The 72,089-nt window shown below is 31.8% G+C and overlaps 7 protein-coding genes across 7 annotated transcripts; all 7 read right to left on the bottom strand.

The window, feature by feature from the left end:
* Window positions 1-10,596: 10,596 nt before the first annotated feature.
* LOC108207347 (MND1-interacting protein 1-like) lies at window positions 10,597-13,259 on the bottom strand. The gene is made up of 2 exons (XM_017377801.2): window positions 11,931-13,259; window positions 10,597-11,103 (listed from the first exon to the last, which is right to left on the bottom strand). The coding sequence occupies exons 1-2, from the start codon at window positions 13,257-13,259 to the stop codon at window positions 10,597-10,599; spliced, it is 1,836 nt and encodes a 611-aa protein (XP_017233290.2).
* A 6,040-nt stretch (window positions 13,260-19,299) lies between these two features.
* LOC108207348 (protein indeterminate-domain 6, chloroplastic-like) lies at window positions 19,300-19,913 on the bottom strand. The gene is made up of 2 exons (XM_064086827.1): window positions 19,763-19,913; window positions 19,300-19,673 (listed from the first exon to the last, which is right to left on the bottom strand). The coding sequence occupies exons 1-2, from the start codon at window positions 19,911-19,913 to the stop codon at window positions 19,300-19,302; spliced, it is 525 nt and encodes a 174-aa protein (XP_063942897.1).
* Window positions 19,914-26,569: 6,656 nt separating this feature from the next.
* LOC108207349 (protein indeterminate-domain 6, chloroplastic-like) lies at window positions 26,570-27,232 on the bottom strand. The gene is made up of 2 exons (XM_017377802.1): window positions 27,058-27,232; window positions 26,570-26,967 (listed from the first exon to the last, which is right to left on the bottom strand). Exons 1-2 carry the CDS (start codon window positions 27,230-27,232, stop codon window positions 26,570-26,572), a joined length of 573 nt encoding a protein of 190 aa, XP_017233291.1.
* A 7,675-nt stretch (window positions 27,233-34,907) lies between these two features.
* On the bottom strand, window positions 34,908-35,567 carry LOC108207350 (protein indeterminate-domain 6, chloroplastic-like). The gene is made up of 2 exons (XM_017377803.2): window positions 35,393-35,567; window positions 34,908-35,302 (listed from the first exon to the last, which is right to left on the bottom strand). Exons 1-2 carry the CDS (start codon window positions 35,565-35,567, stop codon window positions 34,908-34,910), a joined length of 570 nt encoding a protein of 189 aa, XP_017233292.2.
* A 6,742-nt stretch (window positions 35,568-42,309) lies between these two features.
* On the bottom strand, window positions 42,310-43,638 carry LOC108207351 (MND1-interacting protein 1-like). Its single transcript, XM_064086828.1, has one exon. The coding sequence runs from the start codon at window positions 43,636-43,638 to the stop codon at window positions 42,310-42,312; it is 1,329 nt and encodes a 442-aa protein (XP_063942898.1).
* Window positions 43,639-50,185: 6,547 nt separating this feature from the next.
* LOC108207353 (zinc finger protein BALDIBIS-like) lies at window positions 50,186-50,955 on the bottom strand. The gene is made up of 3 exons (XM_017377805.2): window positions 50,808-50,955; window positions 50,680-50,724; window positions 50,186-50,586 (listed from the first exon to the last, which is right to left on the bottom strand). Exons 1-3 carry the CDS (start codon window positions 50,953-50,955, stop codon window positions 50,186-50,188), a joined length of 594 nt encoding a protein of 197 aa, XP_017233294.2.
* Window positions 50,956-58,766: 7,811 nt separating this feature from the next.
* On the bottom strand, window positions 58,767-59,429 carry LOC108207354 (protein indeterminate-domain 6, chloroplastic-like). The gene is made up of 2 exons (XM_017377806.2): window positions 59,255-59,429; window positions 58,767-59,164 (listed from the first exon to the last, which is right to left on the bottom strand). The coding sequence occupies exons 1-2, from the start codon at window positions 59,427-59,429 to the stop codon at window positions 58,767-58,769; spliced, it is 573 nt and encodes a 190-aa protein (XP_017233295.2).
* Window positions 59,430-72,089: the final 12,660 nt, after the last annotated feature.

The raw sequence follows: 72,089 nt of genomic DNA on the forward strand, positions 1-72,089 counted from the left end.
ATTACGAGGATTGTGCAACAAATACCACAATCTTCTGCTGAATTGCTAAGCCGCAGCAAGCATATGCAAGGCCTTCTCTTCTTTCCATAACTGTCACCGCAACCGATGCCCAAGACGTGATGTGTACAAGGCAGAAAAACCACCGAAACATATTCTTTCTCGCAATTAGGGCATATTCGATCATTGCAATCCCCCTCCTCCTTATCGAGCCTAGAAAATATTCTCGCAACTAATTCTATTTCCGTCTCTATTTGCTCACTATTAGCCATTTGTAAATTCTTCGTGTGAGGATTGAGGTGACTAGCTTTTGATAACATTTTAAGTCAAGAAATCCCTAGCTCAAGTCTCTGTACATCATCCTTGTGTCGTTGAAAGCCTGTCTCTATTTTTAAGTTCAAGGCCTTGTGCTCTGTTTCATTAGTAAGTTCATTTTTTCTCATTAGGCACCATTCTTTAGGGTTGTAAAATGATTCCGGTGATCCCGGGTACCCCTCTACTTGAGTACCCCAATCATATTATTTTTAGCTTGTCCAGATTTAGGTCCGGGGTCGTTTTATTCGGATATAAACCGATCCCGAGTATTTGAGATTCGAATCTGAACCGAATATGATCCAGTATCATATTTTTCATTTTTTAACCGGGTAGTTTATGATCCATCGAATATGATCCGGATATGATCCACTAACATTAAATATCATTATTATTTCAGTTATTCAAATAATTATCATTTAGTCTAAGTAAACATAATATTATAAAATATAATAATTTTAAATTAAAACTTATAGTTATATGTTGGTACATATCATTTATTAAATATATATGAAGATAATAAGCATGATCACATCAAATAAATTACATTTTATGAAGACATAAACTTAAATAAGATATTCAAATTTTATAAAATGATGACTATTTACTTACAAATGTGATGGATTTAAAATATAATATGTATATGATCGAATACGAATATAAACCGTGGATCATATTCGGGTATTCGGGTAGGATTATATTATGAACAATTATATGAGACCGAATCTGAGCGGGTATAGGTGTACTCGGATCCGGGATCATATATTATACAGGCTTAATTTTTCTGCCAGATTTGGATCATTTTCAAAACGGATATGAGACATGTATCATATTTTCGAGTCGAATATGAGCCGAGACACCGGATAGTCCGTATCGATTTACACCCCTACCTTTCTTGCTCCAATTGTACTAATATCGCTAATTCTTCGTCCTTCTAGCCTCTTTCCACTTTGCCTGTCATTTCCAGAGCATGAAAGACTAATACTTTTTACTTCACTATATAGAAGCACTCTACACCATTACTGAGTTTTTGCGGTTTGAGTTTCAAGTATCAGCGAAATGTGCGATAACTCTCTTGTTGACAATCCAAATTTTCGCTAGAGACTATCCAAATACCACTTTAATTCAATAGGTGATAGAATATTCTTATTTGTATCATAATTAAAACATTTCTAAGGTCACAAATCTTTATTTTGCTTTATTTTTCAATCCTACAAGGCATTATCTTGATGAGCTTTTTGTGTGGATGTCTTTATTGTGGCTGGTGAATTGTGAATAGAGATTTACCCCAGTAATTAATGATATTTAGATGTTATTAATTACACGTCCTATTATAAAACTTGACAAAGTACAAACCTATGAAAGAAAAACAAACAATCTTACATCGTCAAAGTGACTTAATCTTACATTGTCAAAGTGACTTGGTCATGTTAATGCAGTGACATGCTTTGTTCAACACCTCTTTGTATGTAATAAGAAGGGAAAATAGATTTTTTTACCACCCAATTTATTATTTATTTAGAAACCTACCACTGAACTATAATTTTTTTTCTTTTTTGTCACTGATGTTGGGTTTGGATTTTTTTTTCTGTCACTAACGTTAGGTTCGGATTTGATTATTAACACTATGTTATTCTTTTTAGAGTTAATTACATTTAGCACCCCTTTGATTTCAGCATTTGCACATTGCACCTAATAGTTTTAGAATAAACACTATGGAGCCCTTTACTTTTAACCCGTAGACACTTTGCACCTTTTCTGTTATCTTAAAGGACGAGAGTACGGAATTTTTTACTCAGAAAGGAAATCTCAAAATTAACTTATGGAACTATATTTATAAAAAGTGGGAACCTTAAAATACGTGACAAGTAGTGGTAAAGAACTATAAAGTCAAGTGATACTATATTTTTGTGGAGTCTTAAAATAATTCATAAAACTAAATTTTTTAGGTTCTTAAAATGTCTGTTAAACTCTCGTACTTGAAGGTAAACTAGCTAAGGGACATATAGATGACTGTATATAATGTTATAGACACATATTATATCACCATAATATTGCAGACTACCACTATGTTTTTATAATGCTAAAAAAATAACATTTATACTATCTATCTACTATAATAAGCCAACATGGGTATAATTTGTAGTCGTACAAGATTTTGGTTTGGTCATGTTGGTTTGGTGATTCACTTTATAACTAAAAGTCTGCTACATGTAGAGTTCTCATAATCTTACATGTTTAAGGCTAGTATTGTTAATAATCAAATCAAAACATAACGTTAGTGACAAAAAAAAAATATTAAAATTTATTTAAGGAAAATAAGCCCAACATTAAATTTTATTTAGAAAAAATAAAATCAAAAAAATTGAAATTTTTTGGAGTCTCAAGATGCGTGTCCAACTCTCGTTCTCCAAGGTAAACTACCTAGGACACTACATAAAGATATAGACACATATCTGATCGTCATTATATTGCAGACTAACACTATTTTAAAAATACTAAAAAATAACATAGTGTTAATAATCAAATCCGAACCTAACGTTAGTGACAAAAAAAAGTCCGAACCTAACACTAGTGACAAAAAAGAAAAAAATTATAGTTCAGTGGTAGGTTTCTAAACAAATAATAAGTTGGGTCGTAAAAAATTCTATTTTCCCTAATAAGAATGAAAAAAGGAAAGTAATGAACTAGCACAAACTCCAAAAAGAGCCTTCAAAAAATTTATCATGAACAATATATATATGTCATAATAATGATTTGGATCAAGTGGGAAATACCGAGAGTGAAAAATTAAAATTTGCTCCTACATAAGTTAGTGACAACATCACTTCTATAAGAGGAATCAAGTAGCAAATGTTACTGGTACTTATTTAGATATTTATGATCCAAAAGTTTTTGATAGCGATAACCCAAAATCAAGATATTTATCGATATTAAATAATTCATATAAAAGAGATCTTTCAATATATAATAAATTAAAGACCTCGAGATAAATTTTCTAGATATTGGAAGACTAGTTATTTTACACGTAAATTGACCTAGAATGAAAAATGTGATAGATGATCATTAGTGTACTCAAAGAATTTTGATAAGATATTTTTATTTTTATTTCATGTTATTCAAAAAATATTAAGAGGAATTAGATTAATCTGTTTCAGAAAAAAGAGATGAGGAAATAGATTTATAAAATCAAAGACTTAATGATCAAATATATACCAGTGATTGACTTAAAGAACATAACTAGAAAAAAGTAATAATTAACAAAGATGTTTATGAACAAATTAAAATGAAAAACACTGCAAAATATATATCATATATAAGTAGATAATTTACTTAGCAAAATACTTAGTTAAATACATTTGAATTTTCATTAAAGAAATGATGGGGTTATAACTTATAAGGATAACCAAGTAAGTGTTCTAGTATTACTTGGTATTACTTGAGCTCTAAAGAAGCAAAATATATTTATGTCATGCTTGATTGTACTCCGGTGCAAGTCATGAGGAGCAAATGTCTGGGTTATTAAGATTAATGGATATGCTACCGGTAGTTAAGATAAAGTAAAAGAATTTTTTTATTGAGGTTTTTGAAGTGGATGATAAATAAAGTCAATGAGGTTTTTGAAGAATTAAAACACACTTATTACTATTGAACTTGATCTTAAATCTTAATAGTATTAGAAGACAAGTGTACCATAATGGATATATGAAAACATACATTTTTGGGATATATATCATAGATGATTATATAAAAGGTATTTTTAGACACATATTAACAACTACTTTTAATTTAGGTATGGAAGAATTGTATTGGTGGAGATTTTTGTGCATGGGGCATCGTTATTAATGACATTGTAGCCAATAGAAATCCAACACCTGCCTAAAAAGTGGTTGTTGTGTTCGCCAATGGGCAAACACTAGAAAATCCGTTATATAAATTGTCATTATATGGTGGATCAAATAAAGAATCAATGTGACTAATTTAAATTCCAATAAACGACCTTGAATATGACACTGAATAATTCACATTTTCAAGTTCTCTGTTCAAGTCCATGATGGCTGCGCATAGAGTATTTCTCAAAAGAAATAATTAAATAAATGTTCAAATAGATGTTCTATTACTAAGGCATTATTATTAATCCTCAAAATAAGAACATAGTAAAAGTCACTAATTCCTACTTGTTTCAAATGAATTAAAATGCTTGGTTTTGGTTTGTTACCAATTAGATGTGTCTGGTCTGAGTATGATGCCACAATTACAGGGATTCTATCGCAAACACCCAAATCTTCTGCTGGATTGCTAAGCCGCAGAAAGGACATGCAAGCCTTCTTTTCTTTCGGTAACTCACGGCAAGTGATGCACAAGACTTGATGCGTACAAGGCAGACAAACCACTGAAACATCATCTTTCTCACAATTATATAAGGCAATTTCGATCGCTACAATACTCCTCCTTGTTACCTAATCTTGAAAATATTCTTGCAATTAATTCTCCTTCAGTCTCTAGTTTCTTAGTATTACCTATTTGTAAATTCTTCGAGTGAAGATTGAGCTGACTACCTTGTGAATACACTTTAACTCAAGAAAGCTGCAGTTCAAGCCTCTGCACGTCATCCTTTTGTGAACGCCGAAAGTCTGTCTCTATATTTAAGTGCAAGACCTTGTGCTCTCGTTTATTAGTAACTTCAGTTTTGTGCTCTCTTTTATTAGTAACTTCAGTTTTTTTGAGTAGCCGCCTTTTTTGCTCTAACTGCACCAATGCTGAATCTACATCCTTCTCAGCCTCTTTACACTTTGCCTACCATTTTGAGAACGTGAAAGACTGATATTCTTAAAAAAAAAACTACTCAGTTCTTTAATCATAATAGAGAAACGAATTCCACAAGGGTCAAGAAATTAATATTTTGGGATCAACGAGTTTCTTGAAAAATATGAAGTTGTTATGCCCAAAATTCAACATGAACTTCACTCATGGGCTAGGCCCATATAAAAGATGAAGACATGGACATATTCAAGATTGGGCTGACCCACATGGCAGGTCGTGCCCACATGGCAGGTCGCTCTCTCATGCCAGGCGGCGCCCACATGCCAGGCGACGCCCACACGCCAGGCCAAGCCACGTCCACATATCTGACCTCAACCAGAAGGACCTCCATAGGGGCGCACCCTGATTGGAGGGAAAAGACACATCTCAGCTTTATAAGGAAATGATTTATATGAAGACCGACTTCATGGGCCAAACCCATGAAAGAAGACTAGGATGGGTTGACAGCTTCAAGATTGATTCAGGCTCCAAGTGACCACGCCATGAAGAGTGGGTGTGCCAAGTTGTTCGAGACACCATTACTTGCGAAGAGGATCAATGTTTGAAGGGTAGAAAGGGACATATTGTGCTTGGAGGGACGCCCTTAGGTGTATATGGGCTCTACTGTTAACTTGTCGAAGACTCTACCTTGTAGTCTGAGGAGTTGCCCTCCTTGGTAGATAGAGAATGAAGATTAGGGGAGGCCTTGCTCTGTAGTCTGGCGAGTTGTCATTGTCGGGGAGCTTGTGGAACCTTCTCGAAGACACGCCCTCGAAGGCTCTATCTCAGTAGTCTGGCAGGTTGTCCATGTCGGGGAGTAGAGAAGCGTCCTTGCATTTGGGGTAAGCTTTGGGTGCTCGAGAGTCTACAAGGCCCAAGTCTAGGCCTCATCGTATTGGGCCTCTTTTAGGATGAAGACATCGGAAGGGGAAGCCTAATCCAATTAGGTTTCTTAGGAGAAAAAACTACGTACCGGTTTGATCCCCTATAAATAGGGGTACGTAGGCACATCGTAGGCATGGGTAATTCTTGGGAACAAGAGGCCGGTGAATGGACCCCTAGTTTTCTTAGCGATCTTGAACCCTATGCCTACGATCTCAGCCACATCCAAATACACCACCACCACTCTCCACGGCGAGTTTCAGGGAGCGGCCACCGTCACAGATCTTGATTCCGGTTACAACCTCTAATTTTGTTAATAACCAAATTCCTCCGTTAACAGAAGTCATACACAAATAGCACGAACTAATGTAATTATACAACTAATGCATGTATTGCTTTATAAACAAATTGTCAAGTGATTACCTCATGTGCTAGGATACTTGAGTGAGATAAAAATTACATGCTTGAAAGAAATCAAAAAAATGCAAACAAAAAGTATCCATATATATACCACTTGACTTATCAATATATAAGTGATAGAACATTCTTATTTATACCATACTTGAACATATCTAAGTTCACAAATCTTTATTTTGCTTTATTTTTCAATCCTACAAGGCATTATCTTGATAAGCTTCTTATGTGGATATTTTTATTGTGACTAATGAAATTTGAAGAGAGAAATATGCCAGTAATGATATTTACATATTAATTACATGTCCTATCATGAATTTGATAAAGTACAAAGTCATGAAACAAACAAATAGTCTTAGGTTGTTAAAATAACTAGGTCTTGTTAATGCATACACATGTCTTGTTCAACACCTCCTATAAAATTATCTTGATATGTAAGAAGAATGGAAAAAGGAAAGCAATTAACTAGCCGAATCTGAAAAAGGAGCTTTCAAGAAATTTATCACCAATAATATGTCATAATAATGATTTGAATGGAGATGCAAATATTGAGAGTGAAAAATGAAAATATTCTCCTACTAATATTAGTGACAATACTTTTATAAAAGGAAATCAAGAAACAAGTCTAAATAATGCTTGTTTAGATTATTATGATACAAAAATTTGGGATAGTTTTTACCCAAAATCAAGATATTACTCCCTCTGTTTCTTTAAACTTTGCTTGTCTGAAATGTCGGGACTGTTCATAAAATGAGACAAATGATTAATTTATGTAAAATCTATAAGACCAAATATAGTCATGAGTGATTTTGTTGGATTCGTTTATTTTAATACAGTAAAGATTTTATATTTAATATTAATATGAAATTAAAGATATTAACGATAAAAAGTGTGTGTCGGCAAACGTGTCCAAGGCAAACCGGAAAAGTAATAAGAGACCGAGGGAGTATTGATAATAATGATCCAAAAGAGATTTTTCAATAGTTAAAGACCTAAGGATAAATTTTCTAGATATTATAAGACTAGTTATTTTACAAATAATTTGTCTCATGATAAAAAATGTGATTGATGATAATTAGTATACTCAAAGGATTTTGATAAGATATTTTTATTTGTATTTCATGTTATTCAATAAATATTAAGAAAAAGGAAATATATTAATAAATTAAAGACTTAATGATTGGATATATACTAATGCTAAATATTATAGTGGATAATTTATTAGCAACATACTTAGTTAAAAATATACATATTGAATTTTCATGAAAGAAATGATTACGGTTATGAGGATGACCACGTAAATGTCATAGTATTAATTGAGCTCTAAATATACAAAATATTTTTGTTATATTTGAGTGTACCGGTGGTGCAAGTTATGAGCACTAATAATATCTTCGTGGATGGTTATAATACTAGTAGTCTAGTTAAAGGAAAAGGAGAAGAATTTTTTATTGAGGTTTTGGAAGGGATGACAATCAAACAAAAACAATGAGTTTTCAAGAAGTAAAACACACATTTATTACTATTGATCTTGATCTTAATAATATTAGAAGACAAGTGTATTGTAATAGATCTTTGTGTGCGCTTATATGAAAAATTGAAAACATACATTTTTGGGATATAATTGATGATTTTATAAATTCTCATATGGTGAATCTCTAATAAAGAATCAATGTAACTGATATTAATTGGAATATACAACATTGAAAATATGACATTTTCAAGTAATTCTATGGTTCAAGTCGTGGCTGCCCACACGGTATTTCCTAAAAGAAAGAAAAAGATATTCAGAGGGGACCCCAACCCAAAGGCGCTAGACAGACTAACGGCAAGCGTAGGGATGACAAAATAATTCGATCTGACGGATATCCGATCCGAAATCCTAAATTTTGGATATACCGAACCCGATTTTTTGGATTTGGATTTGGATATGGATTTAATTTTCAAACCCGAAAATTTTTGGATTTGGATATTAGGTATACCGATCCAAAACCTAATCCGAAATCCGAAACCCAGTCCAAACCCGAAACACGAAAACACCTGAATATATAATATATATAACTTAATATATTACATATTATATATATATAAGGGGATGGTTCAATGAGTAACTCGTTTGTTCGGGTAACTTGGTAACTTTTGATCCCAGCCATACAACTCAGCATGCACACTCCACTATAAGTACAACAGTAATACCTAGACACCTAGGCAAACACGTAGTCCATATGTTCTGTATTTTCGAAACTCTCAACATATAACTGTAATACCTACCTACTCACGCGTGTAAACACGTAGTCCATATATTTTTAAAACTTTTAACATATTTTAGTACAAACATAAAACATAAACAATGTTATTTTACTCAATGAACACACAACAAAAACTTAAATATATAACAAATATAATACAGAACATGTGAGAAAATATAAAATAAAATATTTAAACAAGTGAAAATACAGTACAAGCTAAAAATAAAAAAACAAACAATTCCATATTTATATATATGAAAACAAATAAAATACTAAATATGTGAAAAAATACAGTACAAAAATACAAGACACTGTATTTTATATAACAAAATGTATAACATAAAAAATATTATAAATTAAAGAACAAACATATTAAGAAATGTATAATATAAAAATATAGGACATTATATTTGTTGTATTCTGTATTTTCATTATTCTTTCAGTTTTTTATTTTTTAACTAGTAATATGAACAATATTTATTTGATATGTGTCCGCATAACTTGTAGTACATATTACTAAAATAAATCAAATCTACATTAAAATGGTACGCATTTATTTTTATTTTTTATATTTGAAAAACTTATATCCTGTATTTTATATAATTTAAATTCTTTATTTACAAAATAATCTTTAAAAAATAGAGAAAAATATGTTATGTATTTAATACTTATAACTAATTTAAAACATAAATAGATAAAATAAATCAAAGAACAAAGATGTCAATAAGATTTAGAGTAAAAAAATACAGGACATTGTATTTCTGTAATAAGTATTTTTTTATTCTTTACTTTTTATTTTTATTGGCACGTGTCTAAAGTTACCATTTTATGGGTTCCTCGGGGAGAAGGCCTAATATAATATATATATATATATATATATATATATATATATATATATATATATATATATATATATATATATGTATATTATGGGTCCTGGTCCCTGACAACCAGTTGTCAGGGATAGGTTATTTAACACACACTCCCAGGACCGTCGGATTTATATTTCAAGGCCTCAGATTAAAACTTCGTTTTTGTAAGTATCCTCTATAATATTCGGCGGATAGGGAAAGTTCCTATCCGCGGAAATTTCCCGCGCATAAGAACTTTCCCTATCCGTGGAATATTATAGCGGATACTTAAAAACGAAGTTTTAATCCAGAGCATTGAAATACAGATATGATGGTAATGGAGCTGTGTCTTAGATAAAGCCTCCCTGACAATCAGTTGTCAGGGACCAAAACCCATATATTATTGTATAATTTTTAGAACATATATTTATTGTTAACCTCAAAATTGAATTCTAATTAAATCATATAAAATTAAATTATAGCATAATTCAAGAGGTTAATATGGTGGATAAACATTTTCTAATTGGGTTGATTAATAATATATTAATTATACATAAACCATATTGATATTGTGATATAATTATTGAAGTTGAAATGTTAAAATTCATATCTTATAGTGCTCCATGTCGCGGGTACAATTTCAAGTGAAATATTTACAATTATAAATATATTCAGATTTCGGGTTTCAGATTTCGGGTTTCGGATATTCAATCCAAAAAAAATTCGGCTTTCGGATAAACCCGAATCCGATCCGAAATCTATTGGATCAGGTTCGGGTCGGGTTCGGGTATGGATAAAAATTTCAGGTTTGGATATGGATTTTGCCATACCTGACCCGATCCGAACCGATGGCCATCCCTAGGCAAGCGAGATAAAAAAAAGCAGCTAGCCCTATATGTAAAACCTTGCCCCCTGTAGAAAGTCTTTCTCCAATGAGAATTATTAAGACATTATTATTATTACATCCTCAAAACAAGAAAATAGTAAATGTCGCTAATTCCTGCTGGTTTCAACTTTCAAATGAACTAAAATGCTTGGTTTTGGTTTGTTACCAATTAGACATGTCACAACTGAGTATGATGCCGCAATTACGAGGATTCTGCAGCAAACACCCGAATCTTCTGCTGAATTGCTAAGCCACAGCAAGGACATGCAGGCCTTCTCCCCTTTCCGTAACTGTCACTGCAACTGATGCACAAGACTTGATGTGTACACGGCATGAAAACCACTGAAACATCTTCTTTCTCACAATTAAAGCATTTTCGGTCGCTACAATAGTCCTCCTCGTTATCTAGCCTAGAAAATATTCTTGCAATAAATTCTCCTTCAGTCTCTAATTTCTCAGTATTAGCCATTTGTAACTTCTTTGAGTGAAGATTGAGCTGACTAGCTTGTGATAACACTTTAAGTCGAGAAAGCTCCAGTTCAAGCCTCTGCATGTCATCCTTCTGACGCAGAAAGTCTGTCTCTATCTTTGAGTGCAAGGCCTTGTGCTCTCTTTCATTAGTAATTTTAGTTTTTTTCAGTAGGCGCCTTTCTTCCTCTAACTGCACCAATGCTGATTCTTTATCCTTCTGAGCCTCTTTCCACTTTTCCTATCATTTCCAGAACATGAAAGACTTATATTCTTAAAAAAAACTAATCAGTTCTTTAATCTTATATAATAGAGAAATGAATTCCACGAGGGTCAAGAAATTAATATTTTGGGGTCAGTGTGTTTCTTGAAAAACATGAAGTTGGACTGCACAGTAGCACGAACTAATATTGTAATTGTACAACTAATGCATGTATTGCTTTCTAAACAAGTTGTCAAGTTAGTACCACATTTACTAGGATACTTGAGTGAGATAAAAAGTACATGATCGAAAGAAGAATAAAAAAAAATGCAAAGGAAAAGTTAAATTCTGGATGAACAAAGAGGGAAGGAAGGGTTCAACAATAACTACAAGGCCGACCTTTTTAATAAACGCCAAGGCAAACAAACACAACATAAACAAACAATTCACATGGTAACGACAATTGCAATATAATTAATGACAGATTAAAACAGTATAAATACTAAAGAGATCATTTCAAGTGAAGCTACTAATATGGTAATATATTTTAACAAGCTAAGGAAAAATTGAACTGGAAAATTAAGAAAAAAAATACTAGAACCAACCTCACTCATTGATATGGCATATATCTCTGTATATTATTCACCTTTATTAACTAACAGAATATAAATCACAAACGAAGTCATTCATGTTGCTATAGCAATCTATTACCTAACCATGATGGTAATAAGTTAGTTTACTTGGAAAAAATAAATAAATGAGCATGTGACGAAGTACAATGTGAATATTTAGGAGTAAATTACCAAAAAGAATCTCTAGATACAAACAAGATGCACGTATATTAACAAAGAGAGAGTGGAGTGTACCTGAGCGACTTCCTGAGCTGCTTCTACCTGCTCCAACTGTGTTTCCGACTGTAAAATTTGTTGTTCAGCATCTACAATGTCGGCATGCAATTTAGTTTTCTTTTTAGCCTGAGCCACGAGTCTTTTCAAGCACTTCTTCTGCTTCTCTTGAGATGCTGCACAGGCCCTTAATGACTCCGATGCACTAAGTTCTGAAGCTTTGAACTCTGCATTCATTTCTTCACATTCCAATTCTAATTGCCCAAGAGCTGCAGATGTACATCTCATTTGGTCAAGTAACTTTCTCTGATCATTCTCTATATCTGACATCTTACAATTCATGGAATTGATCCTCATCATAATAGAGTCTACAAGTGTTTGTTTCCCCTTCTTTTCCTCTCTTTCAACTCTCAACCTTTCAAGCTCTCTTTCTTTACAACATATGGTTCTTTCAGCCTGCTTTGCCTTCTCCTCTGCCCAGGCCCTCCGCTCCTTAACTTGTCCCTCAAGATCCTTAACTTGTTGAAGCAAATCTGTGATCATCTCAACTCTTTGATCCAGTGGCACATACTCAATTTTCTCATCAAGGTTCAAATCACAAATTTTGTCCATCATTGAACTGCCCGCGTTTTCCTTTTTAGCATCTGGTTGCTGCTCAATTTGCTCTACTACAGCTTCTGTTTCACTTACAGATCCAGTTGACGAATTCGCACTTAAAAAAAAAGCATTTCCACAACCACTAGCTTCAGTGTGTAAGTTTATAAAGTCTGCCATGGATCCCCCAGAAAATGCCACAGCATTCTGATTTAAAAAATCCTTCACTGAAGGATCAAGATTCAGATCATTTAATAAGAGATAAAGCATAGCATCCCCTTTGCTCATATGCGGCTTTGATTTTTGCAACATAACAATCAAAGCAGCAAGAGAAAGGTCAATTAATTGCGTCATATTATCAAAAACAGGCCTATCCCCATCACGCTTCCCAGTATCCAAAAACCTCACAGTATTATCCAATATGTTAGATAAAACATCCTTTTCCCCATAACAATGTCCATTACTTAGCAGGGCTTTAAACGCAACAGATGCCTGAAAGCCCATCTCACAAAGCCTACATAACGCCTCCCTATACAAAAATTTGAGATTGGACAACAATACCCCTTCTAACTCTTCCTCCTTACAATACAAACGCCAATCATTCTCATCAGTAGAATTTTGGATATCAACAACTCCCTCACTCCCCACCTGCTCATTAGTACCGAATTCAGAATCACGATCGTTATGATCAGAAGATTCCACATATCGAGAGCTTCGATTTGCACGTTTGTGCTTGCCCCTTGCAGTTGAACCCATTAAATAACAAAGTACAATTCAAGCCTACAAAACAAATGTTAACAGCATTATGATCAATTAATTGAAGAGTTAATTTAGCCTCTTACAATAAAAAAACATTAAATATTAATGTACAATAGCAAGCATGGAACAGAACACTTCTGAAAATGATATACTAATCACATATAAACAAGCATAGAACAGAACAAATTTTAGATAAATGAAGTGTTCATATATATAAACTGAAGATTGATGAATGAAAACACATATAAGCAATGGAAAAAAAAAGATATATACAAGATCTTACAGAATTGTGGGAAGGAGGAGTAGCCCTGTGGTCTATGAGTGTGTGACTTTGAGATGAAGAACGATATAGAATTGGGAAAGATGAAATGCTGAGAATTTGTGGGTATATATGAAAGTCGAGGAATGATGGATTGGGGGCCATTATTAACTTATTAAGACTTGTTGTCAGAATGTTAAAACAACCTAGTTTGGTTGTGGGCCAACCAAAGTAGGATGGACCGAGTTTGGGTAACTCATATTGAAAATTTAAATACATATTTTGTTAAATAAAATTTAAAAATATATTTGTTTAGGAAAATTTGGGTCAAGTGGTTAATAATAAAAGTTTACAATACCGCAACTAACCTATAGTTACAGAATTTTAGGATTTTCCGAGAAAAAAGAAGTAAATCATAATTTTTTTCCTAAAAATATAGTATAATTATATATGCAATTTTAATTATAATTCTTGCAAGCAGAAAAATTAATCAACTGTTTTTAATAAAGTTACAACCACTTATGTATAATTTTTAACGTATTAATTTCCGAAAATATATTTGAAAACATGGATATTCTTATAATCTTCTAAAAATATTTTTGGACGATTATTCATTTTAACTTCGCATGGGCTTTATGGATATTTTGTAATTTTCTTTTAGGTATACCGGACCATTACTCATTTTAAATTCACACAATAATTACGTGGGTATTTGTCCCACAAGAAAATCTTGACTTCTTTGTGAAAATTTCCTACTCCTCCTTCTCATGAGTGTTTAGAGATAAAGCAGTTTGAAAATTTTTTCGATTGCAATTTTGAGTATATAATAATTAAGTTAATTACCTAACTAATATAACTTTTTGTGTCTTCCACATTTTACTTCCCAATTTTGTTTACATAATATATTTTTTGTTGCCAAATTTTTATACAAAAATTATTATTTAATTTACATAATTAATTTTAGTTGGAAATTTACGGGCCGGTATAAGAGGAGTTAGAATCCCCCGTTTATGATTAACACCAATGAGCATGTAATCAAAAAGCATACATACAAACACTTGAGTTTAATAGATCACAAACAAACAAGACAAAAATGAATATTATGTAAAAAGTCAAGAATAGAGTACTTACAAAAATTTGAGAAATATACAAGCTTTAATTTCATAGTTTCTTTTTCTTCTCAAACATTTTAATCCCTTATAAGTCTTAACTTACTTCCAATTCTACTACACTTCTTTATTTCTAAACAAGAAGAAATAATTTTAAAATTATCTAAATGGCCCCTAACACTACAGAAAACAGGTCAAAACCGACAAAATGGTCGGTTATGAATATTATCGGTCGGTTATACGGCTAAAACCGACCGCTGACCATGGTCGGTTAAACCCTGGCTGGTTATTTAAATTGGTCGTGTTTAACACTTATAATAGACCGTGGTGGTTGTCGGTTATATGCTTTTGTATTCTCAAAAATATGGTCCCACATTATGACACCTGTCACCACGTGGAAACAGGTGTCACACCACGTCAGAAACAAACAGTAAAACGGACCACAGACTGTGGTCGGTTATGTCCCTTTTATTCTCAATTGACCAGATATAAAATTGACTGTGGTCAAACCTTCACACACGGTCGGTTATGTGCGGTCGGTTATGACATGGTCGAGTTTAGCCCAGTACGGTTTCCTTATTTGTATAATCGACCGTCTGTAAAGAAGACTGTCAGTGTTCTGGAATTGTGTATAACATATGTGGTCGGTTTTATATGAATGCGGTCGGTTTTCTTGTAATAATATGGTAAAAAAAGGTCGATTATGAGTACCATCGGTCGGTTTAGGCGCGTTTTTTAACTTTTTGTGAAATTTTAGGAGCAAAATACAATCGGTCGGTTTTATCCCCCAATCGGTCAGTTTTAGTGACCACTAAATTGAAAAAGGGGTCAAATTATATATTTTATTAAATAAAAACTATAATTTTTAATATTTTAATATTGAAAATATTAAAATCATATTATATATTAATAGCTAATATTATTTAACAATATTTTAATATCAAATTAAAAATTATATTACTATATTAGCTATTTAGTAACTGATATATTTACTATAATATTCATAAACTCTATAATTAGTCACATTTAAAGTAATATAATATTTTAATTTTAATATTTTATCACATATACTTTGATTAAGAAATCTATATAAAAGGATTAATCGGATTTCAAAAATTCAATCGGTGGCCGACCTTGCAGGGATTAATTGGGGTTTAATCGGTTAAATCGGGGATTTTATGATATATATAAGTTATAAAAAAAATACTTGCAATCATCGCAATAATCTTAATTTTTATGCACGTGATATTTGTAATAATCGTAGAAACTGAACATCAGTAGCGTAAAGTTCACCGGAGAGATTCATAAGAGCCTGATGTAGATCCTCAGTCAAAGGATTTATTTTCCCGTCAATACAAAACTTGCTCGGATCTCTTCCACATGATCTCTCGGAGTAGACATTACTAACAACAACTACTACAATGTGTTAAATCTTGTGCGATATTACTAATAAAGACCATAAACCATAAATGTATGTATCAGCCTAGAGAGATGCAGAGATGATGAAGACGGAAGAGATAGCTAGCAAAAAAGAAAAGTAGAGTGAGAAGTGATGAAAGCATTGTAGACGGTACGCGTAGGAAAGAAAATATAATGAAATTTTAAATCGTAGAATTTATAATTTTAATTTTAAATTTTCACAACGTTAGGGGTGACTGTCTATATTTATATTCTTAATATATTTTATATAAAATATTATAAATAAAATATTATAAATATATATATTCAAATATATTTGTTCATATTATATATATATATATATATATATATATATAATATTCTTAATATATGAAATTTCAAACCCTTTGACTGACTTTTACTTAAAACCGACACAACATCTCTTTCTTTTATCAACGGTTCTACTAATTGATATGTTTCCACAAATAATTGAAATTCAATTCATTTATCGATATCTTCAATTTTTGGAAACTTATAAAGTTCTTCCGTCAAGCCTTGATCCATGAACCTACAAAATTCTTCAAATTGTATCTGATTAAATCCAGGTATTGTAGACATTCTCTCATTTCCATCTCGGAGCATTTTCCGTTTCCTATTTATAAAATTAAAAAAATCCCACTATTCACTCACTATTCATGGAATCATATAGATGATCTAGAAAGGATAAGTCAAACCCTGCAACGGTCGGTTATGATACGGTCGGGTTTAGCCCAGTACGCTATTTGGTTTCAATCAAACCGACCGTTTTTGTAAGGAGACGGTCGATTTTCTGGAGTGGCACATTATTAAAGCGGTCGGTTTTATTTGAATGTGGTCGGTTTTATAATAATAATATGGTAAAAAACGGTCAGTTATGAGGACAAGCGGTCGGTTTTATTAAACTATTGTAAATCATAACCAATACATAACCAAATTACCATTCTTGTACCAAACCAATTACCAATACATAACCAAATTACCAAGCAGCCTAAACAACATTGTATATCATTACACAAATTTATACATCATTGAAAGTCATCAAAACCGTCATCATCTTCATCATCATCAATATCTCCACTTTCTTCTTCTTCCTCTTCTTCATTGTGCTCAACATCATCATCTTGATTTTCATCATCTCGCAATTCGTCTTCTTCATCATCATCTTCTTGATTTTCATGCCGAATAAATGGTATTTGTCCATATTGTGCAAAATCGTGAAAATGAGTTAACGGCATTAGATCTATCTTCTTGAAAACCGTCCTCTATATCATTTTGCACAATAATTGATTCATCAATCGGACGACTTTTAGATTTGACCACCGTATATATATATTTTGCTTCGTGGATCCAATACACTAGGAGCATAATATACTTGAGAGGCTTGACTAGCTAAAATAAAAACTTCGTTAGATTTCAATCTTGAAGTCACAAACAAAGTCATTCATGTTGCTATAGCAATCTATTACCTAACCATGACTAAATAAGTTAGTTTACTTGGAAAAACATAATAAATGAGCATGTGATGAAGTACGATGTGAATATTTAGGAGTTAATTACCAAAAAGAATCTCTAGATACAAACAAGATGCACGTATATTAACAAAGAGAGCGTGGAGTGTACCTGAGCGACTTGCACGTTTGTGCTTGCCCCTTGCAGTTGAACCCATTAAATAACAAAGTACAATTTAAGCCTACAAACAAATGTTAATAGCATTACGATCAATTAATTGATGATTTAATTTAGCCTCTTACAATTAAAAACATTATATATTAATGTACAATAGCAAGCATGGAACAGAACACTTCTGAATGATATACTAATTACACATAAACAAGCATAGAACAGAAGTACATAACAAATGTTTTATAAAGTACTAATTACACATAAACAAGCATAGAACAGAAGTACATAACAAATGTTTTATAAAGTGTTCATATATATAAACTGATGATTGATGAATGAAAACAAATAAAAGCAATGGAAAAAAAAAGATATATAAAAGATCTTACAGATCAATTGTGGGAAGAAGGAGTAGCCATGTGGTCTAGGAGTGTGGTCTAGCTATGAGAACGATAGAACTGGGAAAGATGTAAATGCTCAAAATTTGTGGGTATATATGAGCGACTTTATCGAGGAATGATGGATTGGGGGGCCATTATTACCTTATTAAGACTTGTTGTCATAATGTTAGAACAACCTAGTTTGGTCGTGTAAGCCATACTGAAAATTTAAATACATATCTTTTTAAATAAAATTTAAATACATATTTGATTAGGAAAATTTGGGTCAAATGTTTAATAAGAAAAGTTTACAATGCCGCAACTAACCTATACTTACAGAATTTTAGGATTTTCCGAAAAAGAAGTAAATTATAATTTTTTTCTAAAAATATAGTATAATTATATATGCAATTTTAATTATAAATATTACAAGCAGAAAATTAATCAATTGTTTTTAACAAAATTACAACCACTTATGTATAATTTTTAACGTATTAATTTCTAAAATATATTTGGAAACATGTATATTTTTATAATTTTCTCTAAATATTTTAGGACGATTGTTCATTTTAACTTCGCACGGGTTTTATGGATATTTTTGTAATTTCCTTTTTAAGTATACAGGACCATTACTCATTTTAACTTCACACTATAATTACGTGGGTATTTGTCCCACAAGAAAATCTTGAATTTTTTCTGAAAATTTCCTACTCCTCATGAGTGTTTAGAGATAAAGGAGTTTAAACATTTTTTTCGATTGCAATTTTGAGTATATAATAATTAAGTTAATCATCTAACTAATATAACTTTTTGTGTCTTCCACTTTTTACTTCCCAATTTTGTTTACATAATAATTTTTGTTGGCAAATTTTCTCACAAAAATTATTATTTTACATAATTAATTTTAGTTGAAAATTGACCGGGTCCGGGTTTATGATTAACACCAATGAGAATGTAATCAAAAATCATACATGCAAACACTTCAGTTTAATAGATCACAAACAAGACAAAAATGAATATTATAAAATGTCAAGAATAGAGTACTTATAAAAATTTGAGAAATACAAGAGCTTTAATTTCATAGTTTGTATTTCTTTCTCAAACATTTTAATCACTTATAAGTCTTAACTCGCTTGTAATTCTATTACACTTGTTTATTTCTAAACAAGAAGCAGTTATTTTAAATATATCTAAATGGCCCATAATTATTACACATAGAAGGTAGTACCACACTAGCATTTGTACTCCTTTGTTCCACAGATCTTTCTATGAGCTTTGAGGAACAACACAGCATACCTCTTGTGACACCTGATGCAACCGAATTTCTTCTCACCATGTTTGCGAGCAAAATGCTTCTTGATTCCAGTCAGATCTCCAAGAGCCCTTGCTGGATCATGGTGGGCACAACCGATTTCGGGGCAGACGTAAACCTTCTTCTGCACCTCCTGATCTGTCCTTTTCTTGAGCTTCCAGGGCATATTGTGCCCTCTCCTGTGCAGCTGCAAGTTCTGTTCCCTGGGGAAACCCTTGTCGCACAGCTCACATATAAGACGATTTTTCGCAGTAAAATATTCTGGAGAGAGTGCAACAACCACCGCATCAGGATCTGTCATTTACAAACATATCACATAATTAATAACAAATAAACAGATCAAACAATCAAAAACCAAAAACATATATATAAGATCATCTTACTTGGATTTCCTGGACGGTTTCGGTTCCTTCTCGGAGAAGCAGCATCTGCAGTCCCAAAAGCAGCCACATCAGCACTAGCTCCTTCTCCTGATGAATGCTGAAGTAGAGGAGTCTGCTGATTCTCGAACCCCAGTTCTCCACGACCAGGCATAGATGCAGATGATGAGGAATTGGGCCTAGTTTTATCAATGGAAGGAGGGGAAATATGATGTGTGTCTTTCATGGAGGAAGTGAATTAGGTCGAGGAGGAAAAGGATGAATGCTACATTTTTTGAGATTTGGGTGAAGATATTGTTTGGCCTGAATGAGTTTTTGTGTGTCTGACTAATGGCATGAAGGGGTCATTATATATACAAAAAAGTCATAAATGCATTAGGCCAGATATCATAAAAAAAAAAAATCTCAAACGGTTACTATTGTGGTAATAAATGAGATAATATTGTATTTTATATTATAAAACATCTTTGTACATAAACTTTGACTATTACTTTTGTAATTATATGTAAGAAATTATATACATATCGAATATATAATCAAATCTATTAAATTAATCCTAGATATTATCAAATCACCCATTCAAATCATCGGTTGAGATATCTTATTATTCATTTTGAAACTCCTACATATAATATCTTAAACATATTAAAAGATATCTATTGAATGCACCAGATTTTAGTTTGTGCTTGATAAGTTTTGTCCACTTGTGTATACATTATTTTTCATTAATATTTTACTAAACTTTACGAGCTATTTCCAACCATGAGAAACCCTTAGCTAAAAGTTCATTTCTCATGCCTGATATAAAAATTATAGCCAAGTCCTTAAAAAAACGACACTCTAACAATACTCACTCCTTATCTATAATTATAGTCAAACATCTATGGATGTCTATATTTGTCGATCCATTACACGCCGGTAAGAAATCTGTTAAAATATCACACATCACTTATTAGCATATTAAATTGATAGATTCTATCTATAACTATCTAAAATATTAATAAAATACTATTTTCAAATTATAACCAACCAATATAGCCAATACCATCTGAGCAAAATGTCGTACCTTTACATAATGCCCTGCAGATTCAATTTAGCTAACCAATATAGTCAACCCCATTGAAGATGCTCTAAATGAATTTTTATAAAATAATTATTAGTATTTTAATCACATAAATCACTTAAATCTATGGAAAAGATATTCTCAAAAATAATATTAAATATTTTTCAATTTTTCATTTAAAAAAATGTTATAGTGAATATTCAGAAGATTTCTACATTTGTCATCGGGTTTGTCTAGTGTGTGCCCATTGTCACAGGCTAAGCACTAAATTTTATATGTTTGGTACATTTTGATTAGTGTGGTTGTTTTATATGTATAATATCTTTGGTATATTTTATTGATGTGGTTATTGTTTATGTACAGGATCCACCGTTATTAAAAAATTGGAGCCAATCAAAATGAGTCAAAATAATAAATTTTAATGCTTAACATGTGTTAATAGACACATCATAGAAAAATCGTTTGTACAGGAGATACATTATTAAACTACGTGTGAGAATAATGATTATATACATACATATATCACCGTAGGATTAAAACAAGATGCCAGGATTAAAGTTATATCCAATTTTTTGAAAAAGGAAAGAGCGTTAGTTTTGTAACAATTTTCAAATTTTGTTTTTCAATTTTTTTTATCTCGCAAAACCACAAACAAATGCGGTCACAAATCATTGCAACTAATCTATAGCGATTGTGTTGTGCTTTCGGTGGGGATCAATTGATGGTAATAGTTCGGAGGTGGAGGACACCGCTTAATTAAGATTCATATATGAATTGGGCTTTTTAAAATTGTAGACTACTAGCATTCATGAGTTCAGGTACTACAATCTTTTGACTGTTCTACGCCTAAAATTGATACTTATGGAAGGATTAACCATTATTCTTGACGATCATGTACTCATATATTGTTTTTGGATTGCATGTTGATGATTTTCTTCCATCAAGTGATATTTACGGTTTTATATATACTATGATCTACCTAACTTAGGATATCCCCTGAAATGTAAAAGTCCATCCTCAAAGTATTTGCGAAATATTTTAATCTCATAAATATGCTTTGTAATTACCTTTTTTCGTTATTGAGAATACATTGGTGTTATATGTAGGTGTTTAAGTAATCTGGAGTTATTATGTGTTGTAGGTAACATGAATTGTTTATTATTAAGATGTTGAAAGGATATTGAGTAATGTTATAATAATATCTTTCACTTTTGACTGAGAATTCTAATATATCCATGTATGTGATTATCAAGTGCAGGATATGTGATGAGGTAGAGGAAATTTGTGACATCTTTGCACCAGGCTAGAATTGAATAGTTGACTAGAACTACGTGAATTTTCTAAACTATGAGTTTGAATATTATGGGCTGAAGGGCATTGTATCTAGTTCGTTTACTAATTGGTTTGCCTATTCATATAGCCAAACTATTTATTTTGAGACCAAGTGTAAAATAAATAACCAACTTTTGGGCTTGCAAAAAACTTATTAATTTACAAATATGTTTCTTTAACTTGTTAATGGCATTTTGTTGAAAGTTAGCCCCACCAAAAAATGTTACCATTAAAAAAGCTTTTATTCCTAATTGTACAGGTAAGTGGATAAAGTGTTTAGCGGAAATCAAATAATTTTCAGTATATCCGTAAACTGAAACTAGAAATTTAAAAGTTGTTAAAATCATTATGTGGTTAAGGAACGTACTTATCAGAGGGCATTTAGTATGAATCGCGGTAAATGATTATTATTGATTGTTATTATTGTCTAATATATGTAGTGCGTCGAAGACGAAGCAATCAACAAACTTATTGTGGCAAGTTAATTAATGCATTACGTAGACTTGTTTCCGGGTGAAGGCTCGTTAATAAATTTTATTTTTAAAACCAGCATGAGTGCTTTTTCCAATTCTTGTCATGCTATAACTTGCCAAGATGTCCTCAAATTAAAAGGTTAGTATCGGTTGTAGTCCCTGCCCTATGGAAAACTTCTGATAATAATGTGGAGTACAAGTTTTTTGCCATGCACCACATGAAAACCTATATGGGAAACATTCTTTTATGGAGGAGTGGATTATGAACAAAAAGGTATCTAATTTATACTAACTAAATTCACATAAAGTTTATGAATAAATTGAAGTTATTTGATAAAACTAACTGATCACTTGTGTTTTGCAGGACAACCAAAAAACAAACTCCGAATTATATTTTAGCACCGGCTGTAACGTGGAAAAACAAATTTGGCATTGGACGTCATGAACCAAATTGAGAAACAGTGCAGCAAGTTCACTATCTCCATCAATACATAACTTCAATTCATTTGATTGGGATGTGTTTAGTATTTTATTAAGTTGAAAACATTAAGACTTTTGAATTGTGTGGAATACTTTATGTTGAATATACTTTGATCATTTCAAATCTGATTTGTAATAAATTCTTAACTATTATTATATGGTTAATCGAATTAGACGTTTATTTTGACGATGAGATAAAATTTGAAAATATTGGACATGGGACTTATTTGTAATTTTAAGTGACACCAAAACTTTTGGCTTTAGTTTCACTTAGAGGACTATGAAAGTGTACTGCAGCTTATATTGTTTATCCCTTAGGACTCAAAAGGTGAAAAATGAACACACTTAAATTCTGAAATAGAGGTACTGCACTCAGGTTCGACCTCTTAACAACAAAACGGCACAATGTATAAATTAGTATAATGATGCAAAAAAATTGACCAAAGAAGACATAGTTTTGATCCAATCAAGAAATTTGAATTCCCATTCAATCAATGTCTTAACCTAAAAAGGGATAAAGTGATTCCTTAAACTTGAAAACTAATCCTGAAAAATGAAAGTAGCATTGTGAGAAATGTCTATTTCTTTGTCGTAGGGCAAGTCCTAGCATTATAACCATCTACTTTATCGAAAATGCTACAAGTACGCATTTTCCTGAATTTCATCGAAATTTCCTCGTTGCTCTTTAGGAAGGATCCACATCATTTGTTCCCACTTGAAAGAGGATTGAATATCCTCTTTGATGCATTCTTTTGCTTAAAATGTTGTTGCTTAAATCAGTTATAATTTAACAAACTAGAACTGATAAAATATTTATGGAAAGAAAATAAAAGTGATGTTATGCAGTACATCTAAAGATATCGCACTCTTATATACATAATCATTCAATCAATAAAAATATATTTAAATGACTAATTTCTTATAGCGTGGGTATGCAAAAATCTTTTATATGATTACAAGGGGAGCATAAAGCTAGTTTCGAACAATTACATTAAATAGGAACAATCGTCAATTTGATGACTTATAAACACTAAATCAAAATTACACATGATTCATTCTACCACGCAATCAAAATACATGATTGATATATATAAATTATGCTGCTGAATAAGAAGAGAATTCAAAAACTTACATGAAAGCTTTGTGAGTTATTATCACGGTTACAAGATTAAGAACATACAACAACTTTGATCGATAAAGATTTGTTACATTGAAATCAAAACAAAGATCATTGTCACTAAATTAAGAAAAATAAATGTTCAAGGACATGATAGCCAGAGAAAGGAATGTGCAGGGCATGATAGTGTAGTTATCTTCTTTCCTAAAAAAACTCAACCAAGTGTATTGGTATCACGCGTCAAGTGTTTGCAGATACTTCTTAAACTAAAAAGTAAGTATGAATAAATATATGCATTCATTGAATGTGTAAGAATTGCATGGTCAGTATTAGGTCTCTGCAGTCTCCAAATTATATAGTGTTCATAGAATTTTTTTTTATTTGTGTGTGTATTTATATTTGAGAGATATATTATACATACGATAGTAATTTATAATGTACAAACCGGTGATTTCTATAGTTTAAAATAGTTCACTGAAGGATCAAGATTAAGATCATTTAATAAGAGATAAAGCATAGCATCCCCTTTGCTCATATGCGGCTTTGATTTTTGCAACATAAAAATCAAAGCAGCAAGAGGAAGGTCAATTAATTGCGTCATATTATCAAAAACAGGGCTATCCCCATCCCGCTTACCAGTATCCAAAAACCTCACAGTATTATCCAATATGTTAGATAAAACATCCTTTTTCCCATAACAATGTCCAATACTTAACAGGGCTTTTCGCAACAGATGCCTGATAGCCCATCTCACAAAGCCTACATAACGCCTCCCTATGCAAAAATTTGAGATTCGAAAACAATACCCCTTCTAACTCTTCTTCCTTACAATACAAACACCAATCATTATCATCAGTAGAATTTTGGATATCAACAACTTCCTCACTCCCCACCTGCTCATTACTACCAAATTTAGCATCACGATCGTTATGATCATTAGATTCCACATGTCGAGAGCTTCGATTTTCACGTTTGTGATTGCCCCTTGCATTCGAACCCATTAAATAACAAAGTACAATTCAAGCCTACAAACAAATGTTAATAGAATTATGATCAATTAATTGATGTGTTAATATAGCCTCTTACAATAAAACACATTAAATATTAATGCACAATAGCAAGCATAGAACCGAACACTTCTGAATGCTATACTAATCACACATAAACAAGCATAGAACAGAACAAATGTTAGATAATGAAGTGTTCATATATATAAACTGATGATTCATGAATGAAAACACATAAAAGCAATGGAAAAGAAAAAGATACATACAAGCGTCTATGGGTATATATGAGCGACTTTATTGGGGGCCCAATATTACCTTACTAAGACTTGTTGTCTTGGTTGTGGGTGGGACCAAAGTAGCATGGACCCAGTTTGGGTAAGTCATACTGAAAATGTAAATACATATTTTTTTAAAATAAAATTTAAATACATATTTGATTAGGAAAATTTGGGTCAAATGTTTAATAAGAAAAGTTTACAATGACGCAACTAAACCTATAATTACAGAATTTTCAAGATTTTTCAAAAAAAAGAAGTAATTTATAATTTTTTTCTAAAAATACAATATAATTATATATGCAATTTTAATTATAATTATTACAAGCGAAAAATTAATCAACTATTTTTCACAAAGTTACAACCATTTATATATAATTTTTAACGTATTAATTTTTGAAAATATATTTGAAACATGGATATTTTTGTAATTTTCTCTAATTATTTTAGGACGATTCTTCATTTTGAACTTCGAACGGGTTTTATGAATATTTTTGTAATTTTCTTCAAGTATATAGGACCGTTACTCATTTTAACTTCACACGATAATTACGTGGCTATTTGTCCAAGAAGAAAATCTTGACTTCTTTCTGAAAATTTCCTACCCCTCCTTCTCATGAGTGTTTAGAGATAAAGGAGTTTGAACAATTTTTCGATTGCAATTTTGAGTATATAATAATTAATTACCTAACTAATATAAATTATTGTGTCTTCCACTTTTTACTTCCCAATATTGTTTACATAATGAGTTACATAATTAATTTTAGTTGGAAATTGACCGGCTGGTATAAGAGGAGTTAGAATCACCAATGGGCATGTAATCAAAAATCATACATACAAACACTTCAGTTTAACAAGACAAAAATGAATACTAAGTAAAAAGTCAAGAATAGAGTACATATAAAAATTTGAGAAATATACAAGTTTTAACTTCATAATTGGTATTTTTTTTCTCAAATATTTTAATCACTTATATGTTTTAACTTCCTTCTAATTCTACTACAGTTCTTTATTTCTAAACAAGAAGCAATTATTTTAAATATATCTAAATGGCCCCTAATCGTTACACATAGAAGGTAGTACCACACTCGCATTTGTACTCCTTGGTTCCACAGATCTTGCTATGAGCTTTGAGGTACAACATAGCATACCTCTTGTGACACCTGGTGCAACCGAATTTCTTCTCACCATGTTTGCGAGCAAAATGCTTCTTGATTCCAGTCAGATCTCCAAGAGATCTTGCTGGATCATGGTGGGCACAACCGATTTCGGGGCAGATGTACACCTTCTTCTGCACCTCCTGGTCTGTCTTTTTCTTGAGCTTCCAGGGCAGATTGTGCCCTCTCCTGTGGAGTTGCAAGTTCTGTTCCGGAGGAAAACCCTTGTCGCACAGCTCACAGATAAACCGATTCTTGGCCGTAAGAGATTCAGGAGACAGTGCAACAACCACCGCATCAGGATCTGTCATTTACAAACATATATCACGTAATTAATAACAAATAAACCGATCAAACAATCAAAAACCAAAACATATATATAAGATCATCTTACTTGGATTTCCTGGACGGTTTCGGTTCCTTCTCGGAGAAGCAGCATGTGCAGTCCCAAAAGCAGCCACATCAGCACTAGCTCCTTCTCCTGATGAATGCTGATGTAGAGGAGTCTGCTGATTCTCGAACTCCACTTCTCCAAGACCAGGCATAGATGCAGATGAAGACGCAGCCATTTCTCAAAATTCTTTTGGGGAATTCTGGAGTAGAGATTCTGTTGATTTTTAAGATCCTCTTCTCCAAGACCAGGCATAGATGCAGATGAAGGCACAGCCATTATGGCTGGCACGTTTGTAATGTATTTAATTGAAATTTGATATGAAAATTGATTAACCGTTGAAGATACAGTCATGGAAATTAAAGGATTGTCATCCTGGGTTTCAGCCTGTCGTTTTTCAGCTTTGTGGGTGTTTTTGTGTGTCTGACTAATGGCATGAAGGGGTCATTATATATAAAAAAAGTCATAAATGCATTAGGCCAGATATCATAAAAAAAAAATCTCAAACCGTTACTATTATGGTAATAAATGAGATAATATTGTATTTTATATTATAAAACGTCTTTGTACATAAACTTTGACTATTACTTTTGAAATTATATGTAAAAAATTCTATACATATCGAATACATAATCGAATCTATTAAATTAATCCTAGATATTATCAAATCAACAATTCAAATAATCGGTTGAGATATCTTATTATTCATTTTGAAACTCCTACATATAATATCTTAGACATATCAAAAGATATCTATTGAATGCGCCAGATTTTAGTTTGTTCTTGATAATTTTTGTCCACTCTTGTATTCATTATTTTTCATTAATATTTTACTGAACTTTAAGAGCTATTTCCAACCATGAGAAACCCATACCTAAAAGTTCATTTGTCATGCTAGATATAAAAATTATAGCCAAGTCCTTAAAAAAAACGACACACTAACCATACTCACCCTTATCTATAATTATAGTCAAACTTCTATGGATGTCTATATTTGTCCATCCATTAGAGGCGGGTAAGAAATCTGTTAAAATATCACACATCACTTATTACCATATTAAAGTGATAGCTTCTATTTATAACTATCTAAAATATTAATAAAATACTATTTTCAAATTATAGCCAACAAATATAGCCAATACCATATGAGCAAAATGTCGTACTGCTTGAAAAAAAAATTTACATAATGCCCTGCAGATTCAATTTAGCTAACCAATACAGTCTACCCCATTGAAGATGCTCTAAATGAATTTTTATAAAACAATTATTAGTATTTTAATCACATAAATTACTTGAAGCTATGGAAAAGATATTCTCAAAAATAATATTAAATATTTTTCAAGTTTTCATCTAAAAAAAATGTTATAGTGAATATTCAAAAGATTTCTACATTTGTCACCGAATTTGTCTATTGTGTGCCCATTGTCACACGCTAAGCACTAAATTTTATATGTTTGGTACATTTGGATTAGTGTGGTTGTTGTATATGTATAATATGTTTGGTATATTTCTATTAATATTGTATATGTACAGGGTCCACCGTTATTAAGAAATTGGAGCCAATCAAAATGAGTCAAAATAATAAATTTTAATGCTTAACATGTGTTAATAGACACATCATAGAAAAATCGTTTGTAAAGGATAATGTAGTCACACATGTTTCTATAATTTCAAAAGACAACGAAACAATCGGTCATGTTATCATTTCATTTCCTAAATTAATTAAAATAGCACTCATAAATGGTCAAAAAAATTATACCAACACATTCATATTATATTCATTTCAATTTGAATTTGTGGGCGTACACTTAATTATATAGAGCACACCCATGTGTACACAAAAATACAAGCATCAATCTCATTATACATCAAATAATTTATTAATAAATCAAAAAATAAAGTTTCATCATTTTAGCCAAAAATTATTGAAAATCATAATATCATAACCAAGTTTGTATATATTGGTTGTGTAAAATAATTTTTTACATAAATTTTAAGTGTTAAATTATTTGTGCATGTTATGTCCTAATTATCATTCTGTATTGAAATCAAATTTTATGCATAAGTATCATTATTTTTAAAATTATTATATAATAATCTCTTAAAGTTCACCACATATAATTCTCAAAGCCACTCTATACAAGATGGTTGTCTAGGAATTAATTGTGTGTGCGTGTGTGTCTATATATATATGAAAAAACACAAACCAATTTTTAAATAGAAAATACAAATATTTTTCCCGGTCATTGTTTACAAGTACACGAATTACGAGTTTATAATACATTAATCACTATTTTATAAAGTAAAATCAGCAACTTTTATTTTCCATTATTAAAAACAATATACTTATTTTAACAATTGATGGTCGATTATGGATGATCAATTGTAGTTGTGGGAGGTCCATTGTGATAGTAATTAAGTGATGAGAGAAGGTGTGTGATATTGATAGGTAGTCGCTTGTTGTAGTAAGTTATTGTGACTAGAGGCCATGACTATTAGTAATGGTATCTGATGCTGACGGTGACAATTGACAAGTAATATCCAATTTTTTAAAAAGGAAATAACATTAGTTTTGTAAAAATTTTCAGATGATCTTTTTCAAAAAAAATTTATCTCGCAAAGCCACAAACAAATGCAGTCACAATTCATTGCAACTAATCTATAGCGACTGTGTGGCGCTTTCGGTGGGGATCAATTGATCGTAATAGTTCGAAGGTGGAGGACACCGCTTAATTAGGATTCATATATGAATTGGACTTTTTAAAATTGTAGACTATTAGCATTCATGAGTTCAGGTACTACAATCTTTTGACTGTTCTACGCCTAAAATTGATACTTATGGAAGGATTAACCATTATTTTTGACCATCATGTACTCATATATATTTTTTTGGATTGCATGTTGATAATTTCTCTCCATCAAGTGAAATTTACGGTTTTATATATACTATGATCTACCTAAGTTAGGATATCCCCTGAAATGTAAAAGTTCATCCGCAAAGTATGTGCAAAATATTTTAATCTAATAAATATGCTTTGTAATTACCTTTTTTCGTTATTGAGCATACATTGTTGTTATATGTAGGTGTTTAAGTAATCTGGAGTTATTATGTGATGTAGGTAACATGAATTGTTTATTATTAAGATGTTGAAATGAGATTGAGTAATGTTATAATAATATCTTTCGCTTTTGACTGAGAATTCTACTATATCAGGATATGTGTGTATCCTGATATGACGATGAGGTAGAGGAAAATTGTGACATCTTTGCACAATTGAATTGTTGACTAGAACTACGTGAATTTCCTAAACTATGATTTTGAATATTATGCGCTGAAGGGCATTGTATCTAGTTCGCTTACTGATTGGTTTGCCTATTCATCGCCAAACTATTTATTTTGAGAACAAGTGTAAAATAAATAACCTACTTTTGGGCTTGCAAAAAACTTTTTAATTTACAAATATGTTTCTTTAACTTGTTAATTGCATTTTGTTGAAAGTTAGCCCCACCAAAAAATGTTACCATTAAAAAAGCTTTTATTCCTAATTGTATAGGTAAGTGGATAAAGTGTTTACCAGAAATCGAATAATTTTCAGTATATACGTAAACTGAAACTAAAAATTTAAAAGTTGTTAAAATCATTATGTGGTTAAGGAACGTACTTATAAGAGGGCATTTCATATGAATCTCGGTAAATGATTATTATTGATTGTTATTATTGTCTAATATATGTAGTGCGGCGAAGACGAAGCAATCAACAAACTTGTTGTGGCAAGTTAATTAATGCATTATGTAGACTTGTTTCCTCGTGAAGGCTCGTTAATAAATTTTATTTTTAAAACCAGCATGAGTGCTTTTTCCGATTCTTGTCATGCTATAACTTGCCAAAATGTCCACAAATTAAAAGGTTAGTATCGGTTTTAGTCCCTGCCGTATGGAAAACTTCTGATAATAATGCCGAGTATAAGTGTTTTGCCATGCACCACATAAAAACCTATATGGGAAACATTCTTTTATGGAGGAGTGGATTATGAACAAAAAGGTATCTAATTTATACTAACTAAATTCACATAAAGTTTATGAATAAATTGAAGTTATTTGATAAAACTAACTGATCACTTGTGTTTTGCAGGACAACCAAAAAACAAACTCCGAATTATATTTTAGCACCGGCTGTAACGTGGAAAAACAAATTTGGCATTGGACGTCATGAACCAAATTGAGAAACCAAGAAAGAATAACTAATGAAAAATAGTGCAGCAAGTTTACTATCTCCATCAATACATAACTTCAATTCATTTGATTGGGATGTGTTTAGTATTTTATTAAGTTGAAAACATTAAGACTTTTAAATTGTGTGGAATACTTTATGTTGAATATACTTTGATCATTTCAAATCCGATTTGTAATAAATTCTTAACTATTATTATATGGTTAATCGAATGCGTTTTATTTTGTTTAATATGAGATTGATGGTATGTGATTGTTTATTGGTTGTAATGGTTTTTAGATGTTTATTTTGACCATGAGATAAAATTTGTAAATATTGGACATGGGACTTATTTGTAATTTTAAGTGACACCAATACTTTTGGCTTTAGTTTCACTTACAGGACTATGAAAGTGTACTACAGCTTATATTGTTTATCCCTTAGGACACAAAAGGTGAAAATGAACACACTTAAATTCTGAAATAGAGGTACTGCACTCAGGTTCGACCTCTTAACAACAAAACGGCACAATGTATAAATTAGTATAATGATGCAAAAAAATTGACCAAAGACGGCATAGTTTTGATCCAATCAAGAAATTTGAATTCCCATTCAATCAATGACTTAACCCAAAAAGGGATAAAGTGATTCCTTAAACTTGAAAAATAATCCTGAAAAATAAAAAGTAGCATTGCGAGAAATGTCTATTTCTTTGTCGTAGGGCAAGTCCTAGCATTATAACCATCTACTTTATTGCAAATGCTACAAGTGCGCATTTTCCTGAATATCATCGAAATTTCCTCGTTGCTCTTTAGGCAGGATCCACATCCTTTGTTCCGACTTGAAATAGGATTGAATATTCTCTTTGATGCATTCTTTTGCTTAAGATGTTGTTGCTTAAAACAGTTATAATTTAACAAATTAGAACTGATAAAGTATATATGGAAAGAAAATAAAAGTGATGTTATGCCGTACATCTAAAGATATTGCACTCTTATATACATAATCATTCAATCAATCAAAATATATTTAAATGACTAATTTCTTATAGCGTGGGTATGCAGAAATCTTTTATATGATTACAAGGGGCGCATAAAGCTAGTTTCGAACAATTACATTAAATAGGAACAATCGTCAATTTGATGGCTTATAAAGACTAAATCAAAATTACACATGATTCATTCTACCACGCAATCAAAATACATGATTGATATATATAAAATATGCTAGGGTACTGAATAAGAAGAGAATTCAAAAACTTACATGAAAGCTTTGTGAGTTACTATCACGGTTACAAGATTAAGAACATACAACAACTTTGATCGATAAAGATTTATTACAATGAAATCAAAACAAAGATCATTGTCACTAAATTAAGAAAAATAAATGTTCAGGACAGGATAGCCAGAGAAAGGAATGTGCAGGGCAGGATAGTGTAGTTATCTTCTTTTCTAAAAAAAACTCAACCAAGTGTAGTGGTATCACGCGCAAGTGTTTGCAGATACTTCTTAAACTAAAAAGTAACTATGAATAAATATATGCATTCATTGAATGTGTAAGGATTGCATGATCAGTATTAGGTCTCTCCAGTCTTCAAATTATATAGTGTTCATAGAAATTTCTTTTATATGTGTGTGTATTTATATTTGAGAGATATATTATACATATGATAGTAATTTATAATGTAGAAACGGGTGATTTTTATAGTTTAAAATAGTTCACTGAAGGATCAAGATTAAGATCATTTAATAAGAGATAAAGCATAGCATCCCCTTTGCTCATATGCGGTTTTGATTTTTGCAACATAACAATCAAAGCAGCAAGAGGAAGGTCAATTAATTGCATCATATTATCAAAAACAGGCCTATCCCCATCCCGCTTTCCAGTATCCAAAAACCTCACATTATCCAATATGTTAGATAAAACATCCTTTTCCCGATAACAATGTCCATTACTTAACGGGGCTTTTCACAACAGATGCCTGATAGCCCATCTCACAAAGCCTACATAATGGCTCCCTATACAAAAATTTGAGATTCGAAAACAATACCCCTTCTAACTCTTCTTCCTTACAATACAAACACCAATCATTATCATCAGTAGAATTTTGGATATCAACAACTTCCTCAATCCCCACCTGCTCATTACTACCAAATTTAGCATCACCATCGTTATGATCGTTAGATTCCACATGTCCAGAGCTTCGATTTTCACGTTTGTGCTTGCCCCTTGCATTCGAACCCATTAAGTAACAAAGTACAATTCAAGCCTACAAACAAATGTTAATAGCATTATGATCAATTAATTGATGTGTTAATATAGCCACTCACAATAAAACACATTAAATATTAATGCACAATAGCAAGCATAGAACAGAACACTTCTGAATGCTATACTAATCACACATAAACAAGCATAGAACAGAACAAATGTTAGATAATGAAGTGTTCATATATATAAACTGATGATTAATCATGAATGAAAACACATAAAAGCAATGGAAAAGAAAAAGATACATACACGCCCTATGGTCTATGGGTATATATGAGCGACTTTATTGGGGGCCCATTATTACCTTACTAAGACTTGTTGTCAGAATGTTGGAACAACCTAGTTTGGTGGTGGGCAGGACCAAAGTAGCATGGACCCAGTTTGGGTAAGTCATACTGAAAATGTAAATACATATTTTTTTTAAATAAAATTTAAATACATATTTGATTAGGAAAATTTGGGTCAAATGTTTAATAAGAAAAGTTTACAATGCCGCAACTAAACCTATAATTACAGAATTTTCAAGATTTTTCAAAAAAAAAGAAGTAATTTATAATTTTTTTCTAAATATACAGTATAATCATATATACAATTTTAATTATAATTATTACATGCGAAAAATTAATCAACTGTTTTTCACAAAGTTACAACCATTTATATATAATTTTTAACGTATTAATTTTTAAAAATATATTTGAAATATGGATATTTTTGTAATTTTCTCTAATTATTTTAGGATGATTGTTCATTTTGAACTTCGAACCGGTTTTATGAATATTTTTGTAATTTTCTTCAAGTATATAGGACCGTTACTCATTTTAACTTCACACGATAATTACGTGGCTATTTGTCCAACAAGAAAATCTTTACTTCTTTGTGAAAATTTCCTACTACTCCTTCTCATGAGTGTTTAGAGATAAAAGACTTTGAACAATTTTTCGATTGCAATCTTGAGTATATAATAATTAATTACCTAACTAATTTAAATATTTGTGTCTTCCACTTTTTACTTCCCAATATTGTTTACATAATGTGTTACATAATTAGTTTTAGTTGGAAATTGACGGGCTGGTATAAGAGGAGTTAGAATCACTAGTTGGAAATTGACGGGCTGGTATAAGAGGAGTTAGAATCACCGCTTTATGAATAACACCAATGGGCATGTAATCAAAAATCATACATACAAACACTTTAGTTTAACAAGACAAAAATGAATACTATGTAAAAAGTCAAGCTTTAATTTCATAATATGTATTTTTTTCCCAAACATTTTAATCACTTATAAGTTTTAACTTTCTTCTAATTCTACTACAGTTCTTTATTTCTAAACCAGAAGCAATTATTTTAAATATATCTAAATGGCCCCTAATCATTACACATAGAAGGTAGTACCACACTCGCATTTGTACTCCTTGGTTCCACAGATCTTGCTATGAGCTTTGAGGTACAGCTCAGCATACCTCTTGTGACACTTGGTGCAACCGAATTTCTTCTCACCATGTTTGCGAGCAAAATGCTTCTTGATTCCAGTCAGATCTCCAAGAGATCTTGCTGGATCATGGTGGGCACAACCAATTTCGGGGCAGATGTACACCTTCTGCACCTCCTGGTCTGTCTTTTTCTTGAGCTTCCAGGGCAGATTGTGCCCTCTCCTGTGGAGTTGCAAGTTCTGTTCCCGAAGAAAACCCTTGTCGCACAGCTCACAGATAAACCGATTCTTGGCCGTAAGAGATTCAGGAGACAGTGCAACAACCACCGCATCAGGATCTGTCATTTACAAACATATATCACATAATTAATAACAAATAAACAGATTAAACAATCAAAAACCAAAACATATATATAAGATCATCTTACTTGGATTTCCTGGACGGTTTCGGTTCCTTCTCGGAGAAGCAGCATCTGCAGTCCCAAAAGCAGCCACATCAGCACTAGCTCCTTCTCCTGATGAATGCTGAAGTAGAGGAGTTTGCTCATTCTCGAACTCCACTTCTCCAAGACCAGGCATAGATGCAGATGAAGACACAGCCATTTCTCAAAATTCTTTTGGGGAATTCTGGAGTAGAGATTCTGTTGATTTTTAAGATCCTCTTCTCCAAGACCAGGCATAGATGCAGATGAAGGCACAGCCATTATGGCTGGCACGTTTGTAATGTTTTTAATTGAAATTTGATATGAAAATTGATTAACCATTGAAGATACAGTCGTGGAAGTTGCTTTGTGGGTGTTTTTGTGTGTCTGACTAATGGCACGAAGGGGTCATTATATATAAAAAAAGGTCATAAATGCATTAGGCCAGATATCATAAAAAAAAATCTCAATCGGTTACTATTATGGTAATGAATGAGATAATATTGTATTTTATATTATAAAACGTCTTTGTACATAAACTTTGACTATTACTTTTGAAATTATATGTAAAAATTTCTATACATATAGAATACATAATCGAATCTATTAAATTAATCCTAGATATTATCAAATCAACCATTCAAATCAACGGTTGAGATATCTTATTATTCATTTTGAAACTCCTACATATAATATCTTAAACATATCAAAAGATATCTATTGAATGCGCCAGATTTTAGTTTGTTCTTGATAATTTTTGTCCACTGTTGTATTCATTATTTTTCATTAATATTTTACTAAACTTTAAGAGCTATTTCCAACCATGAGAAACCCATAGCTAAAAGTTCATTTGTCATGCCAGATATAAAAATTATAGCCAAGTCCTTCAAAAAAACGACACTCTAACCATACTCACCCCTTATTTATAATTATAGTCAAACTTCTATGGATGTCTATATTTGTCGATCCATTACAGGCCGGTAAGAAATCTGTTAAAATATCACACATCACTTATTTCCATATTAAAATGATAGATTTTATCTATATAGCCAACCAATATAGGCAATATCATCTGAGCAAAATGTCTGCTTGAAAAAAATTTACTTAATGCCCTGCAGATTCAATTCAGCTAACCAATACAGTCAACCCCATTCAAGATGCTCTAAATGAATTTTTATAAAACAATTATTAGTATTTTAATCACATAAATTACTTAAAGCAAGGAAAAGATATTCTCAAAAATAATATTAAATATTTTTCAAGTTTTCATCTAAAAAAATGTTATAGTGAATATTAAAAGATTTCTACATTTGTCACCGGGTTTGTCTATTATGTGCCCATTGTCACACGCTCGTTTCATTAGTGTGGTTGTTGTATATGTATAATATGTTTGGTATATTTCTATTGATGTGGTTATTGTATATGTACAGGGTCCACCGTTATTAAGAAATTGGAGCCAATCAAAATGAGTCAAAATAATAAATTTTAATGCTTAACATGTGTTAATAGACACATCATAGAAAAATCGTTTGTAAAAGATAATGTAGTCACACATGTTTCTATAATTTCAAAAGACAACGAAACAATCGGTCATGTTATCATTTCATTTCCTAAATTAATTAAAATAGCACTCATAAATGGTCAAAACAATTATACCAACGCATTCATATTATATTCATTTAAATTTGAATTTGTGGGCGTACACTTAATTATATAGAGTCTAACCGAGCACACCCATGTGTACACAAAAATACAAGCATCAATCTCATTATACATCAAATAATTTATTAATAAATCAAAAAATAAAGTTTCATCATTTTAGCCAAAATATTATTGAAAATCATAATATCATAACCAAGTTTGTATATATTGGTTGTGTAAAAATAATTTTTTACATAAATTTTAAGTGTTAAATTATTTGTGCATGTTATGTACTGATTATCATTCTGCATTGAAATCAAATTTTATGCATAAGTATCATTATTTTTAAAATTATTAATAATCTCTTAAAGTCCAACACATTTAATTCTCTAGGCCACTCTATACAAGATGGTTGTCTAGCAATTAATTGTGTGTGCGTGTGTGTCTATATATACATACATATATATATATATATATATATATATATATATATATATATAAGAACAAACAAAAACCTAATTTTTATATAGAAACTAAAAATCTTTTATACCCGGTCATTGTTTACAAGTACACGAATTACGAGTTTATAATACATTAATCACTATTTTATAAAGTAAAATCAGCAACTTTTATTTTCCATTATTAAAAACAATATACATAATTTTAACAATTGATGGTCGATTATGGATGATCAATTGTAGTTGTGGGAGGTCCATTGTGATAGTAATTAAGTGATGAGAGAAGGTTTGTGATAGTGATAGATATTCCCTAGTTGTAGTAAGTTATTGTGACTAGAGGCCATGACTATTAGTAATGGTATGTGATGGTGACAACTGACAAGTAATATCCAATTTTTTAAAAAGGAAGTAATATTAGTTTTGTAACAATTTTCAGATTTTGTTTTTCAAAAAAATTTTATCTTGCAAAACCACAAACAAATGTAGTCACAAATCATTGCAACTAATCTATAGCGATTGTGTTGCGCTTTCGGTGGGGATCAATTAATCGTAATAGTTTGGAGGTGGAGGACACCGCCTAAATATGATTCATATATGAAGTGGGCTTTTTAAAATTGTAGACTATTAGCATTCATGAGTTCAGTTACTACAATCTTTTGACTCTTCTACGCCTAAAATTGATACTTATGGAAGGATTAACCATTATTCTTGACCATCATGTACTCATATATTGTTTTTGGATTGCATGTTGATGATTTTTCTCCATCAAGTGATATTTACGGTTTTATATATACTATGATCTACCTAACTTAGGATATGCCCTGAAATGTAAAAGTTCATCCGCAAAGTATGTGCAAAATATTTTAATCTAATAAATATGCTTTGTAATTACCTTTTTTTGTTATTGAGAATACATTGGTGTTATACGTAGGTGTTTAAGTAATCTGGAGTTATTATGTGTTGTAGGTAACATGAATTGTTTATTATTAAGATCTTGAAATGAGATTGAGTAATGCTATAATAATATTCGACTGAGAATTCTGCTATATCCATGTATGTGATTATCAAGTGCAGGATATGTGTGTATCGTGATATGTACGATGAGGTAGAGGAAAATTGTGACATCTTTGCACCAGGCTGGAATTGAATAGTTGACTAGAACCAGGTGAATTTTCTAAACTATGATTTCAATATTAGACGCTGAAAGGCATTGTATCTAATTCGCTTACGGATTGGTTTGCCTATTCGTCGCCAAACTATTTATTTTGAGACCAAGTGTAAAATAAATAACCTATTTTTGGGCTTGCAAAAAACTTATTAATTTACAAATAGGTTTCTTTAACTTGTTAATGGCATTTTGTTGAAGGTTAGCCCCACCAAAAAATGTTACCATTAAAAAAGCTTTTATTCCTAATTGTACAAGTAAGTGGATAAAGTGTTTACCGAAAATCGAATAATTTTCAGTATATACGTAAACTGAAACTAGAAATTTAAACGTTGTTAAAATCATTATGTGGTTAAGGAACGTACTTATCAGAGGGCATTTTGTATGAATCGCGGTAAATGATTATTATTGATTGTTATTATTGTCAAATATATGTAGTGCGTCGAAGACGAAGCAATCAACAAACTTATTGTGGCACTCAAGTATTTATACATCACACTAATGGTCACAATTCAACAAATTTCCCAACGATCTTGGTAACAACCTCACGTTTAAATTTGATTTGAATGATGAACGTTCAACTCAGTAAGATATTTAAATAAAATCCAGAGTGATTGACACTTTGCACCCCTTATGTTTAGGCGCTTTTTCGATTTGGTCTTAAACAATTTTTTTTGGCAGTATGCATCCTAAAGTTTGAAAAGCGCTTTGCTTTGCACCCTTTTGACCAGTCTCCGTTAATTGACCGTTAAAGTTAACAGATTTCAGGTTTTCACTTTGCACCCCGCAATTTTAATTTTTTTTCATGAGTATTTTGAATATTTTTTTTTCAAAAAAAGAAAATATTGCTTTTGGCCATAAAAATACTTATGGAACTTGCAAATTTCTGATAAGGAAGATTGCAAAGATCATACGTGTTTTCTTGGCATTTCATTCAAAGAATTTAATATCTATGGACTAGTATATTTAGTACGGATCTAAAGAGAAATACAGAAGCAAATGATACATTTGTAGCAAAACTTATAAATATATGTGTGTTTTCAAATTCTTCACCTTACGTCTTAGGGACAAAACACCATGAGCTAAACATGTATGTCCATATCTTCCCAACAAAGATCACCATCAAATTCATCGTACACATCAGGGCAATCCAAGCGTCCGAGTTTTGCTCTTGATGAAGCTTTGGAATGTTGCACAAGTTTGGAGCACTCCGAATAAAAAAAAAAACAAACAAGAAATCTATGATAAATCAAAGATATTTAGAGTATCTAGGTAAGATAGTGGCTTAGAAAGTCTACACGGAGAACCTCCTACAGCAAAGTAGTGAAGGAAAGTTTGAAACAAAGAGGCCAAATAATTAGACATTGATGAGTAATGTTAAGCTGAAGCAGGCAACATAAAAAAAAATTAAAATTTTACTTTTAGAGAATACCTTGCCAGAGAGACCATCTTAATTTTATGAACCCCACCAAGAACCTTGGCCACATTGGATGTTTTTGCCTGCGTGACTGGTTTTCCTGGCAGCATGAAAGAATATTCTGAAAGATTTTCTAACCCAGCTAGAGAATGGTGACTGAAATGCAAGAAAACATGTATGATCTTTGCAATCTTCCTTATCAGAAATTTGCAAGTTCCGTAAGTATTTTTATGGCCAAAAGCAATATTTTCTTTTTTTGAAAAAAAATATTTAAAAATACTCATGAAAAAAAATTAAAATTGTGGGGTGCAAAGTGAAAACCTGAAATCTGTTAACTTTAACGGTTAATTAACGGAGATTGGTCAAAGGGTTGCAAAGCGAAGCGCTTTTCAAACTTTAAGGTGCATACTGCCAAAAAAAATTGTTTGAGACCAAATCGAAAAAGCGCTTAAACATAAGGGGTGCAAAGTGTCAATCACTCTAAAATCCAACAGTTTAAAACTAAATAGGAGTTTTTAGATAAAATCGATTTGAGATAAAATATAAAACTGAGCTCTAATATTTATATAAGATATATACAAATATTAAAATCCTTACAATTCGTTTCCTATTAAATCTCCATGAAAATAAACTTTGATCATTATCCGATTGTTTCTCTCTTCGCGCTGTAAGGCTGCTGATAGCTTGCAAATATTCCTGTAAGCTTGCTGATAGATATAAATATGCTGATAACCTGAAATACTATCATCTTTCTCCAATGAGAATTATTAAGACATTATTATTATTACATCCTCAAAACAAGAAAATAGTAAATGTCGCTAATTCCTGCTGGTTTCAAATGAACTAAAATGCTTGGTTTTGGTTTGTTACCAATTAGACATGTCACAACTGAGTATGATGCCGCAATTACGAGGATTCTGCAGCAAACACCCGAATCTTCTGCTGAATTGCTATGCCGCAGCAAGGACATGCAGGCCTTCTCCCCTTTCCGTAACTGTCACTGCAACTGATGCACAAGACTTGATGTGTACACGGCAGAAAAACCACTGATACATCTTCTTTCTCACAATTAAAGCATTTTCGGTCGCTACAATAGTCCTCCTCGTTATCTAGCCTAGAAAATACTTGCAATAAATTCTCCTTCAGTCTCTAATTTCTCAGTATTAGCCATTTGTAGCTTCTTTGAGTGAAGATAGAGCTGACTAGCTTGTGATAACACTTTAAGTCGAGAAAGCTCCAGTTCAAGCCTCTGCATGTCATCCTTGTGACGCAGAAAGTCTGTCTCTATGACTCTATCTTTAAGTGCAAGGCCTTGTGCTCTCTTTCATTAGTAATTTTAGTTTTTTTCAGTAGGCGCCTTTCTTCCTCTAACTGCACCAATGCTGATTCTTTATCCTTCTGAGCCTCTTTCCAATTTGCCTATCATTTCCAGAACATGAAAGACTTATATTATTAAAAAAAACTAATCAGTTATTTAATCATATATAATAGAGAAATGAATTCCACGAGGGTCAAGAAATTAATATTTTGGGGTCAGTGTTTTTGTTGAAAAACATGAAGTCAGACTGCACAGTAGCACGAACTAATGTAATTGTTCAACTAATGCATGTTTTGTTTTCTAAACAAGTTGTCAAGTTGGTACCACATGTACTAGGATACTTGAGTGAGATAAAAATTACATGATCGAAAGAAGAATAAAAAGAAATGCACAGGAAAAGTTAAATTCTGGATGAACAAAGAGGGAAGGAAGGGTTCAACAATAACTACAAGGCCGACCTTTTTAATAAACGCCAAGGCAAACAAACACAACATAAACAAACAATTCACATGGTAACGAACAATTGCAATATAATTAATGACAGATTAAAACAGTATAAATACTAAAGAGATCATTTCAAGAGAAGCTACTAATATGGTAATATATTTTAACAAGCTAAGGAAAAATTGAACTGGAAAATTAAGAAAAAATACTAGAACCAACCTCACTCACAGATATGGCATATATCTCTGTACATTATTCACCTTTATTAATTAACAGTGTATAAATCACAAACGAAGTCACTTATGTTGCTATAGCAATCTGTTACCTAACCATGATGGTATAAAGTTAGTTTACTTGTTTAAAAAAAATAAATGAGCATGTGATGAAGTACAATGTGAATATTTAGGAGTTAATTACCAAAAAGAATCTCTAGATACAAACGAGATGCACGTATATTAACAAAGAGAGCGTGGATTGTACCTAAGCGACTTCCTGAGCTGCTTCTACCTGCTCCAACTGTGTTTCCTGCTGTAAAATTTGTTGTTCAGCATCTACAATGTCGGCATGCAATTTAGTTTTCTTTTTAGCCTGAGCCACGAGTCTTTTCAAGCACTTCTTCTGCTTCTCTTGAGATGCTGCACAGGCCCTTAATGACTCCGATGCACTAAGTTCTGAAGCTTTGAACTCTGCATTCATTTCTTCACATTCCAATTCTAATTGCCCAAGAGCTGCAGATGTACATCTCATTTGGTCAAGTAACTTTCTCTGATCATTCTCTATATCTGATATCTTACAATTCATGGAATTGATCCTCATCATAATAGAGTCTACAAGTGTTTGTTTCCCCTTATTTTCCTCTCTTTCGACTCTCAACATTTCAAGCTCTCTTTCTTTACAACATATGGTTCTTTCAGCCTGCTTTGCTTTCTCCTCTGCCCAGGCCCTCCGCTCCTTAACTTGTCCCTCAAGATCCTTAACTTGTTGAAGCAAATCTGTGATCATCTCAACTCTTTGATCCATTGGAACATACTCAATGTTCTCATCAAGGTTCAAATCACAAATTTTGTCCATCATTGAACTGCCCGCGTTTTCCTTTTTAGCATCTGGTTGCTGCTCAATTTGCTCTACTACAGCTTCTGTTTCACTTAAAGATCCAGTTGACGAATTAGCACTTAAGAAAGAAGCATTTCCACAACCACTAGCTTCAGTGTGTAAGTTTATAAAGTCTGCCATGTATCCCCCAGAAAATGCCGCAGCATTCTGATTTAGAAAATCCTTCACTGAAGGATCAAGATTCAGATCATTTAATAAGAGATAAAGCATAGCATCCCCTTTGCTCATATGCGGCTTTGATTTTTGCAACATAACAATCAAAGCAGCAAGAGAAAGGTCAATTAATTGCGTCATATTATCAAAAACAGGCCTATCCCCATCCCGCTTCCCAGTATCCAAAAACCTCACAGTATTATCCAATATGTTAGACAAAACATCCTTTTCCCCATAACAATGTCCATTACTTAGCAGCGCTTTAAACGCAACAGATGCCTGATAGCCCATCTCACAAAGCCTACATAACGCCTCCCTATACAAAAATTTGAGATTCGACAACAATACCCCTTCTAACTCTTCCTCCTTACAATACAAACTCCAATCATTCTCATCAGTAGAATTTTGGATATCAACAACTTCCTCACTCCCCACCTGCTCATTAGTACCGAATTCAGCATCACGATCGTTATGATCAGAAGATTCCACATATCGAGAGCTTCGATTTGCACGTTTGTGCTTGCCCCTTGCAGTTGAACCCATTAAATATCAAATGTACAATTCAAGCCTACAAGCAAATGTCAACAGCATTATGATCAATTAATTGATGAGTTAATTTAACCTCTTACAATAAAAAACATTAAATATTAATGTACAATAGCAAGCATGGAACAGAACAGTTCTGAATGATATACTCATCACACATAAACTGTTGGAATAATCTTAAATTTAGGTGTTATTAATTATTTGTTTTATTTGTTTTATTTTAAATATGTGAGTCAGTTGTTTAGTTTGCTGGCAAACGTTGTGTCAATGGTATTGTCTGAGTATGAATAGGTCTTGGTTTGTTTAGCTATTTTACACGATCAGTTGGATAAGTGTAGGTAGTGGAGTATTGGTAGGAGTGGTTCCTATTTTGTAGGAGTAGCAGTTTATTTTTTTAATATATGTATGCATCGAGTCTGTATTATATAGGTGTGGAAGTTAATATAATTTTTGCGTGTGTTTTCTCTGCAAACACTTGTGTGTATTGATCATAAACCTGGAAATTGTGTGTGTGTGTTTATATTGTTAAACAACATAAACAAGCATAGAACAGAACAAATGTTAGATAAATGAAGTGTTCATATATATAAACTGAAGATTGATGAATGAAAACACATATAAGCAATGGAAAAAAAAAGATATATACAAGATCTTACAGAATTGTGGGAAGGAGGAGTAGCCCTGTGGTCTATGAGTGTGTGAGTGTGAGATGAAGAACGATAGAATTGGGAAAGATGAAACTGCTGAGAATTTGTGGGTATATATGAGCGACTTTTTCGAGGAATGATAGATTGAGGGCCCAGTATTACCTTATTAAGACTTCTTGTTAGAATGTTAGAACAACCTAGTTTGGTTGTGGGCCAACCAAAGTAGGATGGACTCAAAGTCATACTGAAAATTTAAATACATATTTTTTAGAGTAAAATTTAAAAATATATCTGGTTAGTAAAATTTGGGTCAAATGTTTAATAATAAAGTTTACAATGCCTCAACTAACCTATACTTGCACAATTTTAGGATTTTCCGAAAAAGAAGTAAATTATAATTTTTTTTCTAATAATATAGTATATTTATATATGCATTTTAATTATAATTCTTACAAACAGAAAATTAATCAACTGTTTTAAACAAAGTTACAACCACTTATGTATAATTTTTAACGTATTAATTTCTGAAAATATATTTGAAAACACGGATATTTTTATAATGTTCTCAAAATATTTTAGGACGATTATTCATTTTAACTTCGCACGGGTTTTATAGATATTTTTGTAATTTTCTTTTAAGTATACAGGACCATTACTGATTTTAACTTCACACGATAATTACGTGGGTATTTGTCCCACAAGAAAATCTTGACTTCTTTGTGAAAATTTCCTACTCCTCCTTTTCATGAGTGTTTAGAGATAAAGGAGTTTGAAAAAAAATTCGATTGCAATTTTGAGTATATAATAATTAACACGAATGAGCATGTAATCAAAAATCATACATATAAACACTTGAGTTTAATAGATCACAAACAAACAAGACAAAAATGAATATTATGTAAAAAGTTAAGAATAGAGTACTTATAAAAATTTGAGAAATATACAAGTTTTAATTTCATAGTTTGTATTTCTTCTCAAATATTTTAATCCCTTATAAGTCTTAACTTGCTTCTAATTCTACTTTACTTCTTTATTTCTAAACAAGAAGCAATAAGTTTAAAATTATCTAAATGGCCTCTGACACTACAGGAAAACACGTCAAAACCGATCGACCACACAAAATGGTCGGTTATGAATATTATTGGTCAGTTATACGGCTAAAACCGACGGCTAACCGTGGTCGGTTATGTAAATTGGTCGTGTTTAACACTTATAACTGACCGTGGTGGTGGTCGGTTATATGCTTTTGTATTCTTAGAAATATAGTCCCACATTATGACACCTGTCACCACATGGAAATGGGTGTCACATCACCACGTCAGCAACGAACAACGAACAGTAAAACCTACCACAGACTGTGGTCGGTTATGTCCCAGTTGACCAGATAAAACTGACCTTTGTCAAACCTTCACACACAGTCGGTTATGTGCGGTTGGTTATGACACGGTCGGGTTTAGCCCAGTATGGTTTCCTTATTTGTATAATCGGCCGACTCATAACCAACCGTCTGTAAAGCAGACGGTCGGTTTCTTGGAATTGTGTATAACATATGTGGTCGGTTTTATACGAATGCGGTCGGTTTTCTTGTAATAATATGGTAAAAAACGGTCGGTTATGAATACCATCGGTCGGTTTAGGCGCGTTTTTTAACTTTTCGTGAAATTTTAGGCGCAAAATACAATGGGTCGGTTTTATCCCCCCAATCGGTCGGTTTTAGTGACCCCTAAATTATAAAAGGGGTCAAATTATATTATTTAATTAAACAAAAACTATAGTTTTAATGTTTTAATATTGAAAATATTAAAATAATATTATATATTAATAGCTAATATTATTTAATAATATTTTAATATCAAATTAAAAATTATCTTACTATATTGGCTATTTATTAACTGATATATTTACTATATTCATAAACATTATAATTATTCACATTTAAAGTAATATAATATTTTATCATATATACTTCCATTAAGTAATATATATATATATATATATATAGAGAGAGAGAGAGAGTCCTACTCTAATAGAAACCAAATTAGCCTAAAAACTAAAAACCAGTTTCTGGACAGTTTTTTATCACTATTTTTAACTACAGAAATCACTAATTTGTACATAACATATCACTAATTTATATATAGCATATCTCACGAATATAAATATATATACATACATATATGCAACGTATATGACCATCATCTTCACCCAAATCGTAATAATGGACCTCTTAGCACCATTACCAAACGTTTCCATGACTTGCCACCATTGTCTATCATCACCAATAGTCACATAGACTATCCATCATAACTTACAAAACTAACGACTACTTACTATCATCATCCTACTTCTCTTGCGGCTTCCTACCACCAAGAACCTTCCTACAGATGAAATTAATCATTTATAATCAATTATCAATAATTTAGATAAGTAGATTTTCTCAATTTTGATAATAAAAATCGGTTTTTACATAATGTATAAAAACAGTGATTAGTGCAGTATAAATTAGTGATACCCGTAGTTATAAATAGTGATAGGGAAACTGGTTTCTAGTTTTTATTTTAAGAGTGGTTTCTATTTGATCATGAGCCTATATATATATATATATATATATATATATATACATATATATATATATAAGGATTAATCGGATTTCAAAAATTCAATCGGTGGCCGACCTTGCAGGGATTAATTGGGGTTTAATCGGTTAAATCGGGGATTTTATGATATATATCAGTTATAAAAAAAATACTTGCAATCATCGCAATAATCTTAATTTTTATGCACGTGATATTTGCAATAATCGTAGAAACTGAACATCAGTAGCGTAAAGTTCATCAGAGAGATTCATAACAGCCTAATGCAGATCCTCAGTCAAAGGATTTATTTTCCTCTCAATACAAAACTTGCTCGGATCTCTTCCACATGATCTCTCGGAGTAGACATTACTAACAACTACTACTACTACAATGTGTTAAATCTTGTGCGATATTACAAATACCAGGGCCGTCCGGGACTTTTTTGAGGCCCCGTGCTAACTTTAAGAATGAGGCCCTTTCAAATGACAAAACAAAATTTTAATATATTTAAAATAACAAGATATCATAAACAAAATTGTACTACTACAAGTCTACAACTGAAAATTTATTTGTTTTCTTGGGTAGTTAGACTTAAATATGTGTGTGGCCGTGTGGGATTTACTGCTTGTACAGTGTACTAATTAGCGTTTAAATAAAATTATGATAAAAATTAAAGAGAGATCAATTTATCACGAGTATACTAAAAGATAGAAAGAAGTAGTCATAAATTGGGGGCCCTAAATTTCTATGGGCCCTGTGCTGTTGCACTTGGTGCACTTGCTCAAAACCGGCCCTGACAAATACAGACCATAAACCATACATGTATGTATCAGTCCAGAGAGATGCAGAGATGATGAAGACTGAAGAGATAGCTAGTAGAAAAGAAAAGTAGAGTGAGAAGTGATGAAAGCATTGTAGGCCGTACGCATAGGAAAGAAAATATAATGAAATTTTAAATCGTAGAATTTATAATTATAATTTTAATTTTTCACAACGTTAGGGGTGACTGTCTATATTTATATTCTTAATATATTTTACATAAAATATTAAAAATAAATATCATATATATATATATATATATTTATATTTTAATATATTTGTTCATATTATTATATTATATATATATAAATATATATATTTTTAATATATGAAATTTCAAACCTTTTGACTGACTTTTACTTAAAACCGACCGAAGTCAAACCCTGCAACGGTCGGTTATGACTCGGTCGGTTATGATACGGTCGGGTTTAGCCCAGTACGCTATTTGTTTTCAATTAAACCGACCGTCACATAACCGGCCGTTTTTGTAAGGAGACGGTCGGTTTTCTGGAGTGGTATATTATTAAAGCGGTCGGTTTTATTTGAATGTGGCCGGTTTTATGGTAATAATATGGTAAAAAAAAACGGTCGGTTATGAGGACAAGCGGTCGGTTTTATTAAACTATTGTAAATCATAACCAATACATAATCAAATTACCGTTTCTGTACCAAACCAATTACGAATACATAACCAAATTACCAAGCAGCCTAAACAACATTGTATATCATTACACTATTGTAAATCATTACACAAATTTAAACATCTTCAAATTTAAACATCATTGAAAGTCATCAAAACCGTCATCATCATCATCATCATCATCATCATCATCATCATCATCATCATCATCATCATCATCATCATCATCATCATCATCATCATCATCATCATTATCGCCATTTTCTTCTTCTTCCTCTTCTTCATTGTGCTCAACATCATCATCTTGATTTTCATCATCTCGCAATTCGTCATCTTCATCATCATCATCTTGATTTTCATGCCGAATAAATGGTATTTGTCCATATTGTGCAAAATCAACAAATAGTGAAAATGAGCTAGCCATTAGATCTATCTTCTTGAAAAGCGTCCTCTATATCATTTTGCACAATAATTGATTCATCAATCGGACGACTTTTAAATTTGATCACCGTATATATTTTGCTTTGTGGATCCAATACACTAGGAGCGTAATATATTTGAGAGGCTTGACTAGCTAAAATAAACTGATGATTCATGAATGAAAACACATAAAAGCAATAGGAAAAAAAGGATATATTTAAGATCTTACAGAATTGTGGGAAGGAGGAGTAGCCCTCTGGTCTATGAGTGTGTGACTGTGAGATGAAGAACGATATAATTGGGAAAGATGTATATTCTGAGAATTTATAGGTATATATGAGCGACTTTTTCAAGGAGGGGACTATTATTACCTTATTAAGACTTGTTGTCAAAATGTTAGAACAACCTAGTTTGGTCGTGGTCCAGACCAAAGTAGGTTGGACCGAGTTTCGTAAGTCATACTGAAAATTTAAATACATATCTTTTTAAATAAAATTTAAATACATATTTAATAAGGAAAATTTGGGTCAAATGTTTAATAAAAAAAGTTTACAGTGCCGCAACTAACTTATACTTACAGAATTTTAGGATTTTCCGAAAAAAAGTAAATTATAATTTTTTTTCTAAAAATATAGTATAATTATATATGCAAGTTTAATTATAATTCTTACAAGCAGAAAATTAATAAACTGTTTTTAACAAAGTTACAACCACTTATGTATGATTCTTAACGTATTAATTTCTGAAAATATATTTGGGAACATGGATATTTTTATAATTTTCTCTAAATATTTTAGGATGATTATTCATTTTAACTTCGCACGGGTTTTATGGATATTTTTGTAATTTTCTTTTAAGTATAGAGGACTATTACTCATTTTAACTTCACATGATAATTACGTGGGTATTTTTCCCACAAGAAAATCTTGACTTCTTTCTGAAAATTTCCTACTCATGAGTGTTTAGAGATAAAGGAGTTTGAACAATTTTTCAATTCCAATTTTGAGTATATAATAATTAAGTTAATTGCCTAACTAATATAACTTTTTGTGTCTTCTTCCAAATTTTGTTAACATAATAATTTTTGTTGGCAAATTTTCTTACAAAAATTATTATTTTATATAATTAATTTTAGTTGGAAATTGACGGGCCTGTATAAGAGGAGCTAGAGTCCGGGTTTATGATTAACACCAATGGGAATGTAATCAAAAATCATACATGCAAACACTTCAATTTAATAGATCACAACCAAGACAAAAATAAATATTATAAAATGTCAAGAATAGAGTACTTATAAAATTCGAGAAATATACGATCTTTAATTTCATAGTTTGTATTTGTTTTTCAAATATTTTAATATATAAGTCTTCTAATTCTAATACAATTGTTTATTTCTAAACAAGAAGCAATTATTTTAAATATATCTAAATGACCCCTAATTATTACACATAGAAGAAGGTAGTACCACACTCGCATTTGTACTCTTTTGTTCCACAGATCTTGCTATGAGCTTTCAGGTACAGCACAGCATACCTCTTGTGACACCTGGTGCAACTGAATTTCTTCTCACCATGTTTGCGAGCAAAATGCTTCTTGATTCCAGTCAGATCTCCAAGAGCCCTTGCTGGATCATGGTGGGCACAAGCGATTTTGGGGCAGACGTAAACCTTCTTCTGCACCTCCTGATCTGTCCTTTTCTTGAGCTTCCAGGGCAGATTGTGCCCTCTCCTGTGCAGCTGCAAGTTCTGTTCCCTGGGGAAACCCTTGTCGCACAACTCACATATAAAACGATTTTTCGCAGTAAGATATTCTGGAGAGAGTGCAACAACCACCGCATCAGGATCTGTTATTTACAAACATATATCACATAATTAATAACAAATAAACAGATCAAACAATCAAAAACCAAAAACATATATATATAAGATCATCTTACTTGGATTTCCTGGACGGTTTCGGTTCCTTCTCAGAGAAGCAGCATCTGCAGTCCAAAAAGCAGCCACATCAGCACTAGCTCCTTCTCCTCATGAATGCTGAAGTAGAGGAGTCTGCTGATTCTCGAACTCCACTTCTCCAAGACCAGGCATAGATGCAGATGAAGACGCAGCCATTTCTCAAAATTCTTTTGGGGAATTCTGGAGTAGAGATTCTGTTGATTTTTAAGATCCTCTTCTCCAAGACCAGGCATAGATGCAGATGAAGGCACAGCCATAATGTCTGGCACGTTTGTGATGTATTTAATTGAAATTTGATATGAAAATTGATTAACCATTGAGGATACAGTCATAGAAATCAAGGGATTGTCATCCTGGGTTTCAGCTTGTCGTTTTTCAGCTTTGTGGCCGTTTTGGTGGCCTGGCCCGTTTGTGTGTATTTAATTGAAATTTGCTATGAAAATTGATTAACCATTGAAGATACAGTCATGGAAATTAAAGGATTGTCATCCTGGGTTTCAGCCTGTCGTTTTTCAGCTTTGTGGCCGTTTTGGTGGCCTTCCATGGCCATATGAGTGGAGAAGGTCATGGTGCAGCGAGGACAAGCATAGGTCTAGTTTTATCAATGGAAGGAGGGGAAATAGGATGTGTGTCTTTCATGGAGGAAGTGAATTAGGTCGAGGAGGAGAAGGATGAATCTACATTCTTTGAGATTTGGGTGAAGATATTGTTTGGCCTGAATGAGTTTTTGTGTGTCTGACTAATGGCTAATGCCAGATATCATAAAAAAAAATCTCAATTACCGCTACTATTATGGTAATGACTAATGAATGAGGGATAATAGTTTATTTTATATTATAAAACATCTATGTACACAAACTTTGACTATTACTTTTAAAATTATATATAAATAATTCTATACATATGAAATATATAATCGAATCTATTAAATTAATCCTAGATATCATCAAATCAACCATTCAACTCATCGGTTGAGATATCTTATTATTCATTTTGAAACTCATACATATAATATCTTAAACGTATATCAAAAGATATCTATTGAATGCGCCCGATTTTAGTTTGTTGGTGATAATTTTTGTCCACCGGTGTATTCATTATTTCTCATCAGTATTTTACTAAACTTGAACAGCTATCTCCAACCATGAGAAACCATTAGCTAAAACCTTAGTTGCCATATCAAATATATAATATATAGTCAACGCCTTCAAAAAACGACACTCCAAAGTGCAACTATACCCACGCCCTTATCTATAATTATAGTTAAGCTTATATGGATGTATATATTTGTCATCCATTACAGGCGGGTAAAAATATTACAAATTACTTATAAACATAAAAAAGTGATAGATTCGATTAATTTATAACTATCTAAAATATTAATAACATACTATTTTTAAATTATATCCAATCAATATAGCCAAGATCATCTAAGCAAAATGTCTTACAACTTGTTTACATAATGTCCTACAGATTCAATTTAGCTAACCATTATAGCCCACCCCATTGAAGATTTGAAGATGCTTTAAATGAATTTTTATAAAACAATTAATAGAATTATAATCACATAAATTACTTAAAGCTATGGAAAAGGATATTCTGATAAATAATATTAAATGTTTTTCAATTTTTCATCTAAAAAAATGTTATAGTCAATATTCACAAGATTTCTACATTTGTCACAGGTTTGTCTAGTTTGTGCCCATTGTCACATGTTAAGCACTAAATTTTATACGTTTGGTACATTTTTATTGGTATGGTTGTTGTATATGTATTGTATATTTGGTACATTTTGATTGGTTTAGTTGTTGTATATGTACAAGGTCCACCGTTATTAAAAAATTGGAGCCAATCAAAATGAGTCAAAATTATATATAAAATTTTAGTGCTTAACATGTGTTCATAGGCACATCATAGAAAAATCATTTGTAAGGGATAATGTAGTCACACGCACAAGTTTCTATAATTTTAAAAGACATCGAGACAATCGGTCATGTTATTATTTCATTTCCTAAATTAATTAAAATAGCACTCATACTTGGTCAAAAAAATTATACCAACACCTTCATATTATATTTCATTTCAATTTATGGGGGTACACTTATATGGAGTCTAATAGAGCACACCTATGTGTACACAAAAATACAAGGATCAATCTCATTATACATCAAATAATTTATTAGTAAATCAAAAAATAAAGTTTCATCATTTTATCCAAAACATTATTGAAAATCATAATATCATAACCAAGTTTGTACATAATGGTTGTGTAGCTAAACTAAATTCAAAAATAATTTTTTACATAAATTTCAAGTGTTAAATTATTTGTGCATGTTATGAATTGATTATCATTCTGCATTGAAATCAAATTTTATGCATAAGTATCATTAATTTTAAAATTATTAATAATCTTTTGAAGTACAACACATAGTTCTCTAGGCCACTTTATACAAGATGGTTGTCTTGGAAATAATTGTGTGTGTGTGTGTCTATATATATATATGAACAAACACAAACCAATTTTTAAATAGAAACTAAAAATCTTTTACCCGGTCATTGTTTACAAGTACACGAATTACGAGTTTATAATACATTAATCACTATTTTATAAAGTGAAATCAGCAACTTTTATTTTCCATTATTAAAAACAATATACTTATTTTAACAATTGATGGTCGATTATGGATGAACAATTGTAGTTGTGGGAGGTCTATTGTGATAGTAATTAAGTGATGAGAGAAGGTGCGTGATATTGATAGGTAGTCGCTGGTTGTAGTAAGGTATTGTGACTAGAGGCCATGACTATTAGTAATGGTATGTGATGGTGACAACTGACAAGTAATATCCAATTTTTTAAAAAGGAAATAACATTAGTTTTTTAACAAATTTCTGATTTTGTTTTTCAAAAAAAATTTATCTCGCAAAACCACAAACAAATGTGGTCACAAATCATTGCAACTAATCTATAGCGATTGTGTGGCGCTTTCGGTGGGGATCAATTGATCGTAATAGATCGGAGGTGGAGGACACCGCTTAATTAAGATTCATATATGAATTGGGCTTTTTAAAATTGTAGACTATTAGCATTCATGAGTTCAGGTACTACAATTTTTTGACTGTTTTACGCCTAAAATTGATACTTATGGAAGGATTAACCATTATTCTTGACCATCATGTACTCATATATAGTTTTTGGATTGCATGTTGATGATTTTCTTCCATCAAGTGATATTTACGGTTTCATATATACTATGATCTACCTAACTTAGGATATCCCCTGAAATGTAAAAGTTCATCCTCAAAGTATTTGCAAAAATATTTTAATCTGATAAATATGCTTTGTAATTACCTTTTTTCGTTATTGAGAATACATTGGTGTTATATGTAGGTGTTTAAGTAATCTAGAGTTATTATGTGTTGTAGGTAACATGAATTGTTTATTATTAAGATGTTGAAATGATATTGAGTAATGTTATAATAATATCTTTCATTTTTGACTGAGAATTCTAGTATATCCATGTATGTGATTATCAAGTGCACGATATGTGATGAGGTAGAGGAAATTTGTGACATCTTTGCACTAGGCTGGAATTGAATAGTTGACTAGAACTACGTGAATTTTCTAAACTATGAGTTTGAATATTATGGGCTGAAGGGCATTGTATCTAGTTCGTTTACTAATTGGTTTGCCTATTCATATAGCCAAACTATTTATTTTGAGACCAAGTGTAAAATAAATAACCAACTTTTGAGCTTGCAAAAAACTTATTAATTTACAAATATGTTTCTTTAACTTGTTAATGGCATTTTGTTGAAAGTTAGCCCCACCAAAAAATGTTACCATTAAAAAAGCTTTTATTCCTAATTGTACATGTAAGTGGATAAAGTGTTTAGCGGAAATCAAATAATTTTCAGTATATACGTAAACTGAAACTAGAAATTTAAAAGTTGTTAAAATCATTATGTGGTTAAGGAACGTACTTATCAGAGGGCATTTAGTATGAATCGCGGTAAGTGATTATTATTGATTGTTATTATTGTCTAATATATGTAGTGCGTCGAAGACGAAGCAATCAACAAACTTATTGTGGCAAGTTAATTAATGCATTACGTAGACTTGTTTCCTGGTGAAGGCTCGTTAATAAATTTTATTTTTAAAACCAGCATGAGTGCTTTTTCCAATTCTTGTCATGCTATAACTTGCCAAGATGTCCTCAAATTAAAAGGTTAGTATCGGTTGTAGTCCCTGCCCTATGGAAAACTTCTGATAATAATATGGAGCACAAGTTTTTTGCCATGCACCACATGAAAACCTATATGGGAAACATTCTTTTATGGAGGAGTGGATTATGAACAAAAAGGTATCTAAATTATACTAACTAAATTCACATAAAGAATATGAATAAATTGTAGTTATTTGATAAAACTAACTGATCACTTGTGTTTTGCAGGACAACCAAAAAACAAACTCCGAATTATATTTTGGCACCGGCTGTAACGTGGAAAAACAAATTTGGCATTGGACGTCATGAACCACATTGAGAAACAGTGCTGCAAGTTTACTATCTCCATCAATACATAACTTCAATTCATTTGATTGGGATGTGTTTAGTATTTAATTAAGTTGAAAACATTAAGACTTTTAAATTGTGTGGAATACTTTATGTTGAATATACTTTGATCATTTCAAATCTGATTTGTAATAAATTCTTAACTATTATTATATGGTTAATCGAATGCGTTTTATTTCGTTTAATATGAGATGGATGGTATGTGATTGTTTATTAGTTGTAATGGTTTTTAGATGTTTATTTTGATGATGAGATAAAATTTGTAAATATTGGACATGGGACTTATTTGTAATTTTAAGTGACACCAAAACTTTTGGCTTTAGTTTCACTTACAGGACTATGAAAGTGTACTTCAGCTTATATTGTTTATCCCTTAGGACTCAAAAGGTGAAAAATGAACACATTTAAATTCTGAAATAGAGGTACTGCACTCAGGTTCGACCTCTTAACAACAAAACGACACACTGTATAAATTAGTATAATAATGCAAAAAAAATTGACCAAAGACGACATAGTTTTGATCCAATCAAGAAATTTGAATTCCCATTCAATCAATGTCTTAACCCAAAAAGGGATAAAGTGATTCCTTAAACTTTAAAACTAATCCTGAAAAGTGAAAGTAGCATTGTGAGAAATGTCTATTTCTTTGTCGTAGGGCAAGTCCTAGCATTATAACCGTCTACTTTATTGCAAATGCTACAAGTATGCATTTTCCTGAATTTCATCGAAATTTTCTCGTTGCTCTTTAGTCAAGGTCCACATCATTTGTTCCCACTTGAAAGAGGATTGAATATCCTCTTTGATGCATTCTTTTGCTTAAAATGTTGTTGCTTAAATCAGTTATAATTTAACAAACTAGAACTGATAAAATATATATGGAAAGAAAATAAAAGTGATGTTATGCCGTACATCTAAAGATATTGCACTCTTATATACATAATCATTCAATCAATCAAAATATATTTAAATGACTAATTTCTTATAGCGTGGGTATGCAGAAATCTTTTATATGATTACAAGGGGAGCATAAAGCTAGTTTCGAACAATTACATTAAATAGGAACAATCGTCAATTTGATGACTTATAAACACTATATCAAAATTACACATGATTCGTTCTACCACGCAATCAAAATACATGATTGATATATATAAATTATGCTGCTGAATAAGGAGAGAATTCAAAAACTTACATGAAAGCTTTGTGAGTTACTATCACGGTTACAAGATTAAGAACATACAACAACTTTGATCGATAAAGATTTGTTACAATGAAATGAAAACAAAGATCATTGTCACTAAATTAAGAAAAATAAATGTTCAGGACATGATAGCCAGAGAAAGGAATGTGCAGGGCATGATAGTGTAGTTATCTTCTTTCCTAAAAAAACTCAACCAAGTGTATTGGTATCACGCGTCAAGTGTTTTCAGATACTTCTTAAACTAAAAAGTAAGTATGAATAAATATATGCATTCATTGAATGTATTAGGTCTCTGCAGTCTCCAAATTATATAGTGTTTATAGAAATTTCTTTTATTTGTGTGTGTATTCATATTTGAGAGATATATTATACATACGATAGTAATTTATAATGTACAAACCGGTGATTTCTATAGTTTAAAATAGTTCACTGAAGGATCAAGATTAAGATAATTAAATAAGAGATAAAGCATAGCATCCCCTTTGCTCATATGCGGCTTTGATTTTTGCAACATAACAATCAAAGCAGCAAGAGGAAGGTCAATTAATTGCGTCATATTATCAAAAACACGCCTATCCCCATCCCGCTTCCCGGTATCCAAAAACCTCACAGTATTATCCAATATGTTAGATAAAACATTCTTTTTCCCATAACAATGCCCATTACTTAACAGGGCTTTTCGCAACAGATGTCTGATAGCCCATCTCACAAAGCCTACATAACGCCTCCCTATGCAAAAATTTGAGATTCGAAAACAATACCCCTTCTAACTCTTCTTCCTTACAATACAAACACCAATCATTATCATCAATAGAATTTTGGATATCAACAACTTCCTCACTCCCCACCTGCTCATTACTACCAAATTTAGCATCACGATCGTTATGATCATTAGATTCCACATGTCGAGAGCTTCGATTTTCACGTTTGTGCTTGCCCCTTGCATTCGAACCCATTAAATAACAAAGTACAATTCAAGCCTACAAACAAATGTTAATAGAATTATCATCAATTAATTGATGTGTTAATATAGCCTCTTACAATAAAACTCATTAAATATTAATGCACAATAGCAAGCATAGAACCGAACACTTCTGAATGCTATACTAATCACACATAAAAAAGCATAGAACAGAACAAATGTTAGATAATGAAGTGTTCATATATATAAACTGATGATTCATGAATGAAAACACATAAAAGCAATGGAAAAGAAAAAGATACATAGAAGCCCTGTGGTCTATGGGTATATATGAGCCACTTTATTGGGGGCCCATTATTACCTTACTAAGACTTGTTGTCAGAATGTTGGAACAACCTAGTTTGGTTGTGGGCAGGACCGAAGTAGCATGGACCCAGTTTGGGTAAGTCATACTGAAAATGTAAATCCATATTTTTTTAAATAAAATTTAAATACATATTTGATTAGGAAAATTTGGGTCCATGCTAAACCTGTAATTACAGAATTTTCAAGATTTTTCAAAAAAAAAGAATTAATTTATAATTTTTTTCTAAAAATACAGTATAATTATATATGCAATTTTAATTATAATTATTACAAGCGAAAAATTAATCAACTGTTTTTCACAAAGTTACAACCATTTATATATAATTTTTAACGTATTAATTTTTGAAAATATATTTGAAACATGGATATTTTTGTAATTTTGTCTAACTATTTTAGGACGATTATTCATTTTGAACTTCGAACGGGTTTTATGAATTTTTTGTAATTTTCTTCAAGTATATAGGACCGTTACTCATTTTAACTTCACACGATAATTACGTGGCTATTTGTCCAACAAGAAAATCTTGTCTTCTTTCTGAAAATTTCCTACTCCTCCTTCTCATGAGTGTTTAGAGATAAAGGAGTTTGAACAATTTTTCGATTGCAATTTTGAGTATATAATAATTAATTACCTAACTAATATAAATTTTTGTGTCTTCCACTTTTTACTTCCCAATATTGTTTACACAATGTGTTACATAATTAATTTTAGTTGGAAATTGAAGGGCTGGTATAAGAGGAGTTAGAATCACGAATGGGCATGTAATTAAAAATCATACATACAAACACTTCAGTTTAACAAGACAAAAATGAATACTATGTAAAAAGTCAAGAATAGAGTACTTAAAAAAATTTGAGAAATATACGAGCTTTAATTTCATAATTTGTATTTTTTTTCTCAAACATTTTAATCACTTATATGTGTTAACTTGCTTCTAATTCTACTACAATTATTTATTTCTAAACAAGAAGCAATTATTTTAAATATATCTAAATGGTCCCTAATCATTAAGCATAGAAGGTAGTATCACACTCGCACTTGTACTCCTTGGTTCCACAGATCTTGCTGTGAGCTTTGAGGTACAGCATAGCATACCTCTTGTGACACCTGGTGCAACCAAATTTCTTCTCACCATGTTTGCGAGCAAAATGCTTCTTGATTCCAGTCAGATCTCCAAGAGATCTTGCTGGATCATGGTGGGCACAACTGATTTCGGGGCAGGTGTACACCTTCTTCTGCACCTCCTGGTCTGTCTTTTTCTTGAGCTTCCAGGGCAGATTGTGCCCTCTCCTGTGGAGTTGCGAGTTCTGTTCCGGAGGAAAACCCTTGTCGCACAGCTCACAGATAAACCGATTCTTGGCCGTAAGAGATTCAGGAGACAGTGCAACAACCACCGCATCAGGATCTGTCATTTACAAACATATATCACATAATTAATAACAAATAAACAGATCAAACAATCAAAAACCAAAACATATATATAAGATCATCTTACTTGGATTTCCTGGACGGTTTCGGTTCCTTCTCGGAGAAGCAGCATCTGCAGTCCCAAAAGCAGCCACATCAGCACTAGCTCCTTCTCCTGATGAATGCTGAAGTAGAGGAGTCTGCTGATTCTCGAACTCCACTTCTCCAAGACCAGGCATAGATGCAGATGAAGACGCAGCCATTTCTCAAAATTCTTTTGGGGAATTCTGGAGTAGAGATTTTGTTGATCTTTAAGATCCTCTTCTCCAAGACCAAGCATAGATGCAGATGAAGGCACAGCCATTATGGCTGGCACGTTTGTAATGTATTTAATTGAAATTTGATATGAAAATATGAAAATTGATTAACCGTTGAAGATACAGTCATGGAAATTAAAGGATTGTCATCCTGGGTTTCAGCCAGTCGTTTTTCAGCTTTGCGGGTGTTTTTGTGTGTCTGACTAATGGCATGAAGGGGTCATTATATATAAAAAAAGTCATAAATGCATTAGGCCAGATATCATAAAAAAAAAAACCGTTACTATTATGGTAATGAATGAGATAATATTGTATTTTATATTATAAAACGTCTCTGTACATAAACTTTGACTATTACTTTTGAAATTATATGTAAAAAATTCTATACATATCGAATACATAATCGAATCTATTAAATTAATCCTAGATATTATCAAATCAACAATTCAAATAATCGGTTGAGATATCTTATTATTCATTTTGAAACTCCTACATATAATATCTTAGACATATCAAAAGATATCTATTGAATGCGCCAGATTTTAGTTTGTTCTTGATAATTTTTGTCCACTCTTGTATTCATTATTTTTCATTAATATTTTACTAAACTTTAAGAGCTATTTCCAACCATGAGAAACCCATAGCTAAAAGTTCATTTGTCATGAGAGATATAAAAATTATAGCCAAGTCCTTAAAAAAAAATGACACACTAACCATACTCACCCCTTATCTAGAATTATAGTCAAACTTTTATGGATGTCTATATTTGTCCATCCATTAGAGGCGGTTAAGAAATCTGTTAAAATATCACACATCACTTAAAAAAATTTACATAATGCCCTGTAGATTCAATTTAGCTAACCAATACAGTCAACCCCATTGAAGATGCTCTAAATGAATTTTTATAAAACAATTATTAGTATTTTAATCACATAAATTACTTGAAGCTATGGAAAAGATATTCTCAAAAATAATATTAAATATTTTTCAAGTTTTCATCTAAAAAAAATGTTATAGTGAATATTCAAAAGATTTCTACATTTGTCACCGAATTTGTCTATTGTGTGCCCATTGTCACTAAATTTTATATGTTTGGTACATTTTGATTAGTGTGGTTGTTGTATATGTATAATATGTTTGGTATATTTCTATTGATGTGGTTATTGTATATGTACAGGGTCCCCCGTTATTAAGAAATTGGAGCGAGTCAAAATAATAAATTTTAATGCTTAACATGTGTTAATAGACACATCAGAGAAAAATCGTTTGTAAAGGATAATGTAGTCACACATGTTTCTATAATTTCAAAAGACAACGAAACAATCGGTCTTGCTATCATTTCATTTCCTAAATTAATTAAAATAGCACTCATAAATGGTCAAAAAAATTATACCAACACATTCATATTATATTCATTTCAATTTGAATATGTCGGCGTACACTTAATTATATAGAGTCTAACAGAGCACACCCATGTGTACACAAAAATACAAGCATCAATCTCATTATACATCAAATAATTTATTAATAAATCAAAAAATAAAGTTTCATCATTTTAGCCAAAAATTATTGAAAATCATAATATCATAACCAAGTTTGTATATATTGGTTGTGTAAAATAATTTTTTACATAAATTTTAAGTGTTAAATTATTTGTGCATGTTATGTCCTGATTATCATTCTGCATTGAAATCAAATTTTATGCATAAGTATCATTATTTTTAAAATTATTATATAATAATCTCTTAAAGTTCACCACATATAATTCTCTAGGCCACTCTATACAAGATGGTTGTCTAGGAATTAATTGTGTGTGCGTGTGTGTCTATATATATATATGAACAAACACAAACCAATTTTTAAATAGAAACTAAAAATCTTTTACCCGGTCATTGTTTACAAGTACACAAATTACGAGTTTATAATACATTAATCACTATTTTATAAAGTGAAATCAACAACTTTTATTTTCCATTATTAAAAACAATATACTTATTTTAACAATTGATGGTCGATTATGGATGATCAATTGTAGTTGTGGGAGGTCCATTGTGATAGTAATTAAGTGATGAGAGAAGGTGCGTGCATGATATTGATAGGTAGTCGCTAGTTGTAGTAAGTTATTGTGACTAGAGGCCATGACTATTAGTAATGGTATCTGATGGTGACAACTGACAAGTAATATCCAATTTTTTAAAATGGAAATAACATTAGTTTTGTAACAATTTTCAGATTTTCTTTTTCAAAAAATATTTATCTCACAAAGCCACAAACAAATGCAGTCACAAACCATTGCAACTAATCTATAGCGATTGTGTGGCGCTTTCGGTGGGGATCAATTGATCGTAATAGTTCGGAAGTGGAGGACACCGCTTTATTAGGATTCATATATGAATTGGAATTTTTAAAATTGTAGACTATTAGCATTCATGAGTTCAGGTACTACAATCTTTTGACTGTTCTACGCCTAAAATTGATACTTATGGAAGGATTAACCATTATTTTTGACCATCATGTACTCATATTTTTTTGGATTGCATGTTGATGATTTTTCTCCATCAAGTAATATTTACGGTTTTATATATACTATGATCTACCTAACTTAGGATATCACCTGAAATGTAAAAGTTCATCCGCAAAGTATGTGCAAAATATTTTAATCTAATAAATATGCTTTGTAATTACCTTTTTCCGTTATTGAGAATACATTGTTGTTATATGTAGGTGTTTAAGTAATCTGGAGTTATTATGTGTTGTAGGTAACATGAATTGTTTATTATTAAGATGTTGAAATGAGATTGAGTGATGTTAAAATAATATCTTTCACTTTTGACTGAGAATTATCCATGTATGTGATTATCAAGTGGAGGATATGTGTGTATCGTGATATGACGATGAGGTAGAGGAAAATTGTGACATCTTTGCACCAGGCTGGAATTGAATAGTTGACTAGAACTACGTGAATTTCCTAAACTATAATTTTGAATATTATGCGCTGAAGGGCAGTGTATCTAGTTCGCTTACTGATTGGTTTGCCTATTCATCGCCAAACTATTTATTTTGAGAACAAGTGTAAAATAAATAACCTACTTTTGGGCTTGCAAAAAACTTTTTAATTTACAAATATGTTTCTTTAACTTGTTAATGGCATTTTGTTGAAAGTTAGCCCCACCAAAAAATGTTACCATTAAAAAAGCTTTTATTCCTAATTGTACAGGTAAGTGGATAAAGTGTTTATTAGAAATCGAATAATTTTCAGTATATACGTAAACTGAAACTAAAAATTTAAAAGTTGTTAAAAATATTATGTGGTTAAGGAACGTACTTATAAGAGGGCATTTCGTATGAATCTTGGTAAATGATTATTATTGATTGTTATTATCGTCTAATATATGTAGTGCGTCGAAGACGAAGCAATCAACAAACTTGTTGTGGCAAGTTAATTAATGCATTACGTAGACTTGTTTCCTGGTGAAGGCTCGTTAATAAATTTTATTTTTAAAACCAGCATGAGTGCTTTTTCTGATTCTTGTCATGCTATAACTTGCCAAAATGTCCACAAATTAAAAGGTTAGTATCGGTTTTAGTCCCTTCCGTATGGAAAACTTCTGATAATAATGTGGAGTACAAGTTTTTTGCCATGCACCACATAAAAACCTATATGGGAAACATTCTTTAATGGAGGAGTGGATTATGAACAAAAAGGTATCTAATTTATACTAACTAAATTCACATAAAGACTATGAATAAATTGTAGTTATTTGATAAAACTAACTGATCACTTGTGTTTTGCAGGACAACCAAAAAACAAACTCCGAAATATATTTTAGCACCAGCTGTAACGTAGAAAACAAATTTGGCATTGGACGTCATGAACCAAATTGAGAAACCAAGAAAGAATAACTAATGAAAAATAGTGCAGCAAGTTTACTATCTCCATCAATACATAACTTCAATTCATTTGATTGGGATGTGTTTAGTATTTTATTAAGTTGAAAACATTAAGACTTTTAAATTGTGTGGAATACTTTATGTTGAATATACTTTGATCATTTCAAATCCGATCTGTAATAAATTCTTAACTATTATTATATGGTTAATCGAATGCGTTTTATTTTGTTTAATATGAGATTGATGGTATGTGATTGTTTATTGGTTGTAATGGTTTTTAGATATTTATTTTGACCATGAGATAAAATTTGTAAATATTGGACATGGGACTTATTTGTAATTTTAAGTGACACCAAAACTTTTGGCTTTAGTTTCACTTACAGGACTATGAAAGTGTACTACAGCTTATATTGTTTATCCCTTAGGACACAAAAGGTGAAAAATGAACACACTTAAATTCTGAAATAGAGGTACTGCACTCAGGTTCGACCTCTTAACAACAAAACTGCACAATGTATAAATTAGTATAATGATGCAAAAAAATTGACCAAAGACGGCATAGTTTTGATCCAATCAAGAAATTTGAATTCCCATTCAATCAATGACTTAACCCAAAAAGGGATAAAGTGATTCCTTAAACTTGAAAAATAATCCTGAAAAATAAAAAGTAGCATTGCGAGAAATGTCTATTTCTTTGTCGTAGGGCAAGTCCTAGCATTATAACCATCTACTTTATTTCAAATGCTACAAGTGCGCATTTTCCTCAATATCATCGAAATTTTCTCGTTGCTCTTTAGGCAGGATCCACATCCTTTGTTCCGACTTGAAAGAGGATTGAATATTCTCTTTGATGCATTCTTTTGCTTAAGATGTTGTTCTTAAAACAGTTATAATTTAACAAATTAGAACTGATAAAATATATATGGAAAGAAAATAAAAGTGATGTTATGCCGTACATCTAAAGATATTGCACTCTTATATACATAATCATTCAATCAATCAAAATATATTTAAATGACTAATTTCCTATAGCGTGGGTATGCAGAAATCTTTTATATGATTACAAGGGGCGCATAAAGCTAGTTTCGAACAATTACATTAAATAGGAACAATCGTCAATTTGATGGCTTATAAAGACTAAATCAAAATTACACATGATTCATTCTACCACGCAATCAAAATACATGATTGATATATATAAAATATGCTAAGGTACTGAATAAGAAGAGAATTCAAAAACTTACATGAAAGCTTTGTGAGTTACTATCACGGTTACAAGATTAAGAACATACAACAACTTTGATCGATAAAGATTTATTACAATGAAATCAAAACAAAGATCATTGTCACTAAATTAAGAAAAATAAATGTTCAGGACAGGATAGCCAGAGAAAGGAATGTGCAGGGCAGGATAGTGTAGTTATCTTCTTTTCTAAAAAAAACTCAACCAAGTGTAGTGGTATCACGCGCAAGTGTTTGCAGATACTTCTTAAACTAAAAAGTAACTATGAATAAATATATGCATTCATTGAATGTGTAAGGATTGCATGGTCAGTATTAGGTCTCTACAGTCTTCAAATTATATAGTGTTCATAGAAATTTCTTTTATATGTGTGTGTATTTATATTTGAGAGATATATTATACATACGATAGTAATTTATAATGTAGAAACGGGTGATTTTTATAGTTTAAAATAGTTCACTGAAGGATCAAGATTAAGATCATTTAATAAGAGATAAAGCATAACATCCCCTTTGCTCATATGGGGCTTTGATTTTTGCAACATAACAATCAAAGCAGCAAGAGGAAGGTCCATTAATTGCGTCATATTATAAAAACAGGCCTATCCCCATCCCGCTTTCCAGTATCCAAAAACCTCACATTATCCAATATGTTAGATAAAACATCCTTTTCCCCATAACAATGTCCATTATTTAACAAGGCTTTTCACAACAGATGCCTGATAGCCCATCTCACAAAGCCTACATAATGCCTGCCTCCCTATACAAAAATTTGAGATTCGAAAACAATACCCCTTCTAACTCTTCTTCCTTACAATACAAACACCAATCATTATCATCAGTAGAATTTTGGATATCAACAACTTCCTCAATCCCCACCTGCTCATTACTACAAAATTTAGCATCACGATCGTTATGATCGTTAGATTCCACATGTCCAGAGCTTCGATTTTCACGTTTGTGCTTGCCCCTTGCATTCGAACCATTAAGTAACAAAGTACAATTCAAGCCTACAAACAAATGTTAATAGCATTATGATCAATTAATTGATGTGTTAATATAGCCTCTTACAATAAAAAACATTAAATATTAATGCACAATAGCAAGCATAGAACAGAACACTTCTGAATGCTATACTAATCACACATAAACAAGCATAGAACAGAACAAATGTTAGATAATGAAGTGTTCATATATATAAACTGATGATTAATCATGAATGAAAACACATAAAAGCAATGGAAAAGAAAAAGATACATACACGCCCTGTGGTCTATGGGTATATATGAGCGACTTTATTGGGGGCCCATTATTACCTTACTAAGACTTGTTGTCACAATGTTGGAACAACCTAGTTTGGTTGTGGGCGGGACCAAAGTAGCATGGACCCAGTTTGGGTAAGTCATACTGAAAATGTAAATACATATTTTTTTTACAACTAAACCTATAATTACAGAATTTTCAAGATTTTTCAAAAAAAAGAAGTAATTTATAAATTTTTTCTAAATATACAGTATAATCATATATACTTCCCAATATTGTTTACATAATGTGTTACATAATTAGTTTTAGTTGGAAATTGACCGTGGTATAAGAGAAGTTAGAATCACCGCTTTATGAATAACACCAATGGGCATGTAATCAAAAATCATACATACAAACACTTCAGTTTAACAAGACAAAAATGAATACTATGTAAAAAGTCAAGAATTGAGTACTTATAAAAATTTGAGAAATATACGAGCTTTAATTTCATAATATGTATTTTTTTCTCAAACATTTTAAACACTTATATGTTTTAACTTGCTTCTAATTCTACTACAGTTCTTTGTTTCTAAACCAGAAGCAATTATTTTAAATATATCTAAATGGCCCCTAATCATTACACATAGAAGGTAGTACCACACTCGCATTTGTACTCCTTGGTTCCACAGATCTTGCTATGAGCTTTGAGCTACAGCATAGCATACCTCTTGTGACACCTGGTGCAACCGAATTTCTTCTCACCATGTTTGCGAGCAAAATGCTTCTTGATTCCAGTCAGATCTCCAAGAGATCTTGCTGGATCATGGTGGGCACAACCGATTTCGTGGCAGATGTACACCTTCTTCTGCACCTCCTGGTCTGTCTTTTTCTTGAGCTTCCAGGGCAGATTGTGCCCTCTCCTGTGGAGTTGCAAGTTCTGTTCCGGAGGAAAACCCTTGTCGCACAGCTCACAGATAAACCGATTCTTGGCCGTAAGAGATTCAGGAGACAGTGCAACAACCACCGCATCAGGATCTGTCATTTACAAACATATATCACATAATTAATACTCCCTCCGTCCCACCCAATTGTTTACATTGGGTTTGGGCACGGAGGTTAAGAAATATGTATAAAGTAGTGAAAAAGAGGAAGAAAAGTGGGTGAAGTGGTGGGACCCATCGATTTTTAATATATAAAAGAGAGATAGTGGAGTAAAAGTAGTGTGAAAAGGAAGGAAAAGTGATAAAGTGGTGGGACCCATTAACTATTTTGGGAAAGTTTTGTAATGTAAAGAAATGGATGGGACGTCCAAAAGAGGTAACTGTAAAGAACCTGGTGGGACGGAGGGAGTAACAAATAAACAGATCAAACAATCAAAAACCAAAACATATATATAAGATCATCTTACTTGGATTTTTGGACGGTTTCGGTTCCTTCTCGGAGAAGCAGCATCTGCAGTCCCAAAAGCAGCCACATCAGCACTAGCTCCTTCTCCTGATGAATGCTGAAGTGGAGGAGTTTGCTGATTCTCGAACTCCACTTCTCCAAGACCAGGCATAGATGCAGATGAAGACGCAGCCATTTCTCAAAATTCTTTTGGGGAATTCTGGAGTAGAGATTCTGTTGATTTTTAAGATCCTCTTCTCCAAGACCAGGCATAGATGCAGATGAAGGCACAGCCATTATGGCTGGCACGTTTGTAATGTATTTAATTGAAATTTGATATGAAAATTGATTAACCGTTGAAGATACAGTCATGGAAATTAAAGGATTGTCATCCTGGGTTTCAGCCTGTCGTTTTTCAGCTTTGCGGGTGTTTTTGTGTGTCTGACTAATGGCATGAAGGGGTCATTATATATAAAAAAAGTCATAAATGCATTAGGCCAGATATCATAAAAATAAACGGTTACTATTATGTAATGAATGAGATAATATTGTATTTTATATTATAAAACGTCTTTGTACATAAACTTTGACTATTACTTTTGAAATTATATGTAAAAAATTCTATACATATCGTATACATAATCGAATCTATTAAATTAATCCTAGATATTATCAAATCAACAATTCAAATAATAGGTTGAGATATCTTATTATTCATATTTTGAAACTCCTACATATAATATCTTAGACATATCAAAAGATATCTATTGAATGCGCCAGATTTTAGTTTGTTCTTGATAATTTTTGTCCACTCTTGTATTCATTATTTTTCATTAATATTTTACTAAACTTTAAGAGCTATTTCCAACCATGAGAAACCCATAGCTAAAAGTTCATTTGTCATGCAAGATATAAAAATTATAGCCAAGTCCTTCAAAAAAAAATGACACACTAACCATACTCACCCCTTATCTAGAATTATAGTCAAACTTTTATGGATGTCTATATTTGTCCATCCATTAGAGGCCGTTAAGAAATCTGTTAAAATATCACACATCACTTATTACCATATTAAAATGATAGATTCTATCTATAACTATCTAAAATATTAATAAAATACTATTTTCAAATTATAGCCAACCAATATAGCCAATACCATCTGAGCAAAATGTCGCTTGAAAAAAATTTACATAATGCCCTGTAGATTCAATTTAGCTAACCAATACAATCAACCCCATTGAAGATGCTCTAAATGAATTTTTATAAAACAATTATTAGTATTTTAATCACATAAATTACTTGAAGCTATGGAAAAGATATTCTCAAAAATAATATTAAATATTTTTCAAGTTTTCATCTAAAAAAAATGTTATAGTGAATATTCAAAAGATTTCTACATTTGTCACCGAATTTGTCTATTGTGTGCCCATTGTCACTAAATTTTATATGTTTGGTACATTTTGATTAGTGTGGTTGTTGTATATGTATATTATGTTTGGTATATTTCTATTGATGTGGCTATTGTATATGTACAGGGTCCCTGTTATTTAGAAATTGGAGCCAATCAAAATGAGTCAAAATAATAAATTTTAATGCTTAACATGTGTTAATAGACACATCATAGAAAAATCGTTTGTAAAGGATAATGTAGTCACACATGTTTCTATAATTTCAAAAGACAACGAAACAATCGGTCATGTTATCATTTCTGTAATAACCATAAATTCAAGGTACATGCTCTACGCTGTTAGCGGATAATTAAATTGTTTGTGATTAATTTATTATTATTAGTATTATTTTATAAAAAAAATAAATAAATAGATAAGAGAAAATGGGAATTAAGTCAAATATTATGAGAGCGGAAGAGCAATATCAAAAATACTTGTAGCATCTTATCTTGATTTTTTGAGAGGATAAATAAAATTATGTGGTAGTATCTATTTGCTATTAAGGACAAATGGTTAAAATAAAATATTAAATAATATATTAATATGGTCCTTTTGTGTAAATATTGGAAATGTGCTTATAAAAAGCCTGTTAGATTAGTTTTGGGTTATATTAAGAGAGAGAGAGTCAGTGTAGTAAACAAAGGCGTAAGGAAAGAGTGCACACACAGAGAAAAAGTAGGAGTTTACTGCTACATTTAAGGTAAGGAATCCTGATTTTACTCTCAGAATCTTACATTTAATAGTGTGCTGTTTATGGTAGTTGTTAATTATATAGTTGTGAGAGGACCCACCCATACCTGTACTGATATGATATATATACATGTGCTTCTCCATTGTTTGATATGATATATATACATGTGCTTCTCCATTGTTTAATACTGTTGCGATTATTCAATTGAACAGCTGTAAATGCCATGCTTTCTTGTACTATTTACACCACAGTGGGTTATAAAGTTTTTCCCCAAATTTTATAAATTAGGGTTAGGGTTCGAATTTGGGGGTTTTGTTTGATGTCTGTGTATTGTTGAATTGGTGTGGGGGTTTGGTCTGGGAAAGGAAAAGGGAGTTTCGGGAGGCTGATTAGTGGCGGTTTGGGGCGGCTGAGCAGCGGTCGCCGGCGGCAACGCAACCGCGACGTTGCAGCTCGCGATGGAGGGAGGGGGTGCACTGGTGGATTGGCGAGGGGAGAGGTTGGTCGTGGTGGTGATTGAGTGGCGTGCCGAGGCTGCCTGTTCGGAGCACCATCGTCGACGATGATGGTGGCTGTAGGGCGGTGGCAGGACCACCGTTGGTGGCTACAACGGCGAGAGTCGCCGTGGTCGCGACACGAGAGAGAGAGAGAGGGAGAGCAGTGGGAGAGAGAGGGCTGAGGTGGCGGGCGGCGAAGTCGCCGCAAAATCGTGACGGACTCCGGCGAGAGGAAGAGAGAAGCTGTGGGGGGGGGGTAGTAGCAGGGGTATTTTGGTAAATTCGACAGTGGGGTTATTTATTTAATAACTGTTAATTAGAGTTGATTAAAATATAAATTAGGTTATAACCATAATAATTAAAGTAGATTAAATATTAGTTGGAGTTGAGAAACTTGGACTAAAATAAAGAAATTTTGAATTATTTAGCTAAGATGTGAATTTTGGAAGTTTAAGATTTATTGGGCCAATAATAAAAGTGGTTTGGATATTTAAGTTGAGATTTAGAGGTTGATTAATAATTTGGATTATTATATACATTAATTATTGACAATAGAAGGAACACCTTGTATATTCTATGAGGAGAGGAGAGATTAGTTAATATTAATTATTATTAAAATAAAAGATTCAACAATTTATTTGAATATCAAGTTGCGGATTTTGGGAATTTAGGATAATAATTAGGTTGAAGCGGGTATTTAATAATAATAATAAGACATTGAGATTTAAGGGTTAATTGACCGGTTAGTTTAGTAAATAATAATTGGTTAATAAAGATAAATGGTAGAAAGGGTGTTAAGTCGTTATATTAGTTAATCGAGATTTTTGTTTAAAAATTAAATACTAAATCAATTGTTTCTGTTTTATTAGAGAATTAACTGCTAGTAAGCAGTCACGTTTAATTGTCTTATTGGACCAAGCTAGTAGCGGGAGTAATCTGGCAAGTCCACTTTATCCTGCTCTCTTGATGTGCTGGATTTATGTTGTTATTATTATTTCAGATATGTTCTGCTCAATAATTTATTGTGTATCTGAGATTCCGACTAATTACTCGCTGATCGTTTACTTCGTGAAGATTGGCTGGAAACGGAATATTTGGGTCTTGCTCAAGTTAAATACTTACATTCTTCGTTAACTAAGTCCACCTCTATTCCGGGTTGACTGTTACCCTTCGTAATATTTTAATATCGTTGTCACCTCTTTCCACGCTGTATTCAGAGAAATTATTTGTCTTCTAAATTTTATTCTCTACATCCGAGCATGAAGTAACGCTTTTAACCTAGATCTTGAATCATCACTTCCGTTAGTAAACGGTCCATTGAAGACTTCTTTTATTCGTGGTTCTCGTCTACGAAGGGTTTATTCTGTACCAAGTCCTTGTCGATATTTCCCCTTCCACTCCTCCCAATTTATACCAAATCTTGAATAATTACTGATCTATACCCTCCAATTAACAACCAATTCGTTGACTTATCATCTCCTTTCTGGACTTATGTTTCCTTCTATTTGGGATTATTTACTTGCTTCGGGTATAATTTCCAAGTTGTATTAATGGGTGTATTTGTTCACATCCAAGAAAAAGGGTTGGAAATCTCTTTTGGTGCCGAGGCATTTTCTAACGGTCTGGGGAAAGCTGCTTACAACTGGTCAACACGAATGAATTACATTCGTGGTAGTGGTAGAAATATAAAATCTCTTTGTGGGGTAAAAATTTGAGGGTTGAAAATGATAACCCTTGTGCTAGCAAAGTGTGGAAATTGTGGGTGGCGCCATTCGACGGTCGCGATCAGACTGCGAGGGCGACACAGGATGGTTGTTACCAAATGGCGGTGATCGAGCCATGAGGTAGAACCGTCAAGGATGGAGACCAGTATCGTATATTCCTTAATCTTTGAAATGTTCATCCTCTAAGTGTGGTGCTATGCTACTTCTTTTTCTTATGTGCTGCCATAGTAATGTGAACTTTTATGATTTCTTGGCAAAATACCTTTTCATAGTATTGGACTTGCTGAGCTATTTAATTGCTCATACTTGCGGAATTCTCTATTTTCTTTCAAACAGTGAAGACAGAATATGGCGAGACTGAAAAGGACAATCAGAAAGAGGGTAACGTCAAGGGCAAGGGCATTTTGTTGAAAGTTAGCATTTTGTTGAAAGTTAGCCCCACCAAAAAATATTACCATTAAAAAAGCTTTTATTCCTAATTG

The sequence above is a fragment of the Daucus carota genome, chromosome 2, assembly GCF_001625215.2.
Source record: "Daucus carota subsp. sativus chromosome 2, DH1 v3.0, whole genome shotgun sequence".
NCBI lineage: Eukaryota > Viridiplantae > Streptophyta > Magnoliopsida > Apiales > Apiaceae > Daucus > Daucus carota.

Excerpts from the sequence above, each read along its gene's own strand:
- LOC108207351 (XM_064086828.1), bottom strand. The coding sequence starts at position 43,638 with ATGGGTTCAACTGCAAGGGGCAAGCACAAACGTGCAAATCGAAGCTCT.
- LOC108207349 (XM_017377802.1), bottom strand. The coding sequence starts at position 27,232 with ATGGCTGCGTCTTCATCTGCATCTATGCCTGGTCTTGGAGAAGTGGAG. Across the intron at positions 26,968-27,057 it reads AAACCGTCCAGGAAATCCAA|ATCCTGATGCGGTGGTTGTT; the intron begins GTAAGATGATCT and ends TGTAAATGACAG.
- LOC108207348 (XM_064086827.1), bottom strand. The coding sequence starts at position 19,913 with ATGCCTGGTCGTGGAGAACTGGGGTTCGAGAATCAGCAGACTCCTCTA. Across the intron at positions 19,674-19,762 it reads AAACCGTCCAGGAAATCCAA|ATCCTGATGCGGTGGTTGTT; the intron begins GTAAGATGATCT and ends TGTAAATGACAG.
- LOC108207354 (XM_017377806.2), bottom strand. The coding sequence starts at position 59,429 with ATGGCTGCGTCTTCATCTGCATCTATGCCTGGTCTTGGAGAAGTGGAG. Across the intron at positions 59,165-59,254 it reads AAACCGTCCAGGAAATCCAA|ATCCTGATGCGGTGGTTGTT; the intron begins GTAAGATGATCT and ends TGTAAATGACAG.
- LOC108207353 (XM_017377805.2), bottom strand. The coding sequence starts at position 50,955 with ATGGCTGTGCCTTCATCTGCATCTATGCCTGGTCTTGGAGAAGAGGAT. Across the intron at positions 50,725-50,807 it reads CCTGGTCTTGGAGAAGTGGA|ATGCTGCTTCTCTGAGAAGG; the intron begins GTTCGAGAATCA and ends TTTGGACTGCAG. Across the intron at positions 50,587-50,679 it reads AAACCGTCCAGGAAATCCAA|ATCCTGATGCGGTGGTTGTT; the intron begins GTAAGATGATCT and ends TGTAAATAACAG.
- LOC108207350 (XM_017377803.2), bottom strand. The coding sequence starts at position 35,567 with ATGGCTGTGTCTTCATCTGCATCTATGCCTGGTCTTGGAGAAGTGGAG. Across the intron at positions 35,303-35,392 it reads AAACCGTCCAGGAAATCCAA|ATCCTGATGCGGTGGTTGTT; the intron begins GTAAGATGATCT and ends TGTAAATGACAG.
- LOC108207347 (XM_017377801.2), bottom strand. The coding sequence starts at position 13,259 with ATGGGTTCAACTGCAAGGGGCAAGCACAAACGTGCAAATCGAAGCTCT. Across the intron at positions 11,104-11,930 it reads CAGCTCAGGAAGTCGCTCAG|GAAAAGTGGAAAGAGGCTCA; the intron begins GTACACTCCACT and ends TGGAAATGATAG.